The 72089-nt window shown below is 39.1% G+C and overlaps 2 protein-coding genes across 4 annotated transcripts in view; one reads left to right on the top strand and one right to left on the bottom strand.

Moving 5' to 3' along the window:
* Window positions 1–13919: 13919 nt before the first annotated feature.
* Window positions 13920–39153, top strand: LOC114685941 (zinc finger protein 431-like). The gene is made up of 5 exons (XM_037208244.1): window positions 13920–14134; window positions 31406–31532; window positions 31728–31788; window positions 32903–32973; window positions 39131–39153. The coding sequence occupies exons 1-5, from the start codon at window positions 14024–14026 to the stop codon at window positions 39151–39153; spliced, it is 393 nt and encodes a 130-aa protein (XP_037064139.1). The 5' UTR covers window positions 13920–14023.
* Window positions 39154–65593: 26440 nt separating this feature from the next.
* The window catches only part of LOC114685946 (C-C chemokine receptor type 2), a 20245-nt gene continuing 13749 nt past the window's right edge, over window positions 65594–72089 (bottom strand). Inside the window, exons 1-2 of one of the 3 annotated variants that reach the window (XM_028860582.2) lie at window positions 70408–71158; window positions 65594–68939 (exon numbers count right to left, since the gene is read on the bottom strand). In XM_028860582.2, the coding sequence (XP_028716415.1) occupies window positions 67864–68928 (1065 nt within the window). In that variant the 5' untranslated portion in view covers window positions 68929–68939; window positions 70408–71158 and the 3' untranslated portion in view covers window positions 65594–67863. Of the gene's footprint in view, window positions 68940–70407; window positions 71159–72089 lie in introns of those variants that run through there. The other 2 variants (XM_028860578.2, XM_037208082.1) reach the window with 2 other exon arrangements.

Genomic DNA, 72089 nt, shown 5'->3' with positions numbered 1-72089 from the left:
GGCAGTGGACCGATGGCTTCTGATGTGCAGTAGAACAGCAGCTGAAACAGTTATTCTTGAAGAGTAACTAAGCTCACACCTCTCAATAGTAGACTGGCATTTAATAGAGGGATGTGGAGAAGAATGGGATGCCAAGATGAAGCACACACACACACACACACACACACACACACACACACACACACACACACAGCCAAGAAGAATGGACGGCTGAATTCAAAAACATCAACAATTTCCGGAATTTAAGATCCTGAATCATGACATGACACTAGTGGAATTCAGGTGTTTCTGGTACATGGACTGCTCTCAACAAATGTGAGGTTGAACTGTTGACTTTGTGTACATCCTGCTTCACAAATGAGTCTGTCAGATACCCTAAACCTATAGGCTGAAGATGATGCCCCAAGGCTGTGGAGAAACCTTGGGTGATTGTCCAGGCAGGCAGCTGGCTGTTTCTGTCAACTCACATTTTTTTTTTTTTGGAAGCTGCTTGAATGTACTTCCTGTTTCTATTTTTGTAATATTATTTCCTTCTTGGGTCTCTGAGGGAGTTGAAGATTAGTTAGTTATAGTTGAAGATTAATTAGTTATAGTTGAAGATTAGTTAGGATAGAAAGTGAATTAGGTACATTTTAGACTTACCAAAATAGGATAGATTATAGAAATTCAGATTATTTTCTCTGAATTTGTCAAATACAAATGGACTAGACAATGTTTAGGTATTTATTGCTTGTATATATGGTATATAGTTATTGTACTTTTATATATAATTTTTCTTATATTAGTTATAACTTTCTCCCTTTTTTCTTTTTATTAAAATAGAAAAGGGGAAATATGGTGATATTTTATTTGTACTGGAATGTGATTTTATTTGTATGTTAATAAATAAAGTTGCCTGGGGGTCAGAGCTAATAGCAAGCCATAGCAGAAGCTGGGTGGTGGTGGTGGTGGTGGTGGTGGTGGTGGTGGTGGTGGTGCATGCCTTTAATCCCAGCACTTGGGAGGCAGAGCCAGGTGGATCTCTGTGTGTTCAAGGATACAGCCAGCGTGGAGACACATGCCTTTAATCTCAATACCAACCATAGAAGACCCGGGGGTCTGTATAGATGGGCAGTGATGAGGAGGTCATGTGTTTGGGTTTACAACCAATGAGAAGGCAGAATAGAACGTCAATAAAAAGGACAAACACACAGGAAGTAGTTCTCTTGCTGAGGAGGACAGCAGCAGCAGTGAAGGGTAAGGTTTTTAGCTCTTAGCTATTGCTCTGACCTCTTGGGCTTTCATCTCTGCATTGGCTCTGTGTTTCTTATTTAACAAGACAGTTACATTTGCACAAAAGCTTTTCATTTGATCAGATATAACTTGCCAAAAGGGTACCTCCCCAAAGTAAGGCTTGGAGAAGAGTTTTGTTTTTGTCTTTCAGGAAAATGAAGGCTAAGAAATCTGAAGAACACTGGACAAATGAGACATCTGAAGAAAATGGACAAATCCAGAAAAAAAAATGTCCCAAGAAAAAGAGTAAATTGACATATCAGCATATCACATATTTAACAGGATAAAATTTCATAAGTCTCCATAAATGTTTGTTCCTGCTGTTCTCTACAGACACATAAGACAAATTGTCTTTATGTAGTCCCAATTCCATTAAAAATTAAATCTGGCTTTGGATTTGTGTGGGGCGTTTACCCACCACCCCCACAGCTTCCCAGAGTTTTCTTGAGTGCGAGCAGCAGGAAATATTAGATAGAAGGATTTATAGCGGAGAATGTTGCAGAGATAAACAGATAGAAAATAAAGGATAGCCTCGAGAGGGCCTGGAACCTATTCCAAAGGGCCCCGACTGTCTCTGGTCCAGGGTTTTTATAGAGACGCCAAGGGGTGGAGCAAAAGACCTCCTCCCCCAGCACAGCCAAGTGCAGGCCATCTCAGACACCTGCACTCAGGCCCGTGGTCCTGATCATCCTCTATTCGGACCTGCTGGGTAAAGCCACGAGGAACCCCAGAACGGGCTCCCACAGGTCCCCCCTTCTTAATATATAAAAAAAATAACTATTAATGGCTTACAGCAATCTCCATAGCTGTTACACCTCCCAGTATGGGAGTAGAGGATGATATAAATGGCATTTCTCTTTTGAATTAGGTCCAAGGTGACCACAGCAGTCTTAGCTGCCTCAAGCCCTTTCTAAACCAAACTCTTAAGGTGACTACAAACTTAAAGAATCCCTTAGCTTCATCATTACCATTAACAGGTTAACATAAATATTGCTATACATAGTCACAATTCTCTCAATCTTACAACTCAAAGCAAACTCTTAACAGAACCATTAGAATTAGCATATATGGTGCTATATATAGTTAACAATTTTCTCCGTCTTACAACTTTAACTCAGTCATTTGAATTTTCTTGTTAACAGAACATAGGAAAATCTTCGATGTATTCACATCAAACTTAAACATTTCCTCAATTCCACCAAGCCAGGGTGCATTAATATCAATAGGTTTCTGCGAACATAATTCAATCTCATAGCTCCTCCTTTTCTTTATAATTTTTAAGCAAAATCTCAAGCCTAGTTAGAAAACCCAAACTTTTCTGTTTAAACAGTTCCATTTGTAACACAAAACCAGTTCCATAAGTAATTCCATTTTTACAAAAACAGTTCCACAAAACAATTCATAAATCTCCAGTTAATAAAGCATATATGCATACACAAAATTGCATCTTGATTCTAAGTAGAAATACATTTCTTCATTTAAACAGTTCCATTTTTAACCCAATTCCAGAAAACCGTTCCTAGGTCATTACTATAAGTAAGCTCAAAATTGTCCCATTGCAATGAAATCTCTATTGTTCATTTCATTTAAGTACCAAAATTCAAATGATAAATATTGGTACTAGCCTTCCAAATTTGAAGAAATCCATAACCAAAATGTTTTTGTAATTTTATCTCATTTTAAGTTCAAAAAGTTCAAACAAGAAATAAATTCTGGTATCAGGCTTTCACTTCCAAATATGAAGAGACGTTTTTCAACCAAAACTTTTTGCAGTTAATAATTTTGTTCAAACAAGCATCTCTGCAACTTTTGTTCTCACAGACAGACCTTTTTAGTTATAGTAATATTTTAAACCGCACCGTTTTTGCTGTTAGCTCAGGTTTTTCTGTGCTGCGTTGATATTCCACGGATCTCAGCTGCAGATGCCTTGTGCTGGTTCTGGCGTCCGCCATTCTTAGCTTCTTAGCGGCTTCTGGAGCTTTTGAAACCATTCAGACTGCCTACCTTGCAGTCTACTAGGACACTATCTCCTGTGTCTCAGGTGTTTTCACCATATACATTAATAGACTCACACTTAACATTTACACTTTACAAACCCACATAACATGTGCTTAAGCATAAACTCACTCAACATTTACACATTTTTACAAACTCACATATTAACATCTACTTATTTATACTTTAAGGAAACTATAGAACTACTTTAGCAAATATATTTCTTATTAATTCTCATATACTTATATTCATTCCATCTTATTTCTTATTTAAACTTACATTTACAACTAGCATCTTACAAGCTTATTACTACATGTCTTAAGACTACCTTAGATACTTCTTACAAGCTTATATTCTTAAAGGAACTCTATAGATCTATTTTACAAACTTATATAGGCTACCATTAGCATATATCTAACTTAGCAAACACCTAAAGATTTCTTAACACAGATCTAACAAGACAGAATTTTTATAAACTCACATATCTTATATTCGTCTTTCTACTTCTTACTCTTAATTATCACCATCTCTATTAGAAAGATTCTCTTAACTAGACAGGAAGTACATACATCATTTCTAAAGTTTACAGTTTATAGTTAGCTTTGTTATAAAGCACTGGGATTTAGTGAGTGTTGTCATTATAGAGTTGTGATACTTGTTGCTAGGGGATTGTAACATTCTCGGGACGAAGCCACACTCCAAAGTTGTCAGTTCTCTCAGCCGTTCCGGACCGGCAGAGATGCACTGTCAGTGGTAGACAGTTTTTAACTAGAGGCTGTCCCTTCACCCAAATTCATAGTAGTTCCCCTAAATGCTACAATTCAGACAAACGTTTCTATTACAGCAGTATTTTTGGTTCGTTCTACCGAAAAACTTCACACTGAGGGTGAAATTACCATATTTAGCTGCGGTAAAGCTCTTTGCCAATACTGCACAGCTATTAGGTGATAAGGTATTTTCTAGTAAAGCCAAAAGTGGCACAGCTCTGAACTCTTATTTCCTTACTGTTTGCATTAAACCAGTGACAAAACCTCAGAAGCACTAATCGAGCCACTTTCATTCTGGTTCCTTTATAGGAACGTCATTGGAGCTGACTTTTCTTAGTTCACACTCCTTACCAAACGCTCCGGTAACCACCGAGCTTCATTCTCCTCTTGCGAAAAAACACAAACATGTCCTCGACCCCATATTAAAACAGGATCGGGACCCTTCCATAATCCCGAGCAGGGATCTTTCCATTTCACTTGAGTTTCAGGATTTAGTATTTTCACTTCATTAGCTTTAACTCCTGATGTTATTAGCAGCGGTGATATTTAGCATTGATTTCTTATAAGGAACTTTCAGGTAAAGCAACTTTTTGTAAGACAGCTAGATTTTCTGAAGTTTGTTTCCCATCTAGAAAGCAGTCATTTCTTTTTTGAATGCCTGTTTCCTTGTCTCCTTATTAGATTTGCAAAGGAATTACTCATTGCAGGCAGTTTGTTCAAAAGGCAAAAAATTTTAATTTCAACAAGTTTTTTCATATCTAAGACAAAGTTCAGTGTATAAACTGCTTTCCCTTGTTTTAAGGATTTTAAAGTGGCTTGTTTGCTCTTAAAGGTAGCTTTTTGTCATCCAACTACCGTAAACACTTTGCATGCTATTAGGGTAAATAAGGCATTTTACCAATGGAGCCCCAAACCGCGAAGCACCTAGTTCCATATCCTTTCAATTTTTCATTGGAACTGACACTTAAACTCTTAGACAATTTTCCTTATTCTTTTAAAAGCTGTATTTTAATTTTACCATGAACGTATTTTTGAGCTGACAAAAGTGTTTCAAGGGCAATGTCGCCATCTTTAGCAGAAAAACTACCTTTCCCAGAATGCATTTCCCTTATATCAGTCCATAATAATTCAGTCCCATATCAGTCCCTTATATCAGTCCCTTATATCATTTCCCATATTTCTTATCGGGTTTGAGAGTCAACTGGTTCTCTTTTACCAGACTTGCTTACAAATTCTTGCCCGGGAGGTTTGAACCAAGTTTTTTGCTTTTGCAATCGGAGATTTGAACAAGCATTTTACATTTTCAGCTATGGCACATTGGGAGGTTTCTATTCTCCTCAGCTGGCTTTAACAGGTGTTTCAACTTCATCAGACACTGGCCCCGAATCAGAACCACACCTGCCTCGTTAGCCGGCATTGAGGCTGGCATTTCTGATAGCAACTTTCCTCGGGGCTTGTGCTTGCCTTAGCCAGTCAGTGAAAAACAAGATCATTTGTAACAGAGCTTTTCCATAGCTCCCTCAGAGAGATTTCCTCCCACTGATCTTATTCTCATTTTGCTTGTTCTTCCCCCCCAGATGCAGAGCTTCAGCTATCTGTCTGCGGCTCTGTACCTCTGCTAGCTGCCTTTGGAGGTAGGGGCTTTTTTTTTCTCCCCCTGAATCTGCCTCAAACTCTAGCAGCTTTGTCAGGTCATATATTTTCTGGGGAGGATTATGTCCCTTCTGTTTCTTCAGAGTCTTTCTCCCAGACAGTTCCCAGTTTGGTCTCAGTTTATCCCCTCTACCCCAGAAACAGTTTCCGACACTAGAGCAGCGGCTTTCCCTGCTACTGAAGGTAGGGGCTTTTGTCCGTTTCTATTTTTCAGGGTCTGAGGTTTGTGTTCATAAATCAAGCTTAGCAAGGGAGGTTTTCGCCATTTCTAAACTCCCATTGGACAGGTGTTTTGCCTCATCAGGCCTTCACCTGGCCCAGTCCCCCAGTGGGTTGTGTTTGCTTGTCTGGGTGCTCAAGGACAGAGCTTATGCCAGAGGCAATCACCCCTCAGGGCTACACTCCCTCATCTCATCGGGAGTCAGTTGAAACAAAGCTTTTCTCAAAGAGGTGCTTTCTCTGACAGAAAAGAAAGCTTTACTTCCTGGACAGTTCTGTTCTGCCCTGACTGGGCTCTTTCCCCAGACAGCATTCTGACTCGGCAGCACGACTGCTTCAGACACAGTTCAGCTTTACTGTTTTCCCAGAAAGGTCCTTTCTCTGATAGGAAAGCTTTTCTCAGATTTCTTTTTGCAGTTGTGGACCTATCAACCCGGGACTTGTAGGAAAGCGACAACTGTGCCGTTCCCACCGGCTTTAGCTTGTTTGTTCATTAGCAATCTTCCCCTGGGTCCTGCACCTTCCTGCCTCAGCTCTGTGCTCCAGGAAGTTTACCAGTGCAGGAACCCTAGTATCCCCAAAATGCACTCCAACTCAGAGGCGCTGGCCAGTCGCCCCTGGGTTTTTGGTCAGAAGTGAGGATACAATGCTAACAGTTTGCTTTCAGGGAATCTTTGCATAGGACGATTAGGAGCACCTTTTCATTCTGAAATGCTCACTCAGACAAAACCCTTGATGCCTCAGCTCGGCTGTAACTGTGAAGCTTGGCTTTTTGCTTTTCTCAGGTAAAGTTTCCTGCCCTTTTGGGCTCTCTGTAGCTCTTTACCCCTACTCTCCCAAGCATTTCCCTCAGGGTACTCTGACCCACTGTCTTTTACTAGCTTGAAGAGACAGCTTAGAAGACGTTTTTAGAAACTTGTCCCTGCCTCCTGCATTGCAGGGAGGATTGTTAAAGCTTGAAAGAACTTAGAGAGGTTTTGCTGTCTTAAGTTTGTTGTTTTCCCTTAGAGCTAATCACAGGTGGTCCCCATACTAATATCTTCAGGTGATTCTAATTTTTGTCTCTGAGAAGGTTAGAAGCTTTAGTTTTTAAGTTTCTTAAGAGAAAGATTAAGGCTTTTTAGAGAGATTTTTCCCCCAATTTTTCCAAGAAAAGCTTTAGAGTTTAAGAGAAAGATTTTTTCCCCCAGGAGAAAGACCAACTTTTCCCAAAACTTCCCAACTTTAAACTTTGACTTCTTACACCCCCATTTTTGCCTCAGGGAGAAATTACTTTCTCCTGCCGCTTGGATTTGCATTTCAGCTGTCCCCAGGTCAAAAGCTTCCATAGGAAACTTTTTCTTCCCCATAAGCTCAAAGAAGAGCTTTTTTACTACCCGTAAAGCCCAAAGAAAGATTTTTTTCCCCAGTTTGCTTTCATAGCCCCAAAGTTAGAAAATTGAAGAGTTTTTCTGTCTAGTTGCCTTACTTATTTTTTCCTACACAATCTTACACTTCTAAGTTTTTCCTAAACTATATTACTACCCTATACCTTATACTTATATTTCACAGATAGAATTTGAGAAAGGGATAGAAGATAGAAAATTTTGACAGAAGAGAATTTCGCTGCAGCATCAGACATCCTTCCAGTCCGCTTTCCTTTTCTCTCGAGGATAAAACCCCTGCCTCACCAAAAAATATATATATATAATATATTTTTTTTTCATAACACTGGCATGCCTTTCCACTGGCAGGGCTGACTCAGCACTTTCACCAAAAACTCTGTATTAAAACTATTATTTCCCTTTATCTTTAGTCCCTATTACTTTGTCTTTAGTCCCTGTTCATTTGTCTTTAGTCCCCCCTTTTTTTTCTTTCGTCCCTTTTTTTCATTTTTCTTTAGTCCCTTTTTTTCTTTAGTCCCTTTTTTTTCTTTAGTCCCTTTTTTCCTTTTTCTTTAGTCCCTTTTTTTCTTTAGTCCCTGTTCACGGCGCCATTCTGTGGGGCGTTTACCCACCACCCCCACAGCTTCCCAGAGTTTTCTTGAGTGCGATCAGCAGGAAATAATAGATAGAAGGATTTGTAGTGGAGAATGTTGCGGAGATAAACAGATAGAAAATAAAGGATAGCCTCGAGAGGGCCTGGAACCTATTCCAATGGGCCCCGACTGTCTCTGGTCCAGGGTTTTTATAGAGACGCCAAGGGGTGGAGCAAAAGACCTCCTCCCCCAGCACAGCCAAGTGCAGGCCATCTCAGACACCTGCACTCAGGCCCGTGGTCCTGATCATCCTCTATTCGGACCTGCTGGGTAAAGCCACGAGGAACCCCAGAACGGGCTCCCACAGATTTGGAGCATGGCTCCCTCCTTCTCTAAACCCAAGCATGCTTGTTAAAAGGAAAATCCAAAATCTGTTTTGTGTCAGAAGAGCCACCTGATATGGGACAGAAGTAAAACCAAAATTAAGGGACTATTCTATTGCTATTAATCTCATGATCCTTTGGTTTTTATTTTGACTTTTTAGAACCTTTCTTAAGGTATAAATTTTATATCAAAATTTATAAGGTTAATATATATATATTTTAAACTTTTGTTATGATGTTAATGGTCATATAGAGTACCAACTAATCCTAGAAAAAAAGGCTTCATCTAGCTTCCTGTACATCATTTTGGGTTTGAGTTTCTATCAGTTTTCTGTGGTGAACCATGACCATGTCTTACAGTGACTTTGAAGTCTCCCAAAAGATGATGGGGTCCCATGATGATAATTCCATCAGGACAATGATAATACCACTAAACTGACAAACACCACCTAAAGATCAGCTTTTGACTACAAACTGCTCAGGATAATATTGAGATGACTAGCTGAAATGATACAGCCTCACAGACTACTCCAATCAGGACTAGACCATAATCCTAAATTTTCTTTGTGTCCCCATAAGACTACTAGTGCCCCTAATCAGCAGGAAGTAACCTATAAAACTATGCCCACATCCCCAAAAAATACATTATGGATGTTTGTCTTTGTTTAGGAGTTGGTTAAAATTGTTATTGGTCCTTGTCAATCTCTTTCTAAAAGAAGAAAGGGGATATGATATAGAAATGTATTATATAGAAATGATAAGATAAAAGGTAGATTATTCAATCTACTCTGAAAAATAATATAGAAATAATAGGATAAAGGGTAGATAATTGAATCTACTCTGAAAACAAAAAAAAGGGAGGATATGGATATGATAAGATAAAAGGGTAGATTATTGAAGCTGCTTTTAAAAAGCAACTAGTAGTTTTAAATATTTTTATATTGGTATGGTGGTATTTTATTTGTACTGAAATGTGATTTTAATTGTGTGTTAATAAATAAAGTTGCCCGGGGGGTCAGAGCTATTACAGCCATAGCAAGAGCTGGGCGGTGGTGGTGCATGCCTTTAATCCCAGCACTTGGTAGACAGAGCTAGGTAAATCTCTGTGTATTCAAGGATACAGTCAGCATTGGAGATACATGCCTTTAATCTCAATACCATAGAAGACCTGGAAGTCTCTACAGACAGGCAGTGGAGAGGCAGTCATGTGTTTGGGTTTACAACCAATGAGAAGGCAGAACAGAAAGACTATATAAAGACAACCACACAGGAAGTAGGCCCCTTTTTTGGAGAGGTCTCTTGGCTTAAGAGGCTAAGCAGCAGGCGGTAAGGCTCTTAGCTCTGATCTCTTGGCTTTCTTCTTTGCATTGGTTCTGTGTTTCTTATTTAATTGGTTACATCTACATATTGGATTGGATTTTTGTATATTGTATACAAATTTTGTATATTGATACAAATTTGAGATTATTTTTGTTAGAACATACTGTATATATATTCCTACTCTTGTTTAAGATATTGTACCTACTCAGCTCATTTAACAATGTAATGTAATTTTCTATTATTTGAAAGTTATTACCAACTATTTAGGATAATAAAGAAATGCAGGTTAGTAGTTAGTCATTACAATCAAACTTGTAGCCATATTATGTATGTTCTCAAGGTCAAGCAGAAATATATTTTAGATAGACAGATCATCTTCAAACACTTCAGAGATTTACAGAATATGGCATTTAAGATGTTTTAATAACATAGATTCTTTTTTTTTTTAATGACAATGAGACATGTCTGCTCCTGGGAGCACCAATCTACTTCAGAGAAGATGATGAGCACTGAAGAACCTCCGTATGGAGTTTACTTCCTTTGTGGGAAAAGTAAGCCACTGGGCAAGAAAATGCCTTGCCTCAACGGCTGACAGTATGCTGCTCAAGATGGACAAGGAAGACTCAAAAGAAAGAACTGCCGAACCTTGCCAAGACAAGGTAGGAAGACTGTAGTGGTATTTGCTCCCAAAATCCTGCTTCACAGATAAGTCTGTCAGATATGCTATGCCTGTATGCCAAAGATGGAAGCCCCAATGTTGTGGAGAAATCTTGGGTGACTGTCCAGGTATCCAGTTGTTTCTGCCATTTCTCACATTTTTTGGAAGTCACTTGTTTGCACTGCCTGCTTACTTAGGTAATATTGTTTTCTTCTTAGGTTTCTGATGGAGTTGAAAATTAGATAATTAAAGTTACAGTTTTCCTTGCTAACAAATTCAGAAATGGAACTCACTAAAGAGGTGTAAAGTGTATAGGTTTGAAAGACATCAAAATATAGTTTTTTTGTTGGTAACACAAGTTAGGATAAAAAGTGAACTGGGTACAACACTCTGGACTCACCAAAATAAGATAGATAATGGAGCATTTTCTCTGGATCTGTAAAATGCTAATGGACTGAACATTGTTAATGTAATTCTTGACTGCATATATTGTATATATTTATTGTACTTATTGTATATAGTTTTTCTTATATTAGTTATAACCTTCTTTTATTATTTTAGACAAAAAAGAAAACCAAGAAATGTGGTGATATATTGTGTATAAAGCTTGCCTGAGGATCAGAGAACAGAACCAGCAACTAGATTAGACATAGAGGTCACACAGTGGTGGCACATACCTTTAATCCCAGCACTTGAGATCTCATGCCTTTGCTTGGGAAGCACACATACCTTTAACCCCAGGAAGTAATATGGCAGGGCAAAGAAAGGTATGTAAGGCATGAGGAAACTGGAACCAAGGCTCTTTTTGGCTGAGGCTTTTCAGGTGAAGACTCAGAGGCTTTCAGCCTGAGTATTTGTGGAAACAGGATCAGCTGAGGAGTTGGTGAGGTGAGGTTGGCTGTGGCTTGCTCTGCTTCTCTAATCTTTCAGCTTTTACCCCAATATCTGGTACTTGGTTTTTTTTTAATTATAAGACCATTTAAGATTCTGAACAACATGTAAGAGCTAGCTAATAATAATCCTGAGCTAATGGCCAAACATTTATAATTAATATAAGCTTCTGAATGGTTATTCAGGAACAGGTGGGCAGGAGAGATCCATCTGGTTACAAAGGGGAGAAATAGTCTCCCTTTTAGCCCCTCTAACCACATTAGAATAGCTTCCAAGAATGATTATTAAACACCTAGAAGATCAGTTTCACACCACCTCATTATTTTTAACTACTGTATAATATTTCAATAGCCAGACATAACTCAATAAACTTTTGTTTGATATAAATTTTAGTCAGTCCTTAAAATAGTAGATATCTGACCTTGGCAACTTTAACACAATATATGATTCCTAAATCTCATCCTTTATGTACCTTAAACAACTTACTCAGACATTCATAACTTTTTTTATTCTGGAGCCATCCAGACACTATCTTTATATATCTAAGTCTTTCTTTACTAAGGCCATTTCCATATTTACATTCTTCCAATATGTTCTTTTATGCACTTATTCCTTTTTATAATACCATGAGACATAGGAACATTAACAAATATATTTATGATCTATTGTGGGAATTTTATCCTCCGTGGAGGGGCATGAAGCAATGTCTATCCCCCATTGGGACATACAATGTCTGTCCCAATGTCTTTGGTAGACTTTCAGCAAAGTCTACCCTGGGGAACCAATGAGTTTATGGGGCTTACTTACTGAACATGGTTGAAGAGATACTTACAGGAGTTTAGATACTTTGAATCAAAATGGCCCCCATAGTCCTATAGGGAGTGGCACTATTGGGAGGTATTGCCTTGTTGGAGGAAAAGTGTTACAGTTACTTTCTTCTGCCTGCTGATCTGGATGTAGAATTCTCACCTCTTTCTCCAGCACTATGTCTACCTGTAGGCCACCATGCTTCCTGCCATGATGATAATGGACCAAACCCTCTGAACCTGTAAGCCAGCCTCAGTGAAATGTTTTTCTTTGTGAGAGTTGCCATAGTTATGGTGTCTCTTCACAGCAATAGAAACTCCAAGACAGATACTCAAAAACAGCTATACAGGAATGTCTCCACTTACTATATACAATGGCTCTCTGATAGCTGCATATGTAGAGCTTATCTTCTCTCTACTCTTCCACTTCCCATATACTCTAGCATTGCATTACACTTCTCAGTGTACATAGGAAGTAAGCCTGATAGCTCAAGGTAAATTACCACTTTTAAAGATGGCTTTCCAATAGGTGCATATGCAGAATCCAACTCCATCTAAGTCTTTCTGAGGCTATATACTCTAGCTCCTCCCACAAACCATAGGGCTATGTGTCATTAGGGCTGAATTGCTTACAGTTGGCTGGGAAAGAGGCTGTATACTCAGAAGGAAGGGAAATTTTCTTCTGTGATGGAATATCAATCAATAGTCAGCAAACTCTGTGGTGGTCAATCTTTGTAAGCAGGTACAGTTGATCATAGGAAGGTACCAACTGTTTGTCTTAAGATAGTTCTGAGCAACAAAAATTAAATAAAAGAAACATGAATAAAAGTGTGAATAAGATAATGTAATAAATTAATATTTCCTAGGTACAATTTGTTAAGCTAAACCATAGAGAAAACACAAAGCAGTCTTCACATAATACATGGTATCACTACTATAACCATGCTTTTGGTTTTTAATGGATATATGTAGGCAATACAAAGAAATAGAAAATACTTACAAAACATCATTGAATTGATGTATACACAGTACAACACAACTAAGAAATTCCTCTTAACACTATGATGTTCCAGCTTACTATAGAGATATCTATACACAGAGGATCTCTCTATCCTCTCCATGGATGAACATCCCATTAGCTGTTTTAGCCACAGATGTATGACTAATAACAGTATTCATAAAAGGTGAACAAACATTTACATCCTAGCATCCTAATTTCTAACAGGCATGGTTAACATATGGCTTATCTTTGAGGTATTTTAGATGCAGCCCTCCCTTAGCTAAATTCTCCATTGTGTGACTTACAATCTCCTAAGCATTGGTAAATCTTTTATATCACCAATTCTATTCTTCTACATCACAGCTTAGTAGTAGAGTCTATTAAACATATGAGATGCCATTTACAATTTTCACAAAATTAACTTCAAATGGATCTTACACCTAAGTGTCAAATTGGAAGTGCAGAACTTCTAGAAGACACTTGAGAAACTAGGCCTCTCCAAGTTTGGCAACCTGCCTAGGCCTCAGGAGCTTTCTCTAAGGCCCTGATGCAAAACAGTTCCTTCTCTAAAACCAGGAATATGCTTGGGAGAGCTGATAAAGGTCTATGACCAGGGCATTTGGGAAGGGGGTGCTTCAGATCCTGAGAACCCCACTCTTTCCACTCACTGGGCTGTGGTTATCAGTCCCAACACCATTGTGGACCTTAATAATGTTCTTGAGTTACCCTGTGTTCCATTTGTGCAACATTGTCTGACTAGCCTCCTTATGAATTTGTATACTTCTTTTTAAAATTGTATCCATTGGTTTACATTAGCCAGAGACTTGTTGAATTTGGTACAGATCTCCAGCCAATTTGGGATAGGTCTGTGCTATGGGTGGAAGCCAGGGGAAACTCCTGCAGTATGTTCCTTCATCTTACTGGGTCCTGTCATTCATACCTCACTAGCCAATCAGAGCCTCCTGTGGACGTGCCAGTCAGATGGGCGGGTTCTTCCGGGCTCCAGGTTCAACTTCTCTGCTGAGGGAGACGGAAGTCGTCCCAGCTGCTGCGCCTCGGACTTCCCTGTGGGGAGAGTGTGGGCAAGCTTGGCAGCCGCACCATGGTGAGTGAGCGGCTGCTGTCCCCAGACTGGAACGAGTGGCTGGCCATGGTGAATGAGGGACTGCTGTCTCCAGACTGGGTGGAGCAACTGGCTGAGCCATGGGAGCCGGTGTGTTGGGTCCTCCCCCGCCTGGGTGGGAGCCAGTGGCTATGCGGAGTTTAGCATGTCCCTGCATGGTCCTGAGTATCCTGAGTGGTGCTGCATGGTCTGTCCCAAGGACTGACTGGCAGCCTCTGAGTAACTTCACTTCACGGACTGTGTCTGCATGGGAACGGGACTGTGCTTAGAAATAGCCTTGTTGTTGACATCACTGTGAAATGCTGGCACCTGTGGTGCTTGTATTGTCACTATGGAAGGCAGATTTGCCAAACCCTGAGAGTCATGGTCTCTCTAGTATCTTCCAGAAGTTCTGCACTTTTAAAATTTAGGTTTAGGATCTGTCTGGAATTAATTCTGTGGAGCTTTTAAACAGTGTCTTCCACTCCACTGCTAGACTGTGATGTGGAAGAGTAGAATTGATGATAATAAAATTGATGGTATAAAGATTTACCAATTCTTAGGAGACATTAAGTCAAAAAGTAGAATTAAGATAAAGGAATGCTGCCTCCCAAATACCCCAAAGATAAGAGGTGTGCTAATCATGCCTGTTAGAGATTAGTATGATAAGATGTAAATGTTCACCAGGTTTAACTGGCCTTTAAGATACAATTTCCATAACAATGGAGACAAGTCTGATTTACAACCAGCCAAAAGGCCCATAACCAACATTAAGTCCTGGTGTGCCACGAAGATATATTAATTCTAGAACAGCTGCATCTCCAGTCATTTTGAAAAGTGGTTTTGAGTCAAGGTCTCCTATGTAAATTGAGGTAGACTTGAAACCTGTCTGTAGACCCACAGGGCATTGCCCTTGCTCTGACTAGACATCCTAAATTCTGGGATTACAGATCTGTAGCACCACAGAATTATAAAATTACCAATTTGAGTCACATAGTAGACTGTCCATTGCAGTAACAGAAAGGATTTGCATGTGGAGCATGGCTTCTCCCTTCAGTCCAGAAGAGGAAGAACAGTGTTTTGTGTACACTGCAGGGATAAACAGGCTAGACAGTAACTAGATCACAGACTAAAGTTTAAGGCAGTGAGCTGCAGGAGTCCCAATCATAAAGACAGACCTACTGGAGCAGGGTGAGTGACTTTCTGTGTAATTTAATTCTTTGTATTAATTGCTTCCATGTACATGAAGACAGGCAGAATTGGTGGGTGTACAATTTAGGGAGGGTACCTTGAACTACTGAGTTAGGAAACTCTCCTATGCAGATATATGCAATCCTGGTTGACACAGTTAAGTCATCTCAGAGGTTTGAGACACAAGACATCAGCTATAACTCCATGTGTCAGCTTATAGCACTCAACAGCTAACATTTTACATGGGACAAAGTCATCCAATGTCTTATTAATGGCATTTTCTCTACCAGGAAAGTGCCTAGTCTTTTTCAAAGTCAGTATAGCTAAGTGTTTTTCCAATTATTTTTATCATTTTAAAAAGTCAGTTACTGGTTTCATTTTTAAAATTTCATTTTCTTTAAATGCATTACTGATCTAATCTCTGTTTGTCTCTATTTCCCAGTGTTTCCCAGCCATTAGAATTTCATTCCATTTTTTTTCCTTAAGTGCTATTTATTTATTTATATGTATCAGTTTAGAGCAGTGGTTCTCAACCTGGGGGGTTGAGGCTCCCTTTGAGGGATCAAATGACCCTACCAAAGGAATGGCCTAAGACCATTGGAAAACATAGATATTTATATTACAATTCATAACAGTAGCAAACTACAGTTATGAAGTAGCAATGAAAATAGTTTTACAGTTGGGGGTGGTCACCACAACATGAGGAACTGTATTAAAGGGTTACAGCATTAGGAAGGTTGAGAACCACTGGTTTAGATCAATGTCTCCTGTAGCTCAGGCTTGCCTCACACTATGTCATTGAGAATTGCTTTGAACATTTAATCCTTCCTCTACTGCCTAGGGCTGAGAAGACAGGCTGTCCTGCAACTCCTTCTAGGCTGGGACTTGACGGGTCTGTGAGAAGGAAAAATAGACAAGTGAATGAGTGTCCTCCAACTTCTCTGACTTTTTTTTGGGAACTTACAAATGAAGAAGGACCTGTGTAAGAAATGAGTTCACTGACCAACTGTAAAACAAGTGTAGTCATAGCATAGAAAGGGAGGCAAAAGGAGGGTAAAAGCTTTTCTGCTTTGACAGTAGTTGACATTAGCAATGAGCAGTGAGATAATCAATTTTAGATGATCAATAAATGTCCTGACTGGCCATTTATCTGGTTTACAGACCAGGCAATCAAGAATCTGGATAAAGAATTGAACTTTTGTGAAAACAAATTACTGTAGTTACACTAGTTAAACCAGAATAGAACTGGATAAAATGCTGTGGCCCTGCATAACATGATAGGTTTTCCAGGTTTAAGATGTATAACCTGAGAGATTAAATGATGTGAGTAGTACTTGGTATGCCCTAATACAAATCCCTTGTCTCTGGAGCACATGACCATAAAGCCTGATTCAACTTTTTAACATAATTTTTTAGGATTATAATGATATCATTTCTACTACTTTTGCTGTATCCAAGTCCTCCCAGAGACACTTCATTGTTGTCTAATCCATGGCTTTTTTGCTTTAACAACAGTTACTGTTTGAATATGACCTGTGTTTGGCTGTAGGACCTCTGAGCTATGAAGTAAAGGGTTGGCTGCACTGGACATTGAGTGTGTAATGGAATGTGCACACAAGGACCCTGTACCTTGGAAGAGGATCAGGAAATGTTCTGGGAGAATGGAAGATTCTACTAAACTACACTTTTACCAGACTAGGTCCCTGTGTGACCTTAGGGTAGAAGGGCAGAGCTGTGATGGCCTATGCTGTCTTAGTCATTTGATCCCTGCTCACTCAGTGGGGTAACTGCTGATGTCTGGACCCCAAGCTGGGTGGTCCTAACTCTGGGAAGACTTAGCGATCAGGAGTACCAGTAGGAGGTAGGTTCTTTTCAAGATTCTCTTCTGTAGGATTCTCTTCTGTTCTGCTGTAGGGAGCCTTAAGGAAGACCACAAGCCATGCCATGGTAAGTGTGGGGACCACTGACCCCAGACCAGGAGGAACAAGTCTGCTGAGCTGTCAGAGCTGCTGGGACTGGGATGGACCATGAGACAGACTGTGGTTCTCTTGATCCATGTGATGACTTGGGCAGTGGCCCTTGGCTTCTGAGCCTTGCTGAGTGTGGATTCCCTGGGGAGCAGGAGGTTCTGTTGCCTTGGCATGGGAAGCTAAGATGCTGGTAATATCGCTGTCCAGTGTGCACACCCAGGCACTGCTTTTGGTATGCATTGGGAAGACAGATTGGAAAACTGAAGATCTAGTTTCTAGAACATTGCATTCCACTTTCAGTTGTCTTATAATTGTTACAGATAGTTTAGAAACTGGTAGTAAGGAGGTGATGGGGATCATCCTTCAGCAATATATGATTAGAATGCTTTCAACTTTCTGCTACCACCAGCCACAATGGTGTGATTCAGGGAAGTTCAGTTCCAGTGCAAAAAGAGGTTTCTGAGCTGCAGAGGTTTCTCAAGTTTACATGATGTTGGGCAGGTGTATAGGGCAGATGCCACATCTTGTGCCTTAATCCATGTGGTAGAAGGCAGACATAAAATTATTTTTCTATATTGTTTTGTGATTGGACATCATTGGGGCTGGGTTTTCATGAAAACACAGTGGGTATGAGGGCCCGTAGAGCCATAGTAGGCTCTGGAGACAATTATCTCCATTTGCAGAGAGGGCTCTAGAGCATGGGGCTTTTCTGTTTGGAAGAAATATCAATAGATAAAGAGTAAGAAACACAACAGTTTAATGATCACTTGGAGTTAATTTTGTGGGAGTTGTGAAGTCTGTTTATTAAATTTCCATACACATAGAATCATAGGTAGCTGGGTAACATTGGTCAAGATCACAATTTTCCTGGCTGAGTTTTCTTTGGTTTTTGATTAAAAGTTGACTATGTTTTCCTGCTTTTGTTCTTGGCTTATTCTCTTCATCCCCCTTATTCTTTTACAAATATTGTACACAATCTTAATTATGGTAGCTTTTGTGGTAAATATAGAAATCACATTTTGTCCATGTGTGTACTATTTTTTAACAATCCCCTTGAGCATTTTGAGTGTTTCCACTTTGCATGTAGCTTTGGAATCAGCTTTTCTGGTATAAATTGTTGGGCATTGTCTTTGGATTCTGTTAAACTTATGGTGCAAATTGACCATATACATCTTAATATTGATTGACCATATACATCTTAATATGGATTCACCATGTTCCTAAGGATAGTTTATTTATTTTATTTAGTTAGGTTTTGTTGTTGTTAGTCTGTGAAAGACTTTTAGATTATTGAATAAAAAGCATCATGGGGCTTGGTAGGTTGCTTAGCACATATTCTTCTTGGGGATAACCTGAGTCCTGATTCCAACACCCACATTGGGAGGCTCATAATCACCTGTTACTCCAGGTCCAGGGGATCTGATACCCTCTATTCTTGTGTGTCACCTGTATACACATGGAAGACATTCTCTCAAACACACAAACATACACATACAAACAGTAATAAATTTGTTTTCAAAAGTGCCTGTGACTTACAAAGCAATTAGTAAAACAAGTTACTTTGGGTGTATAATACAGGTCATACACTGTTTCTTTAAAAATCTGATATGTTGCTTTTGGTTTAGAAAAGTTTTCCTGTCATTATTCTGCTGCAGACTTACATCTAGTCATCAATCAGGAAAGTGATCCTAACTTTCATGAGCAAGAAGATAGATATGCATAGTCAGTATAACAAAATTGTATTTTATTATGCTGATGGTCATCACACAAGGTTTACCCTCTAAATTCCTAACTGAGATCCTGAACCTATTTCCCAAAGGCTGCTCATCTGTGTCACACACCTTAGCTGAAGTTCAGGTCCAGTCCCTAACAGATGTCTCTGATTCAAGGGTCAGGATCCTTGGGGAGATGCTCTAGCTGCTGGGAAGATCAAGGTGATATCTCTCCAGATGTACAGAGCAGAGCATTGCTCTTGGTCTCTGCTTATATACTGCCCAGTGGGCATCATGGTATTCTAGGACTATGTCTGATTATTTTGAGTGAGTGATGTCACTGGGTTCTGGTTATTAAGTACAGCCTTGGGTATAGTGGGGTTCTTGAATAAGCTATTTTTTAACATATCTAAAAGGGTTTTTTTTTTTTCTATGCACATTCCATTCCATTCCCTGATCCTTGAGGCATACACAGTGCCAATGGGGACTACATAAAAGAAATATTAACAGTTTCACAGCAGTTTACAAATTTAGGCCACAATAGGAAAAAGAGAAAGCATATAATAAATATTCCAATTACTAATAGACAAATAAATGCAGGCAAATAAATCTCAGGCACTAAAACATACAATTATTAAGCAAAATGGTCCAAACAATATAGACCATAGGATATTGCTATGATCCTTTTGAATATACTTATTTCCCTAAATTTGTATTTTCTCTAGGTTTGTTATGCATCAAGTAGAAAAACACATTCAGAAATAACAGGAAATGCAATCACTTTCAAACAAAAATGTTAATGGGGGCATAGCCAGGGTTTGAGCTGTAGGAGTCTGAGCTGAGCAAATCATAGTAGTGCATTATCCTAACTTGATCAGTCTAAAGTAGGAGCATGTGGGTCATGGCTATGGACCAGGTATTTCTTCTTTTATGAGTGAAAAGAGCAACTAAGAGTCCCATAAGCTTCATAGTTCACTTCTAGTGTTGTTTCTCAGTTTTTTTTGTATGTTAATATTATGAAAAAACAATTGATGAATATAAAGCATCAGGAAGTCTGGTGAGTCTCCAGTGGCATCAGACCCTCTTTCTGGCAAAAATGGCAATGATGTAGTGAGGCAGAATCTGGAATACAATATTCCTGGCCTGAGGTGTCATCATGGAGATGAAACATTTCCTGAAGAAGTTTTTTTAAATCATGATTTACACAGATATATCTGCTGGAATCATACATAGCTGGTTTGTTCCTTCTGGTATTATAGGAGTCTCTACAGCTCATTGTCATAATTTCTCCTAAAATGAAGTTTATTAAACCAGCCCAGAAAGGAATTTATACACTACAAGGACAAATATGATGTGTACAAACAGCCAAAGGCTCTCCTCTATCCAGTGGAATAAGTTCCTTGTAGGGAAGTGGTATAGTCAAATCTAAATATCCTACCAGTCACATCACATAAAGAGCATTTTTAAGCTTGGTAACCTTATGGGTATAGGCAATAGTGTTTGCTTTGAGTATAGCTGATAAATGTTGGACTCTATCTGTCTTCCTGGAGTCTCATTATCCCTAGTAATCTCATAATCCATTGACTATAATTGTGGCATGTTAAAGGCAAGAACAGTGGAAATATCATTAATGACTTTCTAGCCTTTCCTAGCAAGTCATCTTCTGGTTTATTAATATATAAGGTATCTGAGTCAAAAACATGTCTCTATTCAAATGTTAGGATAGATAACTTGGACATGTTTACCTGTCCTGAGAAAGGAGCTGTAACTCTAGTAGCATTGTATACATCCAGACAACCAGATTCTGCAGAATAAAAAGTAGAATCCAGTGTATCCTTGGTGATGTTATATGGTGATGTTAACTGTGAGGTTAAAGGCTTCATGGAGCATGCAATAAAGACTCCATTGCCAAGGTTTGTGAGTTGGTTTGCAAGTACCTAAAAGGTCCATTCTGACATTTGGTGGTGCTCACTGAGCAGAGGGTGGGTGGCCATAAATATGTTGGCCTCAAGTGAAATGGTATGTTCCTCTGGGTACTAGATACCCTCTGTACTAGTCTAACTAGTTTACAGGAAAGAATCAATGGATACAACAAGCCCATCGCCAAGTTTCCTAGGCAATAGGTATGTGTGCTAAGCTGGTACTGTATTGTTTCTATAGACTAAGTATAAATGTATTTTGCAGAATATGCTCAGACCAAGAGGTTTGCCTTGGGTCCACTAGAGACTTATAGATTGCTGTTTTTGTTCCAAGTCCTGAGAAAAGGGCTGAGATAGGTCTGTGTACTCATTGAAACATCCAAGTCTTGCTTGGATACATTCTTCTCTTTGTTCCTCTGAATAAGTTGTGGCAGATAATTTTGAGAGGTCTTGTAGATGAATTTCTAAACAGTCTATAAGAAACACAGAGTCAAATACAGAGTTAAAGCCTAAGCGATCAGAGCAAGAGCCACAACTACCTTTAGCTTACCGCTCGCTGTCGTCCTTCCCCTGAGAGAGACCATCTTCCTGTGTGTCTTGTGTTTTATTGCTTTCCTCTTGTGCCTTCTCATTGGCTTTAAGCCCAGTCACATGACTTCCTCATCACTGCCTGTCTATACAGATCTCCTGGTCTCTATGGTTGGTACTGGGATTAAAGGCTCAAGGGTCACCACACTTGGCTGTATCCTTGACCACACAGAGACTCTGCCTGCCATGTGATCAGATTAAGGGCATAGGCTACCACCACCTGAATTTTGATCCTGGCTCACTAATGACCTCTGATCTCCGGGCAAACTTTATTTATTAACATACAAATAAAATCACATTTCAGCACAATTAAAACATAACCACAAGATCTAGTTGGCTACAGCTAGTCTCTTCAAATTTTCAGTTGTATATCTGTTAGTATCTACCAATGATTGCTTTAATATACTTAGTTCCAGATGAAGACCTGTAATCAGTTTTTGAGTAGTAGCTAGTCCATTAGACAAGGTGTTAATAGCCAATGTTTGTTGTTCAGTAAGATTTCTGATGTCTGCTGCATCTGCATTTATGTCTGAAAGCACAGAAGATGCTATGGTAGCTCCATGTAAGGAGCCAACCAACATAGCTCCAGCAACCATCAATTGTAAAGGTTTTCTTACAGCAAACTTATTTCCTGAGGAGTAGGAAAATGCTGGTATTTTCCTAAATTCAGGCTCAGGGCAGAGTTCTTCAGTCGGGAGCCATGATTTGAGGTTGAAGGTAAGTGAGATCTTCTGGATCCTAGGTGTAATTATGTCTTACAGGCAGGCTAATGTCAGGCATCATCATGGGTACTCTGTAACCATTGGTGGGAAAGTAGGGGGATTGACATGCTGCCTTGTAGTAGGCTATGAAGAACATGTTGTTCTCATGCTATCCTCTTCTATTAATGTATGGTGTTAGGTTGCCTTCTTTGATTACATAGAATTTCTATATTATGGGGAAGACATATACCTCATCAATTTGGGGTCCTTTGTGTAGAGTTCCTACATGTGATATGTTGAGTTTGGGCTCATGAGTCACAAAGTCTGCAATGTCCCATTCCTTGAGCTGTGGTAGTGGAAGAATCATGTGGAAATAATAGGGAGGTTCTGGGTGTGTATGTTTCCAAGGTTCCACTTTGGAAAGATCCATACCTGCAGTTTTCCACCAATGTAAATTTCTGTGGTCTGCTGTAGTTGTAAGTTTTCTTGTGTCCCAGCTGGCTGGTGGTCGGAACAGATCTCTTCCACTTGCATCCCCCAAGTAAGCACACAGAGGCTTATATTAATTATAACCACTTGGCCATTAGCTCAGGCTTATTACTGACAAGCTTTTACACTTAAATTAACCCATAATTCTTATCTATGTTTAGCCACGTGGCTTGATACCTTTTCTCAGTTCTGCCTTGTCATCTTGCTTCCTGTATGTCTGGCTGGTGACTCCTGACTTAGCCCTTCCTCTTCCCAGAATTCTCATTTGCTCACTCTGCCTATAGTCTGCCTTTTTAAATGTGATACCTTGGTACAAAGGAGTCATAGGATCCATCTTAGGCATCCTTTGGTTGCAAATTGTATCATATCCACTCTTGGGTTGATATAATCAGTTTGTTAGCCAGTATAAGTACAGGCTAGAATTTCAACAGACTGGGAACTAATGTTCCATATTCTGGAATGAAACAATGTGTGATGTTTCTGGCATGTATATCCAGAGGAATTGGAAAGTTTATTGTTTTGTTGTTGCGGAGTATATGCATGGTATCACAGCTACAAAAATTCTTCCTTATTTGGCATGCAGATTTTTCTTTGTTATAAAGATGGGTTCCAGTGTATCATCAATAATTATTGGAGTCCATTGTTCCTTTGGTTTCATTTTCCTTAAAAATGTGTCAGTAAATGTAGTTGTCAAGTTGTAAATCTTCTGAGAATGTAAAAGACCAGAAGGTCAGTTAGGTTACTCTATTGTCTCTTCCATCAGTTAAGTTTGTTGTTTTGTTGGTGGTGTATTAAAACTTGTATAGTGGTAGTCCAGAAGAAGTTGGAGCTCTTGATGGGCTGCAAGGCAATCTGAACAGACTTGCCCTCACAAGTCCAGTGTGAATTGAGTGATTGCACTGAGTGGTTGCTCCATATACAAGAAGTGACATTAGTCAGTACATTATTCCTATTTGCATTGGTTGGTATCCATTCCAGAGATTCTGTTATGGGGGTTGAGGCCTTTTGCATTAAAAATTATGGTGGTATATAGTCCATGTATGTAAAAAATATGGATGGTTGTGCTAAGGTATACCTGAGTTCTGTAGAACACCATGCAGGCACAAAGTGTCTGGACATCTGCATAGGTCCTCAGGTTGTGGGGCTTTAGTATCATAAGATTTGAAGAGTTGTGGCAATAGGTCAGTCATGATCAATGGAAATCTGTAATATTGTGTCCCCGGTGCTGTAATTTCCAGACAGTCATTAATAGATAGAAATGAATCATTTTCTGCTTTCCATACCAGGTAATTATTACATATGTCCATCTTACCATAATAGGGTAGGTTGGGAAATTTGACCACAAACACTACGGTCATGTTTGGCATATTCAGTTTGTGCTTACAGCCCAAAAAGTGAATTTGGGCATTTGAATCCATGTGGGAGTGGTATTGTATTCCAAGAGAGAAAATGCTTCCATGGTGTTTTCCTATCAGTGTCTGGATCAAAGGTAACAGTGTTGCATGATTCTTAAAAGTTCTTATTAATAAAGTCAAACCTGAGGCCAGTTATTGGGGTGAACACTGGAAGATCAGAGAGACAGAACAAGCCACAGCTACCTCATCTTGCCAATTCCTCAGATGGTCCTGTTTCCTCCGGTTGGAAGCCTCTGAGTCCTCATCCAGAATGAATCTCAGCTGAACTGTGTTGCTCCAAAGCCTGAAAGCTTAACCAGCCAAATGCTTAACCAGGCCAAAATGCTTCTAGTTTCCAGTTCTCATGCCTTATATACCTTTCTGCTTTCTACCATCACTCTCTAGGATTAAAGGCTCGCTTTCTGGGATTAAAGGTGTGAATCACCATGCCTGGCTGTTTCCAATGTGGCCTTGAACTCACAGAGATCCCAGATGGATTTCTACCTCTGGAATGCTAGGATTAAAGTGCTATCACTGCCTAACTAGTGGCTTTTCTGTTCTCTGACCCCAGATAAGTTTATTAAGGTACACAATATTTTGGGGAACACAATACCACCACATTCCCTCTCTTTTTGTCTAAAATTAAAGAAAGCTTATGACTAATACAAGAAAAACTATCCAATTAGTATATACAATATATACAGCCAAAAATTACATTAATGATATCTAGTCCATTAACATTTGACAGATTCAGATAAAAACTCCATTATATATATTAACAATGTCCAGTCCAGTAACATCTGATAAACTCAGACCAAAAAATTTTCATTACTTATCTTATTTAAAACAAGTAGTTCCTTTTTAAAAGTAGATTCCATAATCTTCCCTTTTATCTTATCATATCCATATTCTCTCTTTTTTCTTTTCATAATAGATTCAGTAGTCTACCTTTTGTCATTTTTATATCTTCCCCTTTTACTTCAGTGTAGATTCAGTGATCTACCTATTTATCCTATTATTTCTTTATCTTTTTTTCTCAGAGTAGATTAGATGATCTATCTCATATCTATATTCTCTTTTTCTTTTTGCTTTCTAGGGGTGAAGATATCTTTAGGGAATCTTGAAAAGAAAATTTTTGGGTTAATCGTCAAGTCCTGTATCATTTGTCCAGTCTCTGCATAATAGGAAAGTTCAGGGCTTGTTTCAAGTCCTTGTTTGAGTAGTCTGTCAGGCTGGATCATTTCAGCTAGTCCTCTCGAAATTGTCCTGACCAGTTTGTAGTCCAAAGTCGATTTTTCCATGGTATTAATCGGCTTAATGGCTTTATCATAGTTCATGTGGAATCATCGTTGTAGGATCCTGTCATCTTTTTGAAGATTCCAAAGTCACTGTTAGGCATGGTCATGGTTTCCTGCAGACTTTTTTTTTTTTTTTTTTTTTTTTTTTTGCCTCCTCTGTGGTTTGAAGCAATCACAGTCTGATAAATGTCTGTCTCTCAGAACCATGGACATTCTTCCCTAGAAGAGAAAATCTTCACAACAATTTCTCCCCACCATTTGTCTTGCCAAACTTTTCCAAACTGACCTTTGTTGATGCTTTCTTGTAACACGATGGTCCTGGCAATTCTTCTCTGAACCAGCAGCAGTAAACCCTTTGTCCCAGGTAGCAGCATCACCGCAGTCACCAACACAATGAGAAGGAGCTGACAATGTGGAGCAGTAGCCACTGCTTCCATGGTCCCACCACTGTTTGTGGTTCAGTCCGGGCCAAAGCTTCTCCCAAGCCTCCTAGGCCGGCCTCAAACTCGGGATCCTACTGCCTCTGTCTCCTTCAGCAAATCCTACCAGCATACGCCACCACAACCGGCTGAGTGTAGCTTGGGCCTGAGCTGGGGCTCACAAGGCCACAGGCAAACAGCTTTTTCATGAATTCGTAACACGAACGTTGGGTGAATCTTAAAAGTTCTTATTAATAAAATCAAACCTGAGGCCAGTTATTGGGGTGAACACTGGAAGATCAGAGAGACAGAATAAGCCACAGCTATCTCACCTTGCCAATTCCTCAGCTGGTCCTATTTCCTCAGGTTGGAAGCCTCTGAGTCCTCATCCAGAATGAATCTCAGCTGAACTGTGTTGCTCCAAAGCCTGAAAGCTTAACCAGCCAATGCTTAACCAGGCCAAAATGCTTCTAGTTTCTAGTCCTCATGCCTTATATACCTTTCTGCTTTCTACCATCACTCTCTAGGATTAAAGGCTCGCTTTCTGGGATTAAAGGTGTGAGTCACCATGCCTGGCTGTTTCCAATGTGGCCTTGAACTCACAGAGATCCCAGATGGATTTCTACCTCTGGAATGCTAGGAATAAAGGCGTGTGCTATCTCTGCCTAACTAGTGGCTTTTCTGTTCTCTGACCCCAGATAAGTTTATTAAGGTACACAATATTTTGGGGAATACAATACCACCACAGTACAGTTCTGCCAAATCATGGGTTCTCATGGGTTTGTTGTGATTGATGTTGATGTCTCCTCAGTCAAGTAACCTGGTTCCTGGTCTCAGTCCAGATAATTGTATACATTTTCACTTGCAAGTCTGGTAGTTTTATTGTACTGGTAGCCAAACACAGGATTCATCTTCAATATGTATGGCATGAAGAATGCTGAAAGGAATTTTGTGTTTGCTACTATTTCCATTCCTGGCATTTCAAATCTTATTCTCCCCTTGTTCTTCATTGTAATATGGAAGGATGATTTAAGAGATATTTTTCTCCATTGGAAGTTATAGATGACTGTTGCTGCTGTGATGTTTTTCCAAATCTATGATAAATGGCACTCCACTGGGTTTATTTCTTTAAAATTGGTATTTTCAGTGTCCTCTTGGTCATTGGTGATTGGCTCTCAAACTTGGTCTGTCTAGCTTCTGAATTTCTAGTCCTACTTCATTGTTCAATGGTCTTAGCCTCATCCTTCCACCAGGTCCCCCAACAGCTGTAACCAAATCTCTCCAATCTTGAGGGATAATTCCATTGCAAGTTGACCACAAGTTTAACATCTGCTTCACAAATAGGGAAATCTAATATTTGCACAGAAGTTCAGTCAGCTCTTACACAGCCTTGAGCTTTTGGCAGTTTTTGTAAGATTACTGGATAGACTAAGATTGGCTGTTTGAAAGCCTTAGGCTGTTTGTCTGTAACATATAATGCAATGCTGAGATTGATTCACCTTTAAATTCCTCTGTCTGGGACTGAATTTCTCTATGATTTGTTTTAACAAGTTTTTCTAAAACTTTTATCTTGGCACTTATATTAATCAAGCTATAACCTTTTTTTAATGATAAAACAAGAATAATTAAATAGTATTTATAATTGACATTACATAAATCCCATCTATATTAATTATCCTCTCATTTAATTGTTCCATTTTCAGACTATTAATTGTATTATCAAACAGAAACCAAATTCCCTCCATTGTAAAAATGTTTCCCATTTTTTAATGTGGGAAAAAATTTTTAACTAATTTCTCCCTTTAAGAAATCCCAGTTGTCTCACCAAATCTGCTGACAATGATAATTCAGATGTGAGGCTGACTGCTTCTGTGTAGAACAGTAGAAGCCTGAGCAGGTTTCAAGGCAGCTACCTAGTGTGGTAGCAGCCCAAGATGGAGATCCAGGGAGAGCCCTCAACCCATCAGGAGAGAAGAAGCCAAAGAGCCAGCCGTCTGTATGAGGGAACATGAGAAAGTGGCTAACTTCTATGGTTTTTGGAGCCCCACCACTACCACCAAAAAAAAAAAAAAAAAAAAATCCTATGGTGTTTGCTGCAGAGAGGCTGCAACAAAAACTTAGCTAGTGGGCTAGGGACTCGAGCTCACATGGGGTGGAGATTCTGGCTGAGTGCAACTGGGACCTGAGCCATGGTCTGCAAGGCCACAGACAAGCAGCTTTTTCATGAACCATGCCCCACAGGTTCGACACCAGATGTTTGAATCTTGGATGGTTTTTTAGAAAAAACAACAACAACCCAGAGCCAGATATTGGCATGAAAGCTGAAAGATCAGAGAAGCAGAGCAAGCCACAGCCAACCTCATCTTGCCAATACCTCAGGTGATCCTGTCTCCATGAATGCTCAGACTGAAAGCCTCTGAGTCCTCACCCAAAAGGGTCTCAGCTGAACTGCCTTTTTTCTAACTCCTCACATCTTATATACCTTTCTCTGCCCTGCTGTCACTTCCTAGGATTAAAGGCATACATGCTTCCCAGTACTGGGATTAAAGGTGTGTGTCACCACTGCCTGGCTCTGTTTCCAGTGTGGCCTTGAACTCACAGATATCCAGACAGATCTCTGCCTCCCAAGTGATAGGATTAAGGGTGTGTGCCACTACTGCCTGACCTCTATGTCTAATCTAGTGGCTGGCTGTCTTCTGATCCTCAGGCAAGTTTATTAGGGTACACAATATATCACCACATACCTGTGATCCATGTTTGTTATTGTCCATCCCAATTAAGAAATCAAACTTTTCAGGACCACCCAACATGTACTGGTCTGGAAACAAGAAAGAAAACTTAAGGTCATAGATTCTTAGTCTGTGGTTACAGTTCAGCATTGTTGCAGGCATCTATATTTGGTAGAGTAGACACCCAGTGAAGAGACTGTGAGAGTTCATTGCATGAAGCTGTGATGATGAAACCTGGTATTGTTGGTTGGCTGTGTGTGTGTGTGTGTGTGTGTGTGTGTGTGTGTGTGTGTGTGTGTGTGTTAACTCTTTACTCTTTTGGGGGCCTGCCACCCACTGTCAAATAAATCACATACATGGAGGCTCTTTTCTTATAAATGCCTGACCTTAGCTTGGCTTGTTTTTAGCTAGCTTTTCTTAACTGAAATTATCCCATTTATCTTTTGCCTCTGGGCTTTTATCTTTCTCTATTCTGTATACCTTTCTTTACTTCTTACTCTGTGACTTTTTTTGTAGCTGGATGGCTGGCCCCTGGTGTCTTCTTTTCTTGCTTCTCCTTTTTTCCTCCCAGATTTCTCCTATTTATTCTCTCTGCCTGCCTGCCCTACCTATACTTTCCTGCCAATCTATTGGCTGTTCAGCTCTTTATTAGACCAATTAGTTATTTTAGATAGGCAAAGTATCACAGCTGCACAGTTAAAAAAATGCAACATAAAAAACTGCAACACACATTTGCATCATTAAAACAAATGTTCCACAGCATAAATATAAAACATCTTAATATTCCACAACAATCTGGGTTGCATTTTGAGACCATAAGATGTTAACATACCTAAGCTATGAGACATCTTCCATGGAGACTTAGCTGCATATTGGGAGTGGAAGTAACCAAAGAGAGAGAGAGATATGAGAAGTATCAGGGATAGGGTCATGTAAGCCCTTTAAAACTGAAGCCCCATGCATCTGAGACAGAGCTACAGGAGCTGATGTTTGTCCTGCTGTGATTCAGTCTTGCTGTGGTCCAATCTTCCTTCACTGTGTCTCCATTTCTCTCTTTTGGAATGTGAATGCCATTCTGTGCCATTGTATGTTGGAAAGATGTAACATGTTTTCTGATTTTACAAGATGTCACTGTCAAGATATTATCTTGAATGTTAAAAGAGATTTTGGACATTTGAACAGTGTTTTTTGAACAGGACATTTGAACAGGGCTGTTGTAGACTATAAGAATCACTGAAGTGATTAAAGTATTTTCTTCATGGATGACCATTAGCCTATAGTGATTTAGGTCAGAATGTAGTTGATTGAATGAAAAACCTCCCAGATAGGAAGATGTATTTGAGCCTGTGTCTCTCCTTGGTGACTTTCTTTCAGTTGCTTGTGAAACCATCAGTAGGAGGAGACTTTCTGGATGAAATTCCTCATTGGGGATATCATATGAGTTTCTATAGCCTCAACACATTTCCTGTTCCATGTGTCAGTAGATAGGACATAACACTACTGTTATGTCAGCCATAATAGTAGTGTTATGGCTGAAACTAATGAGCCAGCTTCCTTCTTGTATTGTCATGTCTTCACCACTGTTATAGACCCTCTCCCTAAATCACATAAGATACAGTAGAAGCAACTGGTATGCAGTGCTAAGGCAGTTTGATAGCCTGTTGTATTAATTTTTTGTTTGTTCTTTAAGACATGTTTTGTTGTGTAGCCCTAGCTGTCCTGAAAGTAGCTCTATACACCAGGTTGGCCTTGAACTCAGAGATCACCCTGACTCTGGCTACAAAATGATGGGATTAAATGTAGGCCAACATTCCTGGCTTTTTGTTTGTTTGTTTTTTATATTATAGAGTGATGGGCCTGGAATGTAGGTTTTTGTCCACTGAAGCAAATTCTGTTGTACTGAGCTTCATCCATATCTTGAATTTTAAAATTTCACAGAGGGTATCATTCTGTTTCTCAGAATGGCATGTATTCATGACATTAATATTGCCTGAGACTTCTAAGTCATTGGGTTGCTGATGCATCACCTTCTTCCTGCTTGTTGTGTTTGTTTTGAACTTTTTAATGAATATGAGTATTTTACCTGTATGCATGGATATGCACCATGTGGGTACCTGGTCTTCACAGTAATCAGAAGATAGTCTCAGAAACCTTGAACTTGTAATAATGAATAGTTGTGATCCTCCATGTAAGTACTGGCAATTAAGACCTCCTATATGCAAGACTAGCAAGAGCTCTTTACTCCTGCCCTGTGTTGATTATTTATGATCAACATTTATATTGCTAATGTTTTCATCTGTCTATTTGTAACATTTTAAACACACAGTGCCTTTTAGTAAAGTCTTATTGATGTTACAGTTTAAATTGGGTACTTTGGTTTCTGGAAGATGAATACTGAATTAAAATGCATGCATAACTCTTTGTAGGAACTTCAGTAAAAACCTCTGATTTCTTTCTATCTTTTTTGTTTATTTGACTGAATTTTTGCATGGGAGACAGGGTCTTAATATGTACTTCTGGCTGTCCTAGTCCTGATTGCATAGACTAGGCTGGCATTCAACTCAGAGGTACATATACCTGCCTCTGCTTTCTGAGTGTTGTGATTAAAGGCATGAGCCAATACACCCAGCTTGCCCATATTATTTTTTCCTTTTTGTAGTTAGTAATTAATTGTTCATACAATTTCTGTCATGTGTACTCTGTACTGTTGATCTGTTTACTTGTCTCTCTATGTTTGTTAATAGGCATTTCTCTTATAAGGTGATATCCCATTCAAAGGGTACAGAAATGACAGAGGTGAACCTCCCATATAGTTTCCTTCTAAAGTCACTTGCTGGTAAAATTATAATGTCTATGTTTTGGAATAGGTATGGGGAATACCAGAATTATATGACTATATTGTCAAAGAAGTATACATTTACACTGTTGTTAGCATCATGCTTTCTGTTGTACACATGTATGGGATATTTTAGAATACAATCACCTATGATGATGTGCATGTCAACTTTACTTGGGAAGAGTGGACTTTGCTGGATCCTTTCCAGAAGAATCTCTACAAAGATGTGATGCTGGAGACATACAGGAACCTTACCACCATAGGTAAGACTGAATTTTCCTTCATGTTTTAAAATGAGACAACTGTTTCTTAGTTATTGATGCTCTTCTGTAATTTGATTGAGAAAGAAGAGCGAGCTGAATAAATCAGGCATAGTTCTAAGTTTCACTGAGGATAGTAACTTAAATTTTGCATAGTTTTCAATTAAGTAACATACATTTTCTGGTACTACATTTTAGGGTACAGTTGGGAAGACAGTAATATTGAAGTACATTGTCAAAGTTCTGGAAGACATGAAAGGTAATTTTCATGGGCAAGCTGATACAAATGTGTCTCTGAAGAAATTATAATGTGTCCTGAAAGTTTTACACAAAAGCAACCATGTAAATAAGCACAACTTAAAGTGCATTGATGATTATGAAGTTCTCAAAAACTATATACCTCAATTTCAGGTAGGTGAATTGCCTATGCAAGGCATGCTTTTAAAAAAGACAAGGAAACAATGCCTTAACAGATATCACCACTTGAATCATAACACCATGAGAGCTATGCTGTAGAGCTGTCAATCTATTTAGTTTCATACCACTCATATTACAAAAGGCATATACATTGAAGAGGTAATAAGTATATTTTCAAAACATTCTAATAAGTAAATAGTCCATAGTAAAGCTAGTGTAACTCATACACTTGTGACTGCTAAGTTGAGTGAAAGGAGAGGTAGTTAGAGTCAAGGGGCAGTTGTTGTGGAGATATATTAACCCCTATACCACAAGATTATGAGGAATGGAAAGTCAAACTGTATGAATTCAATGTGGAACCCTTTTATTCATTATTCTCCCTTAACTAAGCATATGATATGTCTCTCTGGAGACAAGACATATGAACATAGGGATATGGAACAACATAACATACCTCTCAGAAAAATTAGAAGATATGTAGCAGTCCCCACATTGAGTATACTTGTTGAATTTGATTCAAGTATACAAGTAATTGGTTTTCTAGTTTCATCGTTAATACATCAACAAACTCACACTGCCAAAAAGCCCCATGAGTACCTAGTTCACTTTGCAAAGGTAGTATGACTCACAGTATAGGAAAATTTATGAAAGCACTAAAGTTGGTAAAGCTCTGAGTTTTTCCAGTTCTCTTCAAATATGTGAAAAATCTCATATAGAAAAAGGTTCTGTAAATGTGAACCATGTAATAAAGGATTTTACCATCATAGGTATCTTAAAAAATACAAAACAACCCTTAATGAATGGGAACAACATGAGTGTAAATACAGTAATACAATCTTAAGATCTGATTCCTCTTTACAATCGGACCAAATGGTAAAATTAATTCATACAGATATAAAGATTCAACAGTATATTGAATGTGGTAACACTTTTACATGTGCCAATTATCCTTACAGGCATGAAAGAAGTCATACTGGAGAGAAACCTTCTGTATATACTCAGTGTGTTGAAACCTTTGCACATCATGGTAATCTCCAAATACATAAAAGAATACATACTGAAGAGAGACCCTCTGAATGTAATCAGTGTGGTAAAGCCTTTGTATGTGAAAATAATCTCCGAATACATAAAAGAACACATATTGGAGAGAAACCCTATGAATGTAATCAGTGCGGTAAAGCCTTTATACATCAACATACTCTTCAAATGCATGAAAGAACACATACTGGAGAGAAACCCTATGAATGTAATCAGTGTGGTAAAGCCTTTGTATGTCACAATTATCTTCAAAGGCATGAAAGAACACATACTGGAGAGAAGCCCTATGAATGTAATCAATGTGGTAAAGTTTTTACACATCACAGGCAACTTCAAATGCATAAAAGAACACATACTGGAGAGAAACCCTATGAATGTAATCAATGTGGTAAAGCCTTTGCTCATCACTCTAATCTTCAAAGGCATAAAAGAACACACACTGGAGAGAAACCCTATGAATGTAATCAGTGTGGTAAAGCCTTTGCTCATCACTGTAATCTTCAAAGACATAAAAGAATACATACTGGAGAGAAACCCTATGAATGTAATCAGTGTGGTAAAGCCTTTGTTCAATACAGTGCTCTTCACATGCATAAAACAACACATACTGGAGAGAAACCCTATGAATGTAATCAATGTGGTAAAGCCTTTGCACGTCATGGTACTCTTCACATGCATAAAAGAACACATACTGGAGAGAAACCCTATGAATGTAATCAATGTGGTAAAGCCTTTGCACATCATAGTCATCTTCAAATGCATAAAAGAATACACACTGGAGAGAAACCCTATGAATGTAATCAATGTGGTAAAGCCTTTGCTCATCACTGTAATCTTCAAAAGCATAAAAGAACACATACTGGAGAGAAACCCTATGAATGCAATCTGTGTGGTAAAGCCTTTGCACAACACAGTACTCTTCAAGTGCATAAAAGAACACATACTGGAGAGAAACCCTATGAATGTAATCAGTGTGGTAAAGCCTTTGTTCATCACAATACTCTTCACATGCATAAAAGAACACATACTGGAGAGAAACCCTATGAATGCAATCAATGTGGTAGAGCCTTTGCATGTGTCAGTAGTCTTCGAAATCATGAGAAAAAATCATACTGCAGAGAAAACCTATAAATTTAGTCAGTGTAGTAAAGTTTTGCACTTTATATAGGAGTAAAACTTTTAGTGTGCAATCATTCTGTTAAATTCTTTGCATATTACAATAGTCTTTGAGTACCTGAAAAAAATCCTGAGGGCTTATTACTATAAAGTATTTTGTAAGATCTTTATCCAACACAGTTGCATTCAGTTACACTAGAGTGTTTATTCTGTAGAAGAAATTTTGACAATGTCAATATCTGTTCAAGCATTATGATGTCCATTTTTTATATTGTTTGTACCTACAAACTCAGAGAAAAATGAATTTATGAGGCCACATGTGTAGGGTAAAGGGCCAGCCAAAGAAACACACCCTGACCCTGAAACCAGAGCCAGTGAAAGACACACTTTGGCCCTGAAACAAGAGCCAAAGAAACACTCTTCCCCTGATGAACTGAACATGAAACCAACCAATCCCTGAGCAGGAAAGCTGGGTCTAGGTACCCAAATCACCACAAACCTCAGCTGAAACAACCCTGTTTGACCTGATAACCAACCAATCACCAAAACTCTTGGCCATTCAGGCCAAAAGCAATAAAGGAAATACACAATAAAGGAGCAAAAGACCCATCCAATAAACACATCATGAGCAACACCTGTACCTATAACTATCCCAAGTCCAGATGGCTAAACGAAAGTGTAAGACTACATTCAACAACATAAAGAGCAATATGGTACCACCAGAACCTGGTGGTTCTACAACAGCAAGACCTGAATATTTCAGTGCAGATGAAGCAGAAGAGAATGACCTTAAAACAACTTTATGAAGATGATAAAGGCTCTTAAAGAGGAAATTTTAAAAATCCCTTAAAAAATGAGAAAAAGACCAACAAAAAATTGGAAGAAATCAACAAATCCCTTAAGGAAGGCTAAGAAAAAACAAATAGGTGACAGAAACATTTGAAGACTTGAAAATTGAAATAGACACAAAAAGAAAACAAACTGAGGGAATTCTGGAAATGGAAAATCTGGATAAATGAACAGGCATTATAGATGCAAGCATAACCAACAGAATACAAGAGAAGATAGAAGAAAGAATCTCAGGCATTGAAGATATGATAGAGGAAATAGGTTCATTGGTCAGAGAAAATGTTAAATCCAGCAAATTCTTAACATGAAACATCCAGGAAATCTGGGACACCATGAAAAGACCAAACCTAAGAATAATAGGGATAGAAGAAAAATTCCAACTCAAAGGCACAGAACATATATTCAACAAAACCAGAAGAAATTTTTCCCAACCTAAAGAAGGACATGCCTATGAAGATACAAGAAGCTTACAGAACACTAAATATACTGAACAAATTTTTAAAAAATCCCCTTGCCACATAATAATCAAAACACTAAACATACAGAATGAAAAAAAAGAATATTAAGAGTTGCAAATGAAATAGACCAAGTAACATATAAAGGCAGACTTATCAGAGTTATACCCAACTTCTCCATAGAGACTCTAAAAGCCAGAAGGTCCTGGACAGACATTTTGCAGATACTAAGAGACCATGGATGCCAACCTAGACTACTATACCCAGCAAAACTTTTAATCATCATAGATGGAGAAAACAAAATATTCCATGACAAAACCAGATTTAAACAACACCTATCCAGCCCTACAGAAAGTATTAGAAAAAAAATTCCAGCTCAAGGAAGTTAGCTGCACCCACAAAAACACAGGCAATAGATAATCTCACACCAGCAGATCTCAAGGAAGGGAAACACACAGAGACACACAAACACTACCACTGACAAAAAAAAAAACAATACAGGAATTAACAATCACTGGTCATTAATATCTCTTAATAATGGACTCAATTCACCTATAAAAAGACATAGGCTAACAGAATGGATACAAAAACAGGATTCGTCCTTTTGCGGCATACAAAGAATACACCTCAACTTCAAAGACTGACATTGCCTCAAAGTAAAGGGTTGGGAAAAGATTTTCCAATCAAATGGACCTAAGAAGCAAGCTGGCATAGCTATCCTAATATCTAACAAATTAGATTTCAAACTGAAATCAACTAAAAGAGATAGAGAAGGACATTTCATACTCATTACAGGAAAAATCCATCAAGATGAAGTCTTGCCGGGTGGTGGTGGTGCATTCCTTTAATCCCAGCACTAGGGAGGCAGAGGCAGGTGGATCTCTGTGAGTTCGAGGCCAGCGTGGTCTACAAAGTGAGATCCAGGACAGGCACCAAAACTACTCAGAGAAACCCTGGCTCAAAAAATCAAAAAAAGGATGAAGTCTCAATTCTGAACATCTATGCCCCAAAGACAAGGGCAACCACATTTGTAAAAGAAACATTACTAAAACTTAAATCACACATCAAACCCCACACACTAATAGTGGGAGACTTCAACACCCCACTTCCACCAGTGGACAGGTCTCTGAGACAGAAACTTAACAGAAATAAGAGAACTAACATGTTATGACTCAAATGGATTTAACAGACATTTATAGAACATTTCACCCAAACACAAAAGAGTATACCTTCACAGCATCTCATAGAGCCTTCTCTAAAATTGACTACATATTGAGCCACAAAGCAAATCTCAAAAGGCACACACAAACAAAAAAAAATTCTAATAACCCCCTGTACCTTAATGGATCATCATGGCTTAAAGTTAGAATTCAACAACACAAATTACAGAAACTCTACAAACTCATGGAAATTGAAAAATGCTCAACTGAATCACCACTAGGTCAAGGAAGAAATACAGAAATTAAAGACTTCCTAGAATTCAATGAAAATGAATACACAGCAACCAAAACTTATGGGACACTATGAAAGCAATGTGAAGTAGAAAACTCATAGCACTAAGTGCCTACATAAAGAATTTTGAGAAATCTCACACTAGCAACTTAAGAGCATACCTGAAAACTCTAGAGCAAAAAGAAGCATGCTCACCCAGGAGGAGTAGATGGCATCAAATTGAGAGCTGAAATCAATAAAATAGAAACAGAGCAATACAAAGAATCAATGAAATAAAGAGTTGGTTCTTCAAGAAAATCAAGATAGACAAACCCTTATCCAAACTAACCAAAAGGCAGGTAAAGAATATCCAAATTAACAAAATCAGAAACAAAAAGGGAGACATAATAACAGACAATAAGGAAACCCAGATAATCATCATGTCATACTTCAAAAACCTGTACTCCACAAAATTGAAAAAACTAAAATGGACAATTTTTTGGATAGGTACCACATACCCAAATTAATAGGTCAATTTAAATAGACCTATAACCCCTAAGGGAATAGAAACAGTCATTAAAAATCTCCCAAACCAAAAAAAAAAAAAAAAAAAAAAAAAAAAAAAAAAGCCAGGGCCAGATGGTTTCAGAGCAGATATCAGAATTTCACAGAAGAGCTAATACCATTACTCCTCAAATTGTTCCACACAATAGAAACAGAAGGAATATTGCCAAACTTTTTATGAAGCTACAGCTACCCTGATACCCAAACCACACAATGATGCAACAAAGAGAAAGAATTACAGACTAATCTCCCTCATGAACATTGATGTAAAAATACTCAATAAAATACTGTCAAACTGAATCCATGAACACATAAAAAAAAATAACCCATCATGATCAAATAGGCTTCATCCCAGATATGCATGGGTGGTTTAACATACAGGAATCTGTCAATGTAATCCACTATATAAACAAACTGAAAGAAAAAAAACCCACATGATCATTCCATTAGATGCTGAAAAAACCTTTGACAAAATCCAACACCCCTTCAAAAAAGGTCTTGGAGAGATCAGGGATACAAGGAAATATCTAAACATAATAAAGGCAATTTATAACAACCCAACAGCCAACATCAAATTAAATGGAGAGAAACTCAAAATGATTCCATTAAAAATCAAGAACAAGACAGGGTTGTCCACCCTCTCCATATCTATTCAATATAGTACTTGAAGTTCTAGCTATAGCAATTAGACATAAAAATATTGCATGGTGCAGAATTATGCAGTAAGAATTAATCCATCATTTATGAGGCCAACCAATCAGAAATGTGGATTTTGTTGGAGGAAACCACCACACATAGCATTTTGGGATTATTTGCTTTTTGAATGGATTGCTGGTCTGGCTGCAGGATTTCTTGTTAGCTACAGCGCTTCCCATCTGTTACAAATTTGGGATTTATTCCCACAGTTTAGCAGTGTTTTGATCATTTATTGGGCATAATTTCCTCTATGTATTGGTATATTTTGGATGACCTCCCTAAGCTATGTGTGAAAGCAGTCACACAAACAAAACCTTTGTTTCCCACAACCAAGTACTTGTTCCATTTTCCAGTGTGAACTTAGAGGTCTGCCTTCCTGCAATTATCCTTATTGGCCAGTGTTAGTGTCCAGGAAAATCTCATTTGAGACATTCACAGATACTGCGTGTCTGGACCTGTTGATTTATAGCCACTCAGATAGATAGGGAACAATCATGCCCTGGTTTCATCCTGCTGACCCAAACTACCTCACACTAACAGACCCTTAACTCCTTGCTTTTATTCTCACCTTGGTTTATTAATACAAGATTTTAGCTTAGAGATTTACTGCTTGTGATAACAGGTAAAGTAATTACACATTTGTTCATTCTCAAAGAAAGATAATTTTCCAGACTGGCTGAGATTTATGCCACTAAGACTAGAGCAGCTGAGAGGTGCCAGGTTCCATATGTTGTGCAAAATAGGCTCATGTCCTCCCTTTGTTTTAACCACTTAAGGCAAAAGGTGTAATCCTTTAGATCTGAGAGCTTCTTTAAAGCCAGACAACACTGGCAAAAGTTCTACAGCAGACCAAAAGCTGCATGTATTCCTCTACTGCTTATGTTGGTTGCCTAGTAACAGAGGACACTTCCCCTGCCCACTGGAAAAGCAGCATGCGAGCTGCTTGGGAGCATCACATGGAGAAAAAGACAGTTTTTTTTTTTTTAACCTTATTTTTGATTTTTACTGATTATAGACTTTTATCTTATTACCTAGCCACATTTAAGACTGTAGTTTAAGCGCACAAATTAGATTTCCTTTGTTGGTTTAATCTGTAGTTGACCTCATCAGGAAGCCTCCATTAACCACTCTCACTTTGTGCTGTAAATGAAAGCTGACAGTAACTGCTCTGTGTGTCAATCTTATCTCTTTGAGAAATTCAAGCCTTGTAATATATTGCCAAAGAACCCACTGTTTGTAAATGTATATAAGCTGGTACTCTCACTGTAGAACTTGGATAGTTTCAGAACAATAAAGAGACATGGATAGAAAGAGCACAGTGTGAGCAGACTTATTCTCGTTCTCAGATATTAGTATTTCCTCATTTGTTGTAGTACCTATTTAGAACCCTGGAAGAAGGCTTTTAAGGTAGGTACTTAAAAGTCTTCGTTACCTGGTGCCTGGGTGTTAGGGAATCAAAAAAAAAGTAGTTATTCAAGCATATCCAGGGGAAGAGGTATCACTTGATGGGGGCTGTCCAGCAAAGGGAGACCTAGCCCCTCCCAGAGATATGAATAGGAGACCTCCCTAGTCGTCAACTACAATCAAGATCTCACCAAAGGATTCTGCAGATCCCGGGGGAACCCACTGCCTGTCAGAGCAGTGAGTAGAGACATTGAATAACCCCTCCCTTTAGCACTCTCCTTAAATCTTTCCTGCACTATGTGACAAAATGAATCTAAATAGAAACAGCTTCTTGTGGAAGTTATTAAACATATGCTAAGATGAAGGAGTTTGAGTTAATTCTAGTCAACTTGAGTTTCTTAAATTTGTACAGAAAGTAAGTCCCTGTTTCCCAAACCATGGGGCCATGAATTCTGAGGCCTGGGAAACTGTATGGAAGGAGATTAAGAACTGGCATGCACAGTGTGGAGCGCACCAGATGCCATCCATAGCATTTTCCATGTGGAATATGCTTAAACAAGCTCTGACAACTGATCAAGAACTTAAGTTCCAGCTAGAATCAGAGCTAACTATTCTCTCACCATCTGTTCATACCATGGCCCCTCTCCTTCAGAGAACACCACACACACACACACACACACACACACACACACACACACACACACTGTCTCCATGTTCAGAATCGAAACAGAACATTCCCCCCTCTTTAAGGGACCCTAAAGAGGAGATTTCTGTTAATTTTAGTAATGAAAAATCAATCTCTGAGGAAGAAGATGAATGGGTAAAGGGAGCAATAAGCTGTTGAATACCCGGCTGCCTTCTGCTACAGTGTTTAACCATACACTCCACATGGCCCCCTGAAAAACATAAAAAGAAGTGAAGGGAGCTGGTGGGTTTTGCTGGAGTGATCTGACAAACCCACCTTCAGGGTGAGGCACTATGATGCTTTCCTGTTATTGCACCTAGTCAAGGAACTAATGACCAGCCCACATGGGAACCCCTTCCTTTTAAACTGCTTAAGGAAATAAAACAGGCTACATCTGCCTTTGGGCCAACTTCTCCATATACACTCAATCTTGTGGAGAGTTTAATTGGTCCCAAGTAGCTAAAGCTTGTTTAGCAGGAAGCACTTTCTTATTATGGAAAGCTGAATATGAGTGCCTCACTCACCAGAAAATGTCTAAAACTGCCAGAAGGAGAGGTGGGGAGACTTAACATATGAGATGTTCATGGGCACTGGAAAATGGTTTGAGACAGCTGAACAATTAAAGTTATCACAGGGAACCTTGCAGACAATTTCCACAGCAGCTTGAGCAGCATGCAAGCATTTACCATCAGCTAAGGCTAACACCAAAGGGCTCACTACTATAACCAGAGGATCCATTTACAGAATTTATTACTAGACTAATGGAAGCTGTGGAGAGAGCAGTTCCCAGCTCTGAAGCAAGAGATACCATTTTTGAAACAATTGGCTTTTAAAAATGCTTCTCCTACTTGTCAATCTCTATTAACTCCAATAAAGAAAACTGGGAGCATTTCTGATTATGTTAAAGCAGGTGTTGATGTCAGTCCCTCTTACTTTCAAGGTGTGGCAATGGCAGTGGCATTATAGGAATGAACAACTACCCAATTTCTAAATACACAACAATGGGGTGATCAATCATAATTGATCAAAGAAGCATGGGTCTCAAATGCTTCTCATGTGGACAAATTGGGCATACTAGACAATACTGCTCCTTTCAAAGAGGGATTAATATAAGTTCCAATTCCAGAGGCACTAATATAAGCTCAAATGCTCCAGCTTTGGCTCACAATATAAATCAAAGCATGCCTCTTGGATTATGCCCTCATTGCCAAAAAGGCTTTCTTTGGAAAAGGGATTTTAAGTCCCAATTTCTATAGGGATGGCACTCTCCTAATTGTTGCTACTGCCTCCCCAATCAGTGCAAGACCCCTGGCTAACCAGGGAAACTTCATGAGGGATCAGCCCCATCCCCATCAAATAGTAGGAGAAGTCCAGCCAGCCTAGACAAACAACCCCTTCTTAAATGGAGGACCATTCAACAATTTCAGAGAGCAACATGCAGAAGTGTAAGAATGGACTTGTGCACCACCACCTTTAAAATATTAACTCACAACTCCCCATCAGTTTGTCTTAACACCAGAGTCTATGGACCTCCCCCATAGGGGACACTGGGGCTAATAATAGGCCATAGCTCCTCTTTTGTTAAAGTTCTTAATGTTGTCCCAGGAGTGATTGATCCTGACTTTACTGGAGAAATTAAAATTGTTGTATAAACTCCCACAAAAAGAATTCATATTTGTGCAGGACAGCACATAACACAGCTGCTTCTGCTCCCATATCAGGTTACAGGAAGCACAGCCTGTGCAGCCCCAAGGGGAACTGCTGGTTTTGGTTCTAGTGACATGGCTTTCTGGATTCAGGAAATCAGAGACTCTAGACCATCTAAAACTCTTAAAATACAAGGAAAGAAAATAACTGTTTTGCTGGACACTGGTGCAGACATTTCTTGCATTTCTGGAAAAGATTGGCCAGGGACTTGGGAAATGTGGATTACTCCTTCTTCTTAGTGGGTTTGGGTCAGGCAAATAATGTAGCCAGAAGCTCAGAGCAAACTCCATAAAGAGTTTCTTCAGTGCCCATCATCCTCTTCAAAGTAATTGGTGCTACCAGGAGCAGACATGTCTCACCATCCAGAAAAATCTAAATTCTTAAAACATTTAAATTCCATATTCTGTAGGTCTTTGAAGTGTTTGAAGATTATCTATCTAATTGAAATATATCTTTGTATACCTAGAAAACTTAATTAACATGACTAAAAGTTTGACTATCATAAATGCCTATTAATCTGAATTTCTTAATGATATATTACAATTTTAAATGAGTTGCATAAATATAATACCTTAAATAAGAGTAGAAATATACATACAGTATAGCAACATTAACTTTATATTTGTATCAATAAACCAAAATCCATATCAATGTTAAGTATTTTGAGATTAACAGTTATTTTTTGTATCAAAGTAGACTCAATAATCTATCCCTTTCTATCATTTCTATATCATATCCCCCTTTTTTCTTTAGAAAAAGATTGCATTTATAATAATACCCTTTAAATAAAACAAACATAAACAATATTTTGGGAATTTGGGTATAGCTTTTCATACTACTTCCTGCTGATTGGAGGTGCTGACAATCTTATGGGGATCCTGAGAAAATTTAGAATTATGATTAAATCTTGGCTGTAGTAGTCTGTGAGGCTGCATCATCTCAGCTAGTTGCTTTGAAACTGTTCTGGATGTTGCATCATCTGCACCATGGCTGTTATCAGAGAAGATCCCAATGGAAGGCACAAGAATTAGAGACCCACTTGTTCACACACTCTGGAATCCCATAAGAATACTAAACTGGAACCCATAATATATACTTGGAGGACCTAGTGCAGACCCATATAGGTCCTGTCCATGCTGCTTCAATCTCTGTGAATCCATAAAAGCTTTGCTATGTTTATTTAGCAGGCCTTGTTTTCTTGGTGTCCACCATCCTTTCAGGTTCATAAACTATTTTCAGACTCCTCTTCCATGGGGTTCCCTGAGCTCTGAGGGCATGGATTTCATGGAGATATCCCATTTTGGGGGTTGAGTGTTCCAAGGGCTCTCACTCTTTGTGCAATGTCTGTTTGTGGGTCTCTGTATTTGTTCCCTTCTGCTACAGGAAGAAGCTTCTCTGATGGTGGCTGATGAGGGAATTGATCTATGAGTATATCAAAATATCATTAGGAGTCATTTCATCAATATGTTTCTTTTTTTTTCTTTTAGACCAGTATTATTTCATTTTCCAATAGGTTCCTAAGCTATTGGTTGGGGAAGGGAAATATATATACATACAGAAGGAGGGTGGTGTTGTGCTCTCTTCTGGCCAAAGGTTGTCATGTGATGATGTGCATACCAGGTGTGGGGTGCCACCTTGTGGAAGTAAGAATTTAGTGCATCTGAGCAGTGTCTTCTATAATTGCTTGGTTCACAAGCATATTTCCTCTCTCAAAAAGGAACCCAACTTTAGTCATAACTGAAAGGCACACTTGTTTTCTGGTGAGATTCATGCTCACCCCTCTACCTGGCAAAAGTCCAAAGGTCTTTCAGAGCCATGATAATGCTAGGGAACCCAGGTCACTGACTATCATTGGAAAACTCAGGCCAGTGTCTTCTGGGATACTAAGACACTGTTCTCCAAATACCCAACTAAAAGTTCTTACTCTACAAGCCTTGTCAGATGTCATGGTAGAAATTCAGTCATTATCCCGAATCCCACAAACGAATGATGTATTTTATAATGAGCCAATAGTAATGTGATTGTTTGTGGTTGTAGGACACCAAGAAGAAACTGCCTGCCATGGTGGTGCCCACTATTAGCTGGAGAACTCAAGGAGGAGGGCAGAGGCAGGCAGATATCAGGGAGTAAAACATCCTGGTTTACATAAATAGCTCCAGGCTAAATACACATGAAAGAAACCTTCTGTTCCAAAATATGATTTTCAGTACTTGGCAACCAAGATAAACATGTCATTGCAGATATTATAGTGTGTGTGTCCCTTCTGCATGCAAAGTGTAAGATTAAACTTTATCATGCCAAGAGAACATTCATGAGAAACTCAGAAACCCAAGCAACTAGACAGATAAGAGCAGAAGCGATTAAAATATTAATATAAAAATATAGCCAGGGGATGGTGGCACATGCCTTTTAATCCCAGCAGGCAGATCTCTGACTTGCAGCCCAACCTGATATATAGAGTTAGTTCTAGGACAGCCAAGGCTATACAAAGAAACCCTGTCTGAGAAAAACCCCAAGAGGGCTGGGGGTAGTGGGGGGAATAAAACTAAGTTTTACATAGGATCTTTTAGAAGCCAAAGTGGCTGATTCTGTACTATTATTTAAACAAATAAAAAAGTAGGCTAGAAAGTCTACATCTATTTTGTTTAAAAATACAACTGTAGTCTTAAATTCTATTGCTGTTTTACAACATCCTTTTATTTTTAACATCCTATCAGTTCCCTGCCTTTAAGACCAGTGTTGTTTGTAAAACAAAACTTCCAACTAAGATATATATATATATATATATATACCACTACAATTCAAAACTGAAAGAGATAACATTAAGAGAGAATCAGCTTGTTCCAAACTTTGCTGTTCCCTGAGTATCAATTTGGAAAGTGTCTTCTTATGGTTATGGTGAGCAACTTTGCCTACCATTTCCCATCAAGCAATTCTTTCCATGCAATTGAGGTCATTTCTGTGATATCCAGTTGCAGGTAATTCTGATTAGCGGCATGATTCTGACATTTTGTGGCTCTAGTTGAGTATAGAGGAATCCCAGGTTTTCTGTCTAAGGAATGCTCTTTTTTCTCCCTCCCCCCATTTTATTATTTTATGTCTCTGTGTGTTTTGTCTGCTTGTATGTGGGTGCATCACATGCTTGCCAGGTGTGGGCAGAGTCCAGAAGACAGCATTGCCTCTCCTGGGACAGAATTACAAGTACAGGTAATTGTTAGCCTTTGGTGTGTACTGAAAACCAAACCCAGATTCTCTGGAAGAACAAGTGCTTTCAACTGCTGAAATATCTTTCCAGCATCCACCCCACACTGCTCTCTACTACCCTTAGCTGTTCCTCTACACTTCAGTTTTTCTGTAGCCTCTTTGACTGCACCTGCCAAAACAAAATGACTTTCAGGGTTACACCATCTATTTAGATAAAAACAAACAAACAAACAAACAAACAAACAAACAAACAAAGGAACAGTCCTGTAACTCTGGGCTCCCTCCAGATGTAACTATGGCTGCATGCCCATACCATTTTCTTTGTTTTTATTGTGGTCTTCTTACTCCAAATGACAGGAGAGAGGCAAGTGGAGGTAGTGGTGCTATGGTGTTGGTTAGTATACATCTAGGAACCAGTATAAGATTGTCTTTAAAAAAAAAAAATTGAACAGTGGCACTTGACAAAAAGGACAGAAGGTAGATAGCATGTCCAGCCCTCTATGAACCATTTTGTTTCCCCATAAAAAAATGCATAAAAACTGATTTTCCAAAAGAGGTCGCCAAAACACCATTTATAGATTCTATCCTTTGAATTGGGACCTTCCTTTTGTTGGTTTTCGTTTGTTGAGATTCAATTTCTTTTTGTATTTCTAGCTGTCCTGGAACTAGCACTGTTGATCAGGCTGTCCTTGAACTCAGAATTCCTCCTGCCTTTGCCTCCTGAATGCTAGGATCAAAGTTGTGTACCACCAACCCAATCCTGAACTGGGACCTTTTTTTTTTTTTTTTTTCTTTTTTTCCCCCCAGAGCTGAGGACCAAACCCAGGGCCTTGCGCTTGCTAGGCAAGTGCTCTAACACTAAGCTAAATCCCCAATCCTGAACTGGGACCTTCTTAACACATGATTCAGGGCTATGGAGAGCACATTTCTGCCTGAAAAAAAATTCATGCATACATACATACATACGTGTATGTATGCAACAATAATTATCAAAAAAAAAGAAGCAGTCAACTGGGGAGTGGGGGAAAAAAGAAGGGATACAAGAGAGGAGAGCACCTTGGAAAGGAAGGAGGGATGATAAAAAGGAGGAAAAGCATTTTTTCACTTTCAGTTAAAAACATCTAAATATAACCCTACCCCCAAAACCCAAACCATCTAATATGACCCTAGCCATAAACCTAAACCCCGGACATTAACTCTCTAATCTGAACCCTAACCCTAAACTTAAGCTTAAACACCTAAACCTAAACCCTAACTCTAAACCTCTAACCCAAACACTAACCCTAACCTCCAACACTAACCCTACCCCCTAAACTTAACCCTAACACCTAATCCTAACCCCTAACCCTAATCCCTAACCCTAACCCCAAACCCTAACCCTTAAGCCTAACCCCTAACATCTAACCCTGTCTAATCCTAACCTTAACCCCTAACTCTAACCTCTAATCCTAACTGTAACTTCTGACCCTTGACCCCTGACCCTTGACTCCTGACTCTAATAAAAAAAAAAAAACCCAAAAACAAATATCAAACATTTCCTATAGTATACAATGGCAAATCACAGTGAGTACCTGGTGTTTACTGAAAGAAACACATTACAACTGAAAAAAAAAATCAATGTTGGGGATGAAGAGTATTGCAATCATAAGAGTATATCATTGCAGTGGGAACATATATATTATAGGAAACTATGGAAATGTTCAGTGATGTTGAGGAATGGTTCTCTTTATATAGTACTTCTTGGAACTGATCTTACAACTTCACATAGCCAGAAAATGGTTTTACACTAAGCTCTACTTCCAGAAAATGGTATTTTTAAATGCAAAAATTTCAAGGATTAGATCAGATATTTTGAAACACTAATTCTTACCACAATAACAAGAATCATATCAGCCCAGGATAGAACAGATAGTTGCTGGGCAGATGAACTTGTTTTTAACAAAATCTCTAGTGTTGTTTTTTTAACTAAATCTCAATCATTTGATTTTACCAATAAAGACTTGGGAGCCAGATGCTGGGGTGAAAGGCTGCTAGCTCAGAGAAGCAGAGAAAGCACCCAGCTGCTTTCTTCTCCACCAGCATCCCAGAAAGAGCTTTTTCCTATGCCATCTTAAGCAAAACTCTACCAACTGGATGTTCCTTCCTCTACTTCCTATGTGTCTCTCTATCTGTACTCCTCACTTCCTCTTAATCTCTATGGTTTATTATGTTCACTTCCTATCAATTGATTGCTTGCTCTGCCTCTTGACCTATGGTTGACTTCATTTAATCCTGTTGACAATATTCAAGCAGAAAGCTCTTGGGTTAAAGGTGTATGGTAGGGCTGAGCCATACCACAATTAGAAGCAGGTTTTTCCAGCAAATAATACAATCACAGGGTTCACAATCCATATTGACTATTACAATAACCATAGGTAACCTTAAGATATGTACAATGTCAACTGCAGTCATTGTCCAAGTGTGGAAAATCTTGCTGTTGATCAGGACAGACAGAAAAGCAATAAGAACTTGGCCTGGGAGGTGGAACCACATTGGACCCAGAGGTAAACTGTCAGGTGCTGGAAAGAGCTGTTCCCATGAATGACCTGAGGAAGAAATACTTAATCTGAGCCATGTCGGAGCTTCTAAGGGGTCTAGCGTTAGGAGCTGGGGTTGAAGCTACCAAAAGACACTGTGGAAGCCACATAAGCTACCACCAGAAAATCAGGGTTAGGTGCCAGGCAGCAGCTTCTAGTGGTCCTTTAGGGGACAAGGGGGAGCTGGGCCCAAATATTCTTAACCCTGGAAGTCTGAATGGTAAGAGCCTCCTTGGAATGGGGATGGAGGATAGGGTGATCCTGACCAGGTTCCCATAACCAGAGCAGTAATCACAAGACCTCACTGACCAGCAAGTCTACTTGAAATGGTGAGCTCCTGGTTCAGTGGGGGATTTTGTCTCAAAACTAAGGTATGTATCAACCTCTGGCCTCTACACACTCACACCTAACCCCCATCTCTCTCTCTCTCTCTCTCTCTCTCTCTCTCTCTCTCTCTCTCTCTCTCTCTCTCTCTCTTCTCTCCCCTCCTTACAGTGTTTTTGTTTATATTTGAGGCTATTTAGAATGAGACTGTATTACCTCTGTGATGCTCTCACTCCCACTATCTCCTCATTAGTCATGGGTGGAGATGTTTATGGCATCCTGTATGCTATGCAGCAAATATACCTAGGCCTATAACAGGAGCATGGATGGTGGATGCTTCAGCCAGTGCTCCAAGGCAGTTCACCCTAATATCCTGGAATGTCTAAAAGGTCTCAGAGACTTTTCAAAACAATGGTGGTTCAGTAGCAAGAGGCAGCCTTGTTGAGAGAATGGGCAAAGAAGCAGCAAAGGATCAGTCCAATAAATAACACCAATTGCTTCTGTAAACTAATCCTTTTGTACACTGTGAAGATGTGTTGCTCTCATTGTTAGTAAAAAGCTTATTGGCTGATGGTTAGGTAAGACTTTGGGGGCAGAAAGAATGCCGGGGAGAAAAAGGGCGGAGTCCAAGGAGATGCCATGAGATGCAGAGTGAGCAGGATGGGAAGTACATACATCAGGTAAATGAGCCTCGGGGCAGCATACAGATTAATAGAGATGGATTAATTTAAGTTGTAAGAGCTAGCTAAAAATTAGTCTGAGCTATCAGCTGAGCATTTATAATTAATATTAAGTCTATGTGTGGTTATTTGGAAACTGGCTGGCAGGACAGATAAGTCCATCTTCAAGTTGCCCCATTCTTTCTCACAAAGTTTTTATATCAAGGGTACTGAAAGCACATCCTAGGTTGTAATTTTAGCAGTAACTGTTTAAAATAAACAGACATATTCTCAATTTTAAAAACAAAGTATATACTGTCCCTATCATCAACATATTGCTTTCAGATACTAACCCACTCTTTGCAGTATTGATTGGAGATTATAGTGACCACATTTCACTGAGCTTTGCAAGCACCCATACTGTGATTTGGATACAGTCTGTGTCTCCCAAACCTTCATGTGTTTGAAGCTTGGTTTCAGTGAGGTGAAGTTGGAAGAAGAGAGTGAAAGATCATTAGGAAGGCACTGATGCAGTTTACATAGAGTCCCAGTAAGTTTATGTAAGAGTGAATTAATATATACCAAAACAACGAGTTAAATAGAACTCTTTTCTTTATAAGGTACCCATCATTGAGCACTTTATTATAGCAACAGACAACAGACCAATACATCATATGGGTGTCTTCCTACTGAATTTTGCTGACACCTAGAATAGGTAACCTCTCAGTAAAATTTTCTGGCATCTGAGAACATATTTCTTGGCAAAACATACCAGCCACTTTTTCAAAAAAAAAAATACAGTTGCTGGGAAGACACAACACAAACACATCTATTCATCCCAGAAAAGAGAACGTATTACAGACCAAAGTAAAGACTGAAACAATGTACAGTTTGATAAACCAACACCTTTTTTTGTTGTTACTAACAGGAATATGGGTGAGGAGTTACAAGAATCAGGGATGACTCAAAAGCAGCTGCATGACTCACAAAAGCTGCAACCCTGGAGCTTTCTGCACAGCTTGAGGAAGCTAGTCAGAAGATTTCTTTTCTCTGTAGTAAGATGGTCAGAGTTTCCTCTACCAGAAGTTGTTTACTCCTTTTGATACTGCTGGGGATGGGCACTTAATAATTCTCAAAGTTTCTGTTTTCCTTAACATGTGAACTTTTGTATGAAGGAAACAGCCACAAAGCAGAACAAAGGAATTTTTTATTTTGGTTATGGTGTCAAAGATATTGTATAGCTGCTTCCTGCAAATTGAAACATTTGGGAGGAGCAGAAGACTCATGAAACTCACAAGAAACATGTCATTCAGAAGCCCATGAAACTGGTGGTTCGCCCCTGAGGAAGCATAAACAGCACACATTCTCTGGGAGAAAGGAGACTCTTCAATGGAGGGGCCCACAAATTGTTCAGGAAGCTCCAATGATACAACTTTTATTGCCCATGGTGGTGTGAAATTTTCAGTAATATGGCTGCCTGAGTCATCCAAGTTTCTCTAGATAGTCCCTTCAACCATGTTCCCATAAGTAATCCCAATAAATTCTCTGGTTTACCAAGCTACACTTCAGCGGGATCATTTTCTTGATCTGTTGTCATTGACTTATTTGGATAAAACAGACACTTTATCATCTTTTCCCAGGGAATGTCATACAACAAGAATGTTCAATTCATGATTGCTTAGTTCTATGTATTTGGTCTCAATATCATGGTGGCAGAAGTATGTGGCTGAGGAGGTTCTTCACCTCATGGTAGATAGCAAGCAGAGAGAAGAGAGAGGAAGGACAGACCTTCAAAAGCACACCTCCAGTGACCTGCTTTCTCTAATAAGACCCATTTCCCAAATGGTTTCCACCACCTCCCAAAACATCATCAACATCTGGCACCAAGAATTCAACATAATGAGCCTTCTGGGGACATTTCATATTTAAGAAATAACACAGAGGCATGAACAATACCTAGGGAATCTACTGTCTTGTGACTCTCACTTGTATATTTCAGGCAGTTTCATGTTCTCCAAACTTAACCTGCTGTAACTTATCATCCTTGTTAACCACTTAGTGACTCACAACAAATCCCTCTTCAACAAGATATATGAACCCGGGAGGAAGTTCAAAGTTAATTCCTTCCTTGGGTTCTCTACATCAATCTACATGCAATAGGTGCTACCTGTAGCACTATTCCTGTATCATTTAGAGTTCTTCTTATTCTCTTTAGTAGTTCATACTCTTTCCTAGTTAAGAATTCTTTATATTTAGTGTCTATTTCAAGTTACACAAAATACTTGGATGCTGAGATGAAGAGTGCTGGCCAGTGTCAGGTATCAAGATCCTAACTTGACATTCAGAATAGATATTAGATTGTTTGGAATTGTCATATTTGAATCTGTTTCTTATAACTGTCTCTGAAATATTTGTTTTCATAGATTTTCTAGCCATCTAATTTTAATTGGTAAACATTACATTATAGAAAATTTGAAATGTTTATAAAAAAAGAATATACAGTGGTGAAACTTTCAAATAGCATCTATTCTGTCATATAGTCCTTAATGGGAAAAGTACCAAAACTACTTTTAGGAAACAATCTTTTTTCTGCTGGCTTGGATCTTTATTATTAAATAGTAGTTTACAGGAATACATACCCACATGTTGTGAGTTTTGGAGGATTATATTTTGGTATACCAGAGATGGAACAGGGGAAGAAAAAGTCACAGAAGTCCAAGTGGTAACATTTTTTATCATCTATTGGCATCTGTGATTTTCAGTGAAAGAGAAAAATTTAAACCAAGAACCAGATCATTTAGATTCCTGGGAATCCAGGGCTCCAAGAGTTGGTCAGTCTTCCCTATATGGGACAGAATGAGGCAAAAATCAGGCAGAAGAGAGGGGGTCATAATGTAGTAGCAACCAGTGTTCAGCTAATACTATAAGAAACAGTAGAGATAAAATGGCCCTGAGGAGTGTTCTAAATTTGGGTGTTGGACAAAGCCTTTCCATCAGCTCCCATATTAAGCCACTCAGTAAGAAATAGCATAGCTTGGACAGGTAGTTCCAAGTCTCAGCAGCCCCATCCATGGTAATCAAGGGAGTGGCAAGTGCCTTGGCCATGAAAAGGGCATCTGGACAGCTCCCACAGTATCCTTTATGATTAGAAAAGGGCATCTGGATTTTTTAAAAAATTTATTTACTCTGAATAATAAGAAATGAAAACTAAAAATCATAAAACCACGGTTTTGTAAGACTGTAGAAACCACACAGAGACATATCATCCTGAAAGAGGAAGTCACATGCCCACTGAGGGGACAGTGTCTATTGCTCCACCAGACCATTAGGTTGGCTTTTCATTCTGTCCCAAAAATGTGAACAGAAGGATCAGAGAGGAATTGAGACATTTGCCCAACCCCCATTTTTCTAGCTCTCCTATTTCCTCTTTTTTCCCATCTATTTAGACACTCAAGATTGATAGGGTTTAAAAAGACTCAGATAAAAATGTTTCATTTATGTTTTAATATTGTAAAATTAATAACTTAGCATCCTCATTTTACAATAGTACTTCTAATAAAATTAAATTATGATTCATTCTAATTGTACAGGAAAGGATTTTCAGCCTGTGCTACAGCCTAGATGGCCTGTCCTAAATTCTGTTGAGCACTTAGGAAGCTCTGCTTCCTCCCTACTAGCTATCCTCAGGGACAGTCCTGAGACTCCTCAGAGGTTGCACACCATTCCTTTCTCAGGCTTCAGAGTCTCCAAGAATCTACCCCAGAATCAATGACCTTTATCTTTTCCTCACAAAGGATTCAGCCACATCCTCTGGAAACATTCTTAATAAGGTGTCTCCATCTCAAGTAAACCAAGCTCTCAAAACCACAAGGCTGGTCTCATACTCTCTTTTTTTGCAGTTAATTACATATTATAATTATAATTAATTATATAAAATAAAATATAAAACAATAATTACATATGTAGCAGTTTATGTACCATGAGATGGCTAATCTTGGTTGTCAATGTAACACAATTCTGAGTCTCTATGGGAAGTGCAAACTTAGTTGAGGAATTGCCTAGATCAGATTGGTGTGTGGAGTATTGTCTTGATTGTGGGAAGTACTGTCTTTAGGCAGGTGGGCCTGGCCCATACAAAAAATGCTAGCTAGATATGCGCTAGACATGAGAGAGCCAGCCTCCATGGTCTCTGCTTCAGCTCTGCCTGAGTTCTTGTCCTGACTTCCCTCAGTGATGGAGTGCAACATGGAAGTGTAAGATGAAGTAAACTCTTTCCTGCCCAATTTGCTTTTTTCTTTTTCTTTTTCTTTTTTTTAAATTTATTTATTATGCATATAGTATTCTGCCTCCTTGTATTCCTGCAGGCCAGAAGAGGGCACCAGATCTTATTACAGACAGTTATGAGCCACCATGTGGTTGCTGGGAATTGAACTCAGGGCCTTTGGAAGAGCATCCAGTGTTCTTAACCACTGAGCCATCTCTCCAGCCCCCCAATTTGCTTTTGCTCATGGTGTTTACCACAACAAGAGAAATCAAGCTAGAACAGACCATCTATTGTGGGCTGTGATGTAGGTGTAGCATGTGTGAATGGAGGACTTTTTCATTGTTTTGCATGCTCTGATTCAAACCACAGATACTAATAACAAACTAACCCTGAACCTGTGAAGAATGAGCACAATAATTTGCCATAATATTCTTTAGGGATATGTGTGTGTTGACCATTCTTTTTCCATATTTCCCAAAGCTACTGGCTTGCTAAAATGTCCTAATCCTTACATTCATTTTTGTTATTTTAATTTTCAAAAAAATTATACAATTCATTATATTTCCCAATGATTTCATATAAGGCCATGAATCCCTAATTTTCTTTTTTTATTGTTTAATCAATTTATTTATTTTACAGTTTCCCCTCCCCCATTCATGTCTCCTATGTTGCTGTTCAGAAAGGGGCATAGATTAGTCTCATACTTTCTAAAGAGACCAAACATGGGGACAAAAAGAAAGTAGTGCTTTTCTGGGACAAAGAAGAAAAGTTTCTTTACATCCCTTTTCAACAGATCACCAAGGAAGAAACAGACAGGAGTTGAGTGGTATGCCATTCTGAAACCATCATAATGCTGTAGATATTCTGTTGTCTACCCATGTCTTTTGCCAGTCTTTGCAGCATTGGTCATTGCTGACACTTTACTTTCTCTTCCTTTCAGGGTCCTCTTCCCTGGGCTGCTATGTATTTTCAGTTCAAAAGCACTTCTGCCTTTCCTAGCAAATTTCCTTGTTCTTTAGCTGCTTGCATTACTCTAATTTCTGTCTGAGGCATTTTGTTCACCCTTGTGGCATCCATTGCCCATAACTCCAGGTGTACATCTCTATTCAGTCACTCTTCTTAGTGCCCTGCCAGTATTCCCCACTCAGTTTCCTCTACTGCCTAGATTTTCCTTATGGTTTCTAACTAAACCTGTCTTAAAAGTGGAAACCATCCTCCCACATTCTGAAGTCAGTGTTCTTCATTTCACTGTGTTGAGGGTCAAGCTTGACTCCCATACCTGTGGTGGGAATTTAGCAGAGTCACTGTATCCAAAACAAACAGCTGTTTTTTAGAAGTACTTTGACCTTGAAGAATCCTTGTGGAAAATATTGTTTTCCATCATTTGTTTTACTGAAGGGACATTATTGCCATACTATGACCTTGGTCACAAGACACCTCAGGTACACCTGAGGCTTTTTCTTGTATTACTGTGTATTGCAAATGATAAAGGACTAAAGTTGTGAGGGCATGTGATGCTTTCCTTTAGTAAGACATGTAAGTTAGGCTAGGGACCTTGGTATGAAGAAATACTTTGTGTAACAATCAATAAATATGCCTTTGTATGGCTGTTCAGGGGGTTCAGTCCACCAGAGAGGCTGAATCTTCCTGCTGCCACATAGGCCTTAAATTTTCATCTTGGAGTGCCTTTTTTCTTCAACCAACTTGTGCTACACAGAACATCCTGACACAACCTCTCCCTAAGTCCAAGTCTTCATGATCATCCAACTTCCCTCATCACATTTCGAGCCATTAATATCTTCATGCAGAGCCTGTCTATCTGAGACAATGTCTGTTATATTCTTGAAACAGCACTAGCCACATCTCTGTCTTCAGCCTGACTCTTCCACCACAGTCTCCACAAGCCATCACCAACAAAAGATTCAAAACCATGTTTCTGTGAATACTCTGGATTTAATAAGTTTTTATAGTGTCAACTTGATTGGATTGAGAAGTGCCTAGAAGAACATAGTAAATCCCTCCTCTAGGTAAGTTTGTGAAGGCTTTTATAGAGAGACTCATCAAAAGGGGGAAGATTTGTCCTGTAAGTAGTTAGCACCATCCTACAAGTTAGGAGCCTATCGTAGGCTTTCTTTGGGCCACCAACCAGCTCCCAAATAAAGACATGGAGACTCTTTATTAGTTATGAATGCTCAGCCTTATCTTACACTTGTCCCATTAGCTCTTATAACTTATTTTAACCTGTTTCTCTTCATCTATATTTTGCCTTAGGGCTTTTTACCTTTATTTCATTCTCTATTTCCTACTTTTCCTGCTTCTTCCATGTCTGGCTGACTGGCAGCTGCCTGGCTGGCTGGCCCAGAGCATCTCCCTCTCTTCCTCCCTCATTCTCTCTTTTCTCTTGAACCTAGATTCCTCCTCCTACTTATTCTTTCTGCCTGTCAGCCCTGCCTATCCCTCTACTGCCTAGCTATTGGCCATTCAGCTTTTTATTAGACCAATCAGATGCTGTAGGCAGACAAAGCAACACATTTTTACATAGTTAAACACAGCATAAACAAATGTAACACATCTTTACAAAGTTAAACAAATGCAACATGTCTTTACATAGTTAAAGTAATATTCCATGACAGAACCAAGATGGAATAAAAAAGGAAAAAAAAAAAAAAACAACCAAAGCAGTCATTTTTTTTCTATGCTTCCTGGACACCAAGATATTAGCTGTTCTTCTCTATCATTATCTTTCTGCCATGTTGGACTAACAACTCTGAAGCTGTGAGCCAAAATAAATCTTTCCTACTCTAGAATAATCAACAGTAGGTTGAATAAGGAAGGGATAAAATTAGGGATCACAGAACAGAAAAATGGATCTTATGTATCTTGAGAATGCCTGAAAGTTATGGGGTTGGATATTAACATTGGATTCTAAAGCATGTGCCCTTTGCACTGATGTAACTAGTAGATGTTAGAAAGCTCACTCTGAGGCTCATGTTCTCATTGAGCCACATCAGAAGACAGTTTAGACAGCTTAGCCCTGGTCTTGAAAGCCTTCTTATGTGCCCATGGAACATGCATCACTGCATTGTGACTGGGTTTACCTCTCTAGCTTCTGTATTTAGACTTTTACATTGTTCCAAGATAACTTGTGTCTATTATAGTCCTTGTACCAGAATAGTAGCTTCTCAATAAATCTTTGTTAAAGAATAAATAATTTTAAATGTGAATCCTCTGAATTAGTGATTTTTTCCATTGTAATCTTTTATTTATTCCTTAGTAGAAGGAATTTAATATAAAAAGAGTACTATTTGACCCTTTGAAGTATGGCAGTTACTTTGAAGGAGGAGGATAATAGTCTTTTTTTTTTTTTTTGGATAATATTCTTTTGCAAGCAACATAGGTCCCATAAGAAAGCAAGTTTGTGAACTATAGATAAACATCTTGTCATAAACAGTGCTAATAAACAAGTAATTGTTCACTTGAGTATGAAATCTGTTCATTATATTGCAAGAATCTCAGGGGAGAAGAGCTGCTGAAAACTGGATGGGAGAAGTAATTCAAGATGAAAATGTGCAAGAAATGGACACTTTTATCCAGGTGCTAGTTAAAGCACTCAAGTTAGTGAGATAAGTTTGGGCTTACTTGGCAAAAAAGGAGAGACTTGAAGGTTGGCAAAGTTGGTTGGAGCACAGAGTAAATACCTGGGCATCTGGACTTAGAAACACCAGACTCAGGTTAGTTCTGTGTGGGACATCTACTCTGGTGGCCATAGATCTTTTCTTCAGGGATGTGCCTTTTGACTGCCTCTGTAGGGCCCAGTTATGTTCATTATTTCTAGTAGTTAGGCTATAATTGATCCATTTTAGATGGCACAGACTTAACATTTGTGACCGGAAGGCAGCTTTCTGTGACTTGTGTAAACTGCAATGCCCCTTGAAAGGCTATTCTTTTCTCTCCTATCCTATTCTCTCCTCGTATCACCCTTCCTTTCATTTTTTATCTTCCTCCTTTCCCTCTCCATCCCTTACTTCTCCCTCCCTTCCCATTCCTGTATTCATACAGTGTCTATCTGTCCATGCACCTATCCACCCATCCATCCTTGTTTGTCTCTGTTTGTCTGTGTATTTATATATCTGTAATGCATCTATCAATTCATCCAATTTTTGTGTCACTTTAGGTAAATGGATCACACCTTGCTCTATTTTACCTCTGCAAATTTGCATAGAATTTCTACTCTATATTCCATTTAACTGTGAGCCAACTCTTGCTTGGATGCAACAGGACTTTCCCCAGAACTCCTTTCTCTAGGTTTCTATTCTTGGACTGTGTAGCCCACCTTCCTTTTGCTCTTGGAGTCTCTGTGTCATTCACAGTGATTCTTAGAAACAAATGTGACTTTGTCTATATTACTACATTTTTTCTCTAAATAGTGAATCTCATAAAATTAGGAGCTATTTTGTGGCATAGGTTAACATCTTGAATACAGCAGGCCTCCATAAATATCTGTTGAATGATTACAAGGATGCTGAATGTTGCTATGGATGGTGATAATTACATATTACCTTCTCTAAATGTTTCCACATCTGCTTCAAGAAGGGTGAAAGTTCTGCCCAAGTTCCCTCATCCTCTTGAAGGAGAACTAAAAAAAAGCATCCCTATCCTAGCCATGATACTCATTATCTTCCATGGGGGGAAAGCAGACTTAGGGTTGACTAATTAATTCCCTTCTCACAGGCACATCTGAGAGTGAGACTCTAGATGTAGATGAAAGGAGAGGGTAATATAAGAACAATTCCTTTTCTGTACCTAAGTAAATACTTTCCCATGTGGCCTTGTTGGGGCTTTTCATTGTGTATTGCTCCTTTAGTTCTTGATAAGTTAATTCTTATGTGTTTCTCCTAATTTGTCATATTATATTGAAATCCATAGTGGAGATTTAAAACTATACTTGCTCTCCTAGTTTCCCCTGAGTTATAGAGTCTACATCTGTAGCTGCAAGTTTTCCTGTGCCCTGCCTGGTCTGCAGTCACTCAGACCCAAGTAAATACACAGAGACTTATATTAATTAAAACTGCTCAGCCATTAGCTCAGGCTAACTACTGACCAGCTCTTACATTTAAACTCAGCCCATTTATGTTAATTTATATAGTGCCACATGTTCTGTGGCTTTACCTATGTGCCATTATATGCTGCTCCCTGAATGGCAGGCTGGTGTCTCCTGACTTAGCTTTCCTTTCCCCAGAATTCTCCTTGTCTATCAAGGACTATTGTGCTGTGGGATGGTCTGTATGTCAAATCTGTTGCTCTGATTGGTCAATAAATAAAACACTGATTGGCCAGTGGCCAGGCAGGAGGAAGTATAGGCAGGACAAGGAGGAGAAGAATTCTGGGAAGTGGAAGGCTGAGTCAGAGAAACTGCCAGCCACCACCATGACAAGCTGCATGTGAAGACACCAGTAAGCCACAAGCCATGTGGCAAGGTATAGATTAATTTATATTAAGAACAGTTAGCAAGAAGCCTGCCACGGCCATACAGTTTGTAAGCAATATAAGTCTCTGTGTTTACTTGGTTGGGTCTGAGCAGCTGGGGGACTGGTGGGTGACAGAGATTTGTCCTAACTGTGGGCAAGGCAGGAAAACTCTAGCTACACTATTGGGGTCCAGTCCCTTGATAGTGCCCTCCCAGGGCCCGGGAAGAATCTACAACAAGCTGATAATTAATCTTTGATAATAGGAAATGAATCTATGTACACAAAACTCCTTAGTCCATACACTTTATTATTCTGTGTCAGTTCTCTCTCTGCATAGCTTCTATTCTGCTCTCATGCCTAGCTCCTTTCTTGCCTGATTTCTCTCTACATGTATCTGCTGTCCTCTCTAAGTTCTATCTTAATTCTCTCATATTAGTTCTGCCCCATCTATGTTCTCATGCATCTAGTTCCTTCCCATCTCAGCTTCTCTCCTATCTCCTTCTTTCTCATCTTGTTCTTCCCCATCTGGCTCTTCCTCATCTTCCATCTCATTCTTCTAGTACTCTCTTCTAGCCCTCAATATAGTTCATCCCATCTAGTTTGTTCCTCTCCAGTTCTTACCCATCTAGTTCTTCCATTCTCATTTCTCTTCTCTGTCTCATCCTCAAGTTTTATCCCTCAAATTCCTCCTCTGAATCTCCTTATAACCCTCAATTCTTTACCTCCCCTAGTTCTCTAGGGTATCCAGTTATATACTCAAGCAATAGCAATCCTCCACCTCCAGCCAGATCACCAGGCTTGAATTCTTACAGGATTTTCCTCAGGCAGTGACCATCAGGCTTTCTTTTACAACCTGAAAATGGAGTGGTTAAGGGAGGAGGCCAATTGAGAGCTGATCGGTTAGTATATCAAGAAGAGGATCTATGTGCTCAGTTAGGTAAGAAGTTAGGAGTCTATAATGTTAGTGATAGAAAAGGAGGGTCTCAGATTGCACAAGAAATAAAACTATCCACCTGACCTAGGAGACAGGTGTTGTTTCATTTGGCCTTGGATGCTTGATAGGTATTTTATATAAATACACTGTAAAGAGTTTTTGGAAGCACGCATAGCATTACAAGAAAATCACTGTAGGAACCAGCTAATATATATACAAAAGCTAAAATATCACCAAGACTTCTTAAGCCATGGCTTGACCTTTGGAGAAGTCCTTGACTTTCCAAGAAGTAGCTTTTGTGATAGTAGCTGAATTCATTATGTTTTCCTGCAGCTTGCAGCACTTGTCTGCTTATCCTGCCTATACTTCTTGCCTGGCTACTGGACAATCAGCGTTTTATTTATCAACCAATCAGAGCAACACATATTCACAGCATACAGAACATCCCACAGCACACATCTGACCAGAATTATTAATGTCCTGCTAGCTCACCAAAAATGATTCAGAAGGAGCAATATATGAAATATATGGAAGACAATGACAAATTTTCCAGGACATTACACTGATCTCTGTAGTATGGTATTGATTGGCTAATACAAAATGGTATTGACTATGATGATATTTTATTTGTACTGAAATGTGATTTTAATTGTATGTTAATAAATAAAGTTGCCCGGGGGTCAGAGCTATTAGAGCCATAGCAAGAGCCAGGTGGTGGTGGCACACACCTTTAATCCCAGCACTTGGTAGGCAGAGCTAGGTAGATCTCTGTGTGTTCAAGGATACAGCCAACATTGGAGATACACACCTTTAATCTCAATACCTTAGAAGATCTGGAGGGCTGTACATACAGGCAGTGACGAGGCAGTCACGTGTTTGGGTTTACAACCAATGAGAAGGCAGAACAGAAAGTCTATATAAAGACAAACAGACAGGAAGTAGGTCTCTTTCAGAGAGGTCTCTTGGCTAAAGAGGTTAGCTGCAGCAAGTGGGTAAGGCTCTTAGCTCTGATCTCTTGGTTTTCTTCTTTGCATTAGTTCTGTGTTTCTTATTTAATAAGATGGTTGGTTACATCTACAATTGACTTCACAGGCAAGGAACCCTCACATAGAATTCAGTTTCCTGTAACTTCTGTCTCATGACAGAATTTGATTTGAATTTCTGGACATAGGTAAGAGTGCTCCAAGATAAAGAGGAACTAGACATCCTTAGCAAGTTTTTATAATAGCAAATATCTACAAGAATGTCTGTGATCTAGGTAATGCCATGCTAAGGTCTTCCCATACAATATCCTATTTATCCTCTAATCAAAACTATGAGGCAGCTATTATTATACTCAATTATACAGAAGAAAACTAAGGCTTAAAATAGTAAAATTTTCAAATTAACTCAATACCCTGTGTAAGACGAATTGCTAAATGGTCTTATTAATAAAAAACCTGGAGCCAGATATTGGAGTAAAAACTGAGAGATCAGCAAAGCAGAAAGAAGCCAGCCACATTCTTACCACTTGGAAATCCTCAGCCAAAGAGACCTACTTCCTGTATACCCAAGCCTATATGCCTTTTTGTTCTGCATCTCACTTCCTCTCTCTACCCAGCTACATCACTTCCTGTCTGTCTGTACAGACTCCCAGGCCTCTATGGTTAGTGCTTGGATTAAAAGCATGTGTCACCACACCTGGCTCTGTTCTCCAGTGTGGCCTTGAAATCACAGAGATCTGGATGGATCTCTGCCTCCGGAATCCTAGGATTAAAGATGTGTGCTACCATTACCTGACTTCTATATTTAATATAGTGGCTGGCTTTTTCCTCTGATGCTCAAATAAGCTTTATAAGAGTACACAATATATTGGTGACATAATATATCACCACAACCCTGATGCCAAAATCCAAGTCAAACTGATACTTATTTATATGCACACTAGACTTGAAATGTTCAATATAATAACCCTGGCCACATTAAAATTAAGTAAAATTTACAACCCACAATAGCCACATTCTGCACTTGTGTGATATCTTATCATTTATCTTTTAGAAGATAAAGACCAAGAGCATGACATTAGGGAAATTCTATTAGACAGACTGGTCTACACATTTTCTATCCAAAATAGCCCTGTCAGTTAATATCAGTATTACTTCAAATTACCAAGTTCCCTTCCTAAACTCCCACTGCCTCAAGATGATATTCAGGCCAATATGACCTTTAAGTTATTACTCTTCTGACCCCCAGAGTTTGATCTTTATCATGAAGGAAAGACTGAGTTGACCAATCAACAGTTATGATTTGATTATGTATTGAGAAAACATAACTTCTTTATAGGATATTTTTGAGTAATCTAAGATAATGGAAATAAATATAAGTAGAAGAATTTTGGAGTAAATACAGACTATACTGTGTTGCCAGAGTTTTCCGGCCTTGCCCACAGTCAGGACAAATCTTTGTCACCCGCCAATCCCACAGCCGCTCAGACCCAACCAAGCAAACACAGAGACTTATATTGCATACAAACTGTATGGCCGTGGCAGGCTTCTTGCTAACTTTTCTTATATCTTAAAGTAACCCATTTCTAGAAATCTATACCTTGCCACGTGGCTCGTGGCTTACCAGCATCTTCACATGCTTCTTGTGCTGGCGGCATCTGGCAGTCAGTCCTTCTGCCTTCCTGTCCTTTTATTTCTCCTCTCTGTTAGTCCCGCCTATCCTTCCTGCCTAGCCACAGCCGATCAGGTTTTATTTATTGATCAATCAGAACAACTTGACATACAGACCATCCCCCAGCACAGCCAAGTGCAGACCATCTCAGACACCTGCACTCAGGCCCATGGTCCTAATCATCCTCTATGCGGACCTGCTGGGTAACGCCACAAAGAACCCAAGAAGGGCTCCCACAGGACATACAGAACATCCCACAGCACTACTGGTCTATATTTCTACTATATTTTTATTTTTAGACTTAGTTGCATTATGTTCAGAGTTATATAGTTTCACGAGAAGAGCAACTTATATCTGCTTTTCAGAAATATCCCTCATAGGCTCATATGTTGTGTGTAGTTCCAAGATGATGGCACTATATGAGACTATAGAATCTTTAAGAGGTGAGGTCTGGCTAGCAGAAGTAGGTCACTAGGGATGGTCCTTTGAAAGTTATAGCCTGCACCCTGGTTCTGGCCACTGCTTTCTGGACTGCTGTAATGTGAACAGTCTCTGCTGTACATGCACATATATTCCAATAGGACAGATGAACTATTCTCCTCTATAATGAACTAAAAAAACATGAGCCAAAGTAAACTTTTCCTCCCTTCAGTTGTTTTAATTGAGTAGTATTGTCACAGTGACACAAAAGTAACTAACACAAGCCAAGCTTTGTTATTTTATTTGTTAATTTATATATATATATAAATTAGATGCCAGGCCATCTAAGAGTTGCTATCTTAATGCTAAATTTTCACTCATTACAGAATTAACATTGCCTGACTAGGGCTGCAATGAACTACTCAGATTCTCAATTCTTCAGAAACAATACTTTACTAGGCAGAGTTTAAAGGGAGCTCACAAGAGCAACAAACACTAGAGATAAGAGGAGAACACTTTTGCCAACATAAGCAAAATCAATGTTTGTTTGTAAAACATCCCTAGTATACCCTTTTCTACTCAAGAGACTTGTTTTCTCTTAAATTTGAAGTCTCTAGGCTCAGCATGGGTCCCAGGCGTCATCTGACTTTTATTTGTTTTTCACTTGGAAAGGACGGGAACCTCAGAACCAGAAATTAAACTGCAAACTGAGAGCCTCAAATTCAGGTGTTTTGTATCATCACTGAATCAAGATTAATATGCTTTATAAAGCAGCTTTGAGGAAGATGGAGTTAATGTTCAGTGATGAAAATCAAGAATCTGAATCTAGACTCCCTGATCTACATGACACCTATTTGCAGGCCAGGCATGATTTTCTTCATACCCCAACCTTCACACTCTGTGTGACAGGCTCAGCCTCCAGCCATCATACCCAGTATGACAGGCTTCAACCCCAGTTTTGACTCCCAGTGTCTCTCAAACTTGGCTATTCTGAGAAGCATCTGGGGAGTTTCTAGGAGTTAAAACCACAAGCCACATTGTGGGTTGGTTGAAGCAAAATTGATTGGAGTAGAATTGATTAGAGTGTGACTCAGGGTCACTATTTGTAAAACTCCCCCATGTCACTTCAAAGTACAGCTAAGATTAAGCCAGGACCAGAATATGGCCTCCATGAATTGTAGGTCCAGCTTCTGAATTTATCCAGGCATGTTTGTAAGGGATACCAGAACCTCTCCCACCTACTCCACTCAATGACTTATCACTGACTGCCCACTGAGACTGGGGAACACTGTCATAGCATAGCTGATGCTTGGGTCCTCTGAAGTCTTCTCTGGGCTTGTAGTAGACTCTGCTATTCACCTACAGAGGGAGGCACCTAGACTTGAATGGTACTCAATGGCTTTTCCATTTTCAAGGTATATAGTTTTGTAAGAGTGTTGCATCCAAATGGAGTGATAACAGTAATGGAGAAAAGAGAAGATAAGTATCAAAGAAAACCACCTGCATCTCAACTATATTTGTTCACTTCAAACACATGGGATATGCAGATTAGAATGAAATGCAGGAGGAGTTTGGAGCATTTCACATATGTGAAAAATGCCTAGTTAGAAATAATTTCCTGACTTTATTCTAGGTCTGGGCTCCAGCATTCTGCAGATCCACCTGAAACATTTATTTCATTCAAATTGTCAACTTGTGTCCTAAACTGATGCTCTTCCTGTTCTTCAGAAGCAGTGAGAAAGAGCTGTGTGACATCTGCCCTGAGCTGCTCTGGATATGCCTCTGCCAACAGTGGAATGAAAGACACAAACAGTAAACAACCGAGTGAAACCATGTTCCTTGTTTGTGTGCTGTGGTCAATGCTGATTGCCAAGCATCCTTGTTAATTTGCTAGTTGGCCACTGGTGGGCAGTATGGAAGCAGTATAGCCCAGGTTATTTGCAGTTTTGATAGCCTTCCCATTGACTCAGTCAGGGAAAAGATTCATATCCTCCACATATGCTTTAAAAACTATTTTTTGAGGTGGTGGCACACATCTTTAATCCCAGCACACAGGAGGCAGAGGCAATAAGTGAGTTACAAGACAGGGCTACCCAAAGAACCCCTGTCTCACAAAACAAATGAAAAAACTATTTTTATAATAACAAAAATAAGCTCCTGGAATACGACAGAATTATAATAACCCAGAACTTATAATCCATTGAAGTAGTAGCAATATGGAGCCAAATGAAACATTAAAATATTTATAAAATTGTGAAAGAAATATATGCATAGTTATATGACACCTCAAGCAACTTTTCTTCATGGATTCATCCAACATATAGAAAGGTAAGAAGGACTGTATACATCAGCCATAAAAAGCTGACACTTTTTGTGATGGTTGGTATTTTACTGGAATTACCTAGAAAATACATTTCTGGCTGTATCTATGAGGGTGTTTCTAGAAAGGATTAACTGAGAAGGGAAAACCAACCTTAATGTGGACAACACCATTCCATAGGTTGGGGACTTTGACTGAATGAAAAGGGGAAAGGAAACTTAAACCAGCATTCAGTTCTCTGCTTCCTAATGCAGATACAATGTGATCAACAACCTTGCATTCCTCACAAACCATGATAGGCTGCATTCCTTCAAACTACCAACACAAGTAAACTCTTCCTTCTTTAAGATGCCTTCGTCAGGTATTTTGTCACAGCAACAAGAAAAGTTACTAGCACACTTTCTCATATCCATACAACAGCTGGCTTTATCATAGCAGATAGGGATCCCTTCCCCTTGATTCTTTTCTCTCCTCTAACCCTAGCTGCTTCCCACTCTTCTTTGCTACATTCCACCTTTGGATCTAAGGTATGAGAAGCAACCCTTTGAATCTGGTAAGAAGAAGTTACTGTACTAGCCAGAGCCCTGTCTTGCTTACTACTCATTTTGTGTACCTTCCATTAAGAGCATGACCAGCTCCAACATCTTCACACATCCTGCTTTGGAAGCTGATGCTGTAGCAGACTGAAAACCAGTATGTTCCAAACTCTCCCTGGAGCATCTATCCTCTCTCTGAACAAGAAATATGAGGACAGAAATCCCAGTGTTACATAGTTGCCATTACTAAAATTACTAACACACTTTAGGAAAGAACTTTAAATAAAAGAAAAACAATGCTCTTCCTCCCTACCATGTGCCTCCCACTCAGATACCAGACGGTAAAGTTGCATGTCTTTATTTTCAAGCAGATTCTTGACTTCTGACATCAATTTGTAAGTATATTAAAACTCTTTTGGTTGAGGGTAAACACAATTTGAAATTTACAATCTTTCAAGGCAACTCTGCTCAGGAACTACATGCTTAGAAGTAACACCTTTAACAACAAATTGTTACAACAATTTGTCTCAGGAAGAAAGTTGACTGTTAAAAATATTTTAAAGAAAATATAATCACCATCACCATACATTTAAGCTAAGGACTATATTTAAATAAGTACTATTTGGGGATGTTCTTCAAAACAACTACTTATAAAATACTCTCATAATTTTGTGTACTACTCGCTGAATGTACACTTGATTGAAAGAACAATAATGAAATTATTTTTTACAAAGCATTTTTTATAAGACTCATATCTTCAAAGAATTTACAACTTTCTATATGCTTAAGAATATAGAAATACAGAGCTGGGTGTGTTCATATACACCTGTAATCCCAGTGCTTGAGATGTAGGAAGGAGGATCATGAGTTTGAGTCTAGTCTCAGCTACATATTGGGGGAGAAAATGTGGATTCCAGGAAAGAAAAAAGCAAATGCTCATCTCCTTGCTGACAGCCACAAGGCTCTGGTTTCACATTCAGAGCTCGAGAAAAACAAGTAACACCTTTTGTTAACCAGACACTTTAATCCTCTGAGTGATTCTCACCCTTTTGTTTCTTCCCTTAGTCTTCACTATGAAGATCTTAACTGCTCCAAAATTCAAAACAATATCATAAATAGCAACTGCAAAAACAACAAAAAATCCTAAATCTCTCTGCAGTGGCTAAAAATAGCATTGCTTGTGTAAAGAAGCCATCTGTAAAGAGTTACTAAAGCCTTCAAACTTAGCCTGGAACACAGAGGGTGGTAATTACACTTTCATGACTTCTGAAGCTCACAGCAACTTGTTTCTAAAAGGATGGATTATCTCTCTGATTTGATGATTGCTAGGTAAATAGAGAAAATTGATGTTTTCCCCTCATATCTTAGGGCCTCTGCTCAAGGTTGTAAAGGTCTGGGTTTAAACTGTATAAGCAACCCTCAGCTAGAATCCACAAGGAGTCCATATTATTCCTAGATTTTAGGTTCATGATTCATATGCCAGGTGTTTCACAGCCCCCTGGCTACCCCTTAAGATTCAAAGCTGGTATGGCAAGATTTGTGTCTGAGGGAAGGAACAAAATGCTAGCCTGAGGTAACAGGTTGTAAAATGAGACTACCCTAAACCAGACTCTTTCTTGTACTCTTCTTTTGTATTTGTTGTTTCTTCAACAATTATTCCAATGTGCTTGAGCCTAGGTCTTCTTGTTCACCTCTACCTCAAATTTACCGCAAGTTCTGCTGACTCTACATTCTGTATGCAGAAGTGGTACTTTCCCACTGTCTAGGTGACTTGATTGCACTCTGACCTTATTGTTGCTGATCTACTTTCCCTAAATGCTCACCATTGTCAGTACACTCTTAGCCATGAAATAGGCTTTGTACAAACCTAACCAGGTGCTCCCACCCTGCATATAACTTGAAGGAGCAATGCTGACATGATGCATTTTGATCCAGCCTTGACATTTCTCTCCATGGCCTTTCCAGCTACCCACAAGTATACCTTTGCTTTGCTTGTGCAGTCATGCCACCCAAAGAATGGTTTCCCTCTCATTTGCTAACATATGATCCAGTTCAAATCCCTTCTTATAAAGGGATTTGTTTCCAGCCCTCCCAGGTCACAGAGAATTCACCTGATCATGCAAGTCTATAGAACTAATTCATGTAACTTAGTTATCTATCTCCTAACTAATCCCACTCTCATCTCTTCTTCTCAGGGCAAGACAAAAACCTATTTTAAGTACATATATAGCCTGAATTTTGCCTTGTAAGGGAAAAAACTGTACAAGGTATTCTTCTTGATTGATGTTGTTATTTCTGTTCAGATAGTCAAGCTCAAAAGACTCCCAGTTCTTGGGAATTTTTTTTTTTGTAGTGAATTTTTGTGGCTAAAGAAGAGTTTGCCAATAACTGGAGGTAAGCGGGAATGAGACCAGGAATTGCTACCTTATCAATACATTCTCATTTGGCTTTCTAAAATCAATCGACTTTAAAAGACCCAATCTATCTAAAATAAATATCCAAAACATGCATGTATCTTAGGCCCTCAATGATAGTAACTTCTTTTTTTAAAAAAACATTCCGACTCCCAAGCTACATAGAAAAACCAAGTGATACACAAAACTTAGCCCAGGTCATAAACCAGTAGAAACTTCCTGCTCCCCTGTGGACCGGGTATAGACTGAGTTTATACGATCAAGATTGTCTTGCTGGAAGATTGGACAGTGCTTGCAAAAGCGTTTGACAATGTGTTTTTGGAAGAACACTGAGAGATAATTCCGGAATTTTTCCCCAACAAAGGCATAAATGACAGGGTTGATGCAGCAGTGTGTCATTCCAAGAGTCTCTGTCACCTGCATGGCCTGGTCTAGTCTATTAGAACTACTGCAATTATTCAGTCCAAAAAACTCTTGGAAGGTGATCAGGAGAAGGACAATGTTGTAGGGAGTCCAGAAGATAAAGTAGACAATCATGATGGCAAAGATGAGCCTCACAGCCTTGTGCCTCTTCTTCTCATTCCTACAGCGAAACAGGGTGTGGAGGATTCCTGAGTAGCAGATGACCATGACAAGTAGGGGCAAAACAAGGCTAAAGATGACCATCTTTAACGTTTGGAAACTCTTCCAGAAATGATATTGGGTGTGTGGAAAATGAGGACTACATGTATAACGAAAACCTTCTTTTTGAGATTTGATAAAGATTATTTCTGGGAGAGAGGCAAACACTGCCACCACCCAAGTGACTCCACTTGTCATCACCCCAAAGGTGACTGTCCTGGCTTTTAAAGCAAACACAGCATGGACAATAGCCAAGTACCTATCAATCGTCAGGAGGATAATGAAGAAGATTCCACCAAAATAGCCAATGTGATAGAGCCCTGTGAATAATTTACACATTATATCTCCAAATACCCACTCATTTGCAGCATAGTGAGCCCAGACTGGGAGAGTAAGCAGGAAGAGCAGGTCAGAGATGGCCAGGTTGAACAAGTAGATGTCAGTCATGCTCTTCAGCTTTTTGCAGCTTATCAGGATGAGAATGACCAACATGTTACCCACAAAACCAAAGATGAATACCAGAGAGTAGAGTGGGGGCAGGAGCTGGGCTGCAATTTGTTTCACATTGGTTTTTTGGCAGGGTGCTGACATACCATAATCAATATCATAGAGATAGGTTGGACTTGACACTTGCAAATCCATCCTATAAGAACCTATGAATAAAAAAAAAAAGACAATGCTTAATAAAGTTAAAAGCTGTTACTGGCCTACCACAATTACAAATGGTTTTATAATTTAGTAGGTCTATGAGGCATAGATTTTTACATTTAATTTTCCCCTCATTGTATGACCTGAAATTTGCCAAAGATTCATTTTCATCAAATAAAATCTTGCTTTCCATATCAATGTGAGGTGAATTAATCTGTGAAACTGAGCCAGGCACTATGTAATTCACAGGCTAAGTACTTTATTGAAGATGCTGTTTATAGGCATTTACCCACAAATAGTAGGTGCCACACAAGTGCCAGTAAGAATGAACACTGAGTTCTAATCACTGTTCTAAGCTTCTTACCTACTCATTCATTAAATGCTTGAAGTAACTATTTGAGGCAGGTAATATTGCTCACATTTTTCCTAGATAAAAAGGCCCCAAGTACAGAGAGAATGAATAAGTTAACATAAAACCACACCACTCAGGAATAACTGTTTTTGAATTTGGGCACCATGAACCCTTAACTGACATGTGTTGTCTGTCACTTCTTGGTAACTAATAAGCTTTTTAAAGTAACATGTTGCCTCTCTGTAGTCAAGATGACATGGGCTGAAGTCCAAGTACTCTAACAGTGTCATAGAATCTACCATCAATTATTAAAATAGGCTATCTTCATCTTTTCTCTCAAGTTATTTCTGCTCCCTAAGTTGCCACCATCAAGGGCTCTCATACAAGCAGAAGAAATGATCAAGTAGAAAATGATTCATCCTTCTCCATGGGTGAATATATTACAGGCTAAATAGTTCTGTGTTCAGCCTCTACAACCAACTGGCTTCTCCTGTCCAAGTTCCACTGCTTTCTTTGTGAATTTTCTCTACTTGATCCTTGCACCTCTAAAGCTCTTCATATCTCCCACTTAGACAGTTGAGAGAAGCACCTTCAAGTGCTGAGCCAGAACAAGAATCCTCTACTAAGTGTGCTCTAGAAACTTTGATATTTGTAATTTGATATGAACTTAGACAATTTTCATGTTTCCCTCTTTTCTGGGAGACAGATGGGGCAGGGAGAGAAAGAGAGCACAAGAGACTTAGAGCTTCTGACACACATGTTCCAGGTGACCCACGGAGAGGTTTCACCTCTTCTCAGCTGAAGATAACAATTATCAAACCAGTTTTCAGCCAATATCATTGTTGTAGAAGCTATTTTAAGAGGTAAAACTCTGCTTGTTTTAAAAACACAAACTGTCTTTTAAATATTTCATTTGCAATTATGTTTTAATATACTGGATGACATCACACGCTGAAACATATCCTAAATTCTTGCCCTTTCTGTATCTTAAAGATTGTATTTTCAGATAATTCAGTGAGCACCTGGTGCTGACAGATGTCCTCTCAGGATTTCCTGTTGAAGTTTTTACTCATCACAGAAGCTGAGCTAACTGACCTGCCAAGGGCTGAGAGGTGACTTACCAGAGTTTCTTGTAGGGGGAACGGATGTCTCAGCTCCTCTGTCTGTGAGTGTTGTACAAATCAAACATATAGACAGTAAAGTAAGAAACACAATTTCTTTCAAAGGGGGTGGAGTTTTATGAGAAAGGGTATTACGTAGTGTTTCAGTATATGTGTGGGAGTGTTGGATCAGTTCTTCTTCTTTTTTTTTTCAAAGTTGCATTTAAAGCAGAAAATAGAAGGCAGCTCTGGTCTGAAATTTTATTGAGGAGCTTCCCTCCTCACATTATTTTACTTATGTTCTCTGCTCACCAACTCCACAGTCCATTAGAAATTAGAAAGAAGTAAAGAGTATTAAAGCTAAAAGAACACTTGTATCCATTACTCAAAGCCCATGTTTGAGTCAAGGGCTGTTCAAGTGACAAATAATGTACACAATACCTCAGCTTCTCACTGGTAAAGCCAAAAGGGCAAGAACATAGCTTGTTCTCCTCATAGTTGTCCTTAGTTAAAGTAAAATCCAGCCAATTTAACATCAGATAGGAGGTTCATTACAGAACAGAACCTTGTTCCTTCTTTTACCCATCCTCCCCTTCTGTCCTCCATTTACTGCTCGGTATGACTCTTTTGTGTAAACTAAAGCAACTGGCAAAAGAATATCAAAGGGTTTACCACATATTTTCCTGGGAACTAAACATATTTCTTGGTTCTCCCCTAAATCTGGCAGCTGCTGAGACACATAATTATGCATTTTAAGTAGACATCTATGAGTACCTACTCTATGCCAAATTTGAAGGTAACGGAGTGCCTCACTCCAAGAACATAATTTATCTGGAGCCATGGGAGATTTTTCATGCAACAATGAACAGAAGGGCATGATAAAATTCAGGATAATATGATAATGCTGTATGTGGCCATATCAGGTCTGCTGGATGGTGGGTGGACTTTTTAAAGACATCAAGGAATGACAGCAAAGCTGAGAGAGAACACAGCAAAGAGTTGCCAATGATACACAAGAGCCCTTCTGGGCTTCCACAGCTGAGCCGTAGAAGCAGCAGCTTTGATTTATGACCTATAGGAAAGCAAGGGAACTTGAAACAGCAAAATTACTTGTCCCTAAATCTACATGAGACAACCTAGCACATGGACCAAAGCAAGGCTTCTGCTTCCAGACTGCCACTCTTGACTCCCATCAGCTGCCTCATGTGTGTGTTAGGCTGAATAACAGTAGTCACTTCATGGTTTGTTATAACAGGCTGTTGCCTTCAGTAACTTCATTTTTCTTTATTCTTATTCCTCATTCCCAAGATATGGCCTTCTCTCCACACTCCAGAGCACCTTGTCTTCAAGGTAAGAATAGACCATCACCAGGAGATTAACATCTCTGGCTAGCACAGGATTGTCCAACTCAGGTTCCTGGGAATGTTGAGTCTACACAGAACCTTTAATCTTGTCCTCACATAAATATTCCCACTTCCCCAAACAACTTGGAATGGGGGGAATTGAGTCATCAGTTTTCTTCCTTCCAGGTGACTGGCATCCTCCATAAAGCCTGCTTTATTTTTTCCAATTATTGTCTCCCAGAGAATAATTTTCTGAGTGGTAGCAATAAGAGGCACTACAGCAAGTATATAGATAAACTACACACACAATAAACAGCAATCTCTTAGTTACTCACTCAGTGGTCTTTTCAAAATAAAGAC

Source organism: Peromyscus leucopus, chromosome 7 (genome assembly GCF_004664715.2).
Source record: "Peromyscus leucopus breed LL Stock chromosome 7, UCI_PerLeu_2.1, whole genome shotgun sequence".
NCBI lineage: Eukaryota > Metazoa > Chordata > Mammalia > Rodentia > Cricetidae > Peromyscus > Peromyscus leucopus.
The sequence above is the reverse complement of the archived record's forward strand: the minus strand, read 5'-3'. Positions and strand labels throughout refer to the sequence as shown.

Coding starts and splice junctions, on each gene's coding strand:
- LOC114685941 (XM_037208244.1), top strand. CDS start 14,024: ATGGTGAGTGAGCGGCTGCTGTCCCCAGACTGGAACGAGTGGCTGGCC. Junction 14,135..31,405: donor TGGCTGAGCCATGGGAGCCG/GTGTGTTGGGTC, acceptor GGGATATTTTAG/AATACAATCACCTATGATGA. Junction 31,533..31,727: donor CAGGAACCTTACCACCATAG/GTAAGACTGAAT, acceptor ACTACATTTTAG/GGTACAGTTGGGAAGACAGT.